The sequence below is a fragment of the Bidens hawaiensis genome, unplaced genomic scaffold (genome assembly GCF_021521415.1).
Source record: "Bidens hawaiensis isolate Kalapana, Puna unplaced genomic scaffold, B.hawaiensis_p1.1 tig00008407_1, whole genome shotgun sequence".
NCBI lineage: Eukaryota > Viridiplantae > Streptophyta > Magnoliopsida > Asterales > Asteraceae > Bidens > Bidens hawaiensis.
In genome coordinates, this window is record NW_027491597.1 from 364,320 (window position 1) to 428,247 (window position 63,928).

General features: G+C 36.1%; 3 protein-coding genes and 1 pseudogene across 4 annotated transcripts; 1 reads left to right on the plus strand and 3 right to left on the minus strand.

Moving 5' to 3' along the window:
- The first annotated feature begins 32,352 nt into the window (after positions 1 to 32,352).
- LOC143528991 (mitogen-activated protein kinase homolog MMK1-like) lies at positions 32,353 to 35,752 on the plus strand. The gene is made up of 6 exons (XM_077024883.1): positions 32,353 to 32,693; positions 32,810 to 32,939; positions 33,903 to 34,040; positions 34,163 to 34,495; positions 34,592 to 34,772; positions 35,422 to 35,752. Exons 1-6 carry the CDS (start codon positions 32,482 to 32,484, stop codon positions 35,595 to 35,597), a joined length of 1,170 nt encoding a protein of 389 aa, XP_076880998.1. The 5' UTR covers positions 32,353 to 32,481; the 3' UTR covers positions 35,598 to 35,752.
- Positions 35,753 to 35,814: 62 nt separating this feature from the next.
- Positions 35,815 to 38,055, minus strand: LOC143528993 (APO protein 4, mitochondrial-like; annotated as a pseudogene). The gene is made up of 2 exons (XR_013134576.1): positions 37,723 to 38,055; positions 35,815 to 36,879 (listed from the first exon to the last, which is right to left on the minus strand). The product of XR_013134576.1 is annotated as an APO protein 4, mitochondrial-like (transcript).
- A 2,837-nt stretch (positions 38,056 to 40,892) lies between these two features.
- Positions 40,893 to 48,152, minus strand: LOC143528994 (uncharacterized). Its single transcript, XM_077024884.1, has 14 exons — positions 47,062 to 48,152; positions 46,658 to 46,970; positions 46,326 to 46,472; positions 46,161 to 46,249; positions 45,984 to 46,076; positions 45,773 to 45,902; positions 44,579 to 44,643; positions 44,320 to 44,494; positions 43,016 to 43,210; positions 42,870 to 42,917; positions 42,326 to 42,460; positions 42,082 to 42,164; positions 41,649 to 41,764; positions 40,893 to 41,227 (listed from the first exon to the last, which is right to left on the minus strand). Exons 1-14 carry the CDS (start codon positions 47,646 to 47,648, stop codon positions 41,166 to 41,168), a joined length of 2,238 nt encoding a protein of 745 aa, XP_076880999.1. The 5' UTR covers positions 47,649 to 48,152; the 3' UTR covers positions 40,893 to 41,165.
- Positions 48,153 to 52,277: 4,125 nt separating this feature from the next.
- LOC143528996 (integrin-linked protein kinase 1-like) lies at positions 52,278 to 57,028 on the minus strand. Its single transcript, XM_077024887.1, has 12 exons — positions 56,548 to 57,028; positions 55,416 to 55,490; positions 55,223 to 55,327; positions 54,826 to 54,911; positions 54,189 to 54,309; positions 53,985 to 54,064; positions 53,829 to 53,891; positions 53,614 to 53,732; positions 53,451 to 53,536; positions 53,034 to 53,158; positions 52,699 to 52,830; positions 52,278 to 52,610 (listed from the first exon to the last, which is right to left on the minus strand). Exons 1-12 carry the CDS (start codon positions 56,962 to 56,964, stop codon positions 52,604 to 52,606), a joined length of 1,416 nt encoding a protein of 471 aa, XP_076881002.1. The 5' UTR covers positions 56,965 to 57,028; the 3' UTR covers positions 52,278 to 52,603.
- Between the last annotated feature and the right edge of the window lie 6,900 nt (positions 57,029 to 63,928).

The window sequence follows — 63,928 nt, forward strand, 5'->3', positions numbered from 1 at the left end:
GACTGACATTATCTTTGGAGATCTGCTTTTTCCATGCTTGACCAGTACCTTTATCTGACCCGCCCATGCCTTTTTACTGTTCCCTGTCAGCTTTATCTTGCCCTCTGCAGCTGCCATATCTTTCCATATCTTTTGCTTTTGGATTCTTATGCTTTTTGATATCTTTTGCTTGATCCTGTTAAAGATCTTTTCCCCTTTTTCTGGATTCATGTCTCCTAGGGTTTCTCTATAAATAATAGTAATATTTTCATAAACACTACACACACAAAACACTTAATCTCTCCTGTTCTCTTGCCCCTTGCTCTCTCTGCCGTCTTCCTCTCTTGCCTCCGTTTTCTCCTCTCCTCTGCCCTGATTTTCGGTAATATATATATTATATATAATAATTTACTTATTAATTATGCTAACTTATAATCAAGACTTAAAACCAATCATTAAAACAATAATCTTATTTATAGGTTAACTTGTGCTTGTTTAAAGTTGGTTCTTGCTTTATCTTACACCGCATCGTTTATCAAGTGAGTAATCTCGTACCTAATCCCTTTTTGCTTTTAATGTTTTGGGATGTTCATGTGTTCATACAAACTTAGAGTCTTAAACTTGTTTATGAACTTTAGTCGCGCAGTATCCCATGTGTTGAGGACGTAGACTTGGCTGTTATTTGTATGTGTGGATCATTAACCGTCTTGTCGGTCTATTCCGCAGTTCTCATGGTACCATTAGATGAACACGGGAGAACTATCGTTTATGATTTTCTCTTTTGTTACACTTGCACAGTTAGTCTTGTTTGTGAGCTCAATTGTGAGCACTGGCAGTCTTGTCTCTTAGAGTTGGTCCCGATCAGATTACACCCTTGTTGAAAACCAGACATACACATGTTGCGCGCAGATTTATTGTTATCTATGTATTGTATTAAACTTGATTTCTCACCAACACGCAAGTGTTTGACGTTTATTTTAACACATGTTCAGGTTTGCAGTAGCCGTTTTGGAGCTTGTGGACACATAGGAAGTTTTCTTTATTTTGGACCTAGATTAAAATGTATCAAGACAAGTTATTGCTGTTCGGATATTATGATTTATAATATATTGATTATGTTGGTTATTTATATCTTATGTATACGTTGCGCATGCGTGAATGAATATATTTATTAAATATTGACACCCAATAGTGTCACGAGTAATGAAACAATATGTGGCGCCCCGATGTATAATCCGCCTTTGGTCGGGGTGTTACACAACGTGTGTTAGCTTTAGTAGTTTTTGTGTTATTTTCGGGTTTACACTGGTTTTGTTAGTGTGCAGGTAGAGGCTCTAACCCTACAGGTGTTTAATTTGTCCGTCAAACCCTAGATTTTCGATTTAGGGGGGGGGGGGGTTGATTTTGAGTTCTAGAGTGAAATTGAACACTATGCATGGTTGTATTCTCCTTGAAAACTAAATGATTTACACTATGGATTTGTTTGATTTGTAGAGAAATAAGAAAGATGGAGATGGAGGTTGGTTATGGAGGTTTAGGGGTTGAGAGGTTGAAGATGAATTCCGTCGCATCCATTAAAAATTACGCCGGATCCGACTGTTCTTTAACGAATTTCATCGGATCTAATAATACATTAACACGTGACGGGATTTTAAATGGTCACAAATTCCGTCGGACAGTGTTGAAATTCCGTTGGATCCGACAAAAAAGTGGCTATTTTTGGTATTTTTTTCAAAACCGTGGCTAAATTTTTTTCGATTTTAGCTTAAAATCATGGCTAAACTTTTTTTGGTATTTTTTCATAACAATGACTAAAATTGAAAAATGCTAGTCAAAATAGACTATTTGAGGAATTTCCTCAATCTTTTAGAAGTTGTCCATATTTAATACTAATATTTTTAATCCAATATAATTAGAAAAATTGAGAAAATTCAGGTGTGAACCATAATTGTACGTGCCTTAAAGCCATGTATCCTCTGAGCAACCCACATTAGCCCACACTCACCTCATAAAGACACCATTTGCCATCTTATGTTGGAGACAACTCCTGCCAAGCAAGGCTTATTTAATATTCACATTTCACACACAAGTTGAAATATTTCCTACAACAGCCATGAAATTTAAAATTATGTTCCGTGATATTGGCCGTTAAGTGTTTTCACAAACAATCCTTTCAACTGAAAATTAAACAATGAAACAAATAAATAAATAAATACAAACACCAAGCCGTAACATACTACGTAAATTACCCCTCAATAACAATTAAATTCTTTGTAAGTTCAAGGATTTTGTGGACTCGCACACATGATTTTGTGGAGATGTGGATTACTAGTTTTGTATAACTTAAGAGATCATACTTGGTGAACTGCAAAGGGCATGTGAATTAATACACAACAATAGTCTATTGTGTCCCAGGGAAAGAATTCACAAACAATCACCCATGGCAGACAAAGAGCAACAAGTTGGCAACAACAGAAACCCAAAGGGAGCAGGAACGAGCAAGGTGAAATTAGCAACCGTTATACTTGCACAAAAGAAACATGTTTCAACCATGATGAGTGAGTTTGTTGCCGCATCTGTCTCAGATGTGGTGAAAAGGGTGAAGAATATGAAAACGATAAATCCTGAGGAAAATGGTTCTTAGTGATTGAACCGATAGTTATTTGCATGTTTACGCTTTTAATATGTGTATTGTGTTGTAGCTTATAAACTATGTATTACAGTGTATAAGTTGTTTTTCATTTATCTTACAAAAGTATATTTAGATATGTATTGGTTAGTTTATGTTCGGTATAAAAATGCATTCTTATTATTTTAGGTTAATTGTTTTCTTTTACCATCTTTTCTTTTTTTACTCGCGAACGTTGAATTATCTTAACAGATTAATAAACGAATGTGAATAATATACGCCCAACAACTAAAGAATATATATAGGCTACTACATGAATCAACATATAGAAAAGAAGCTCTTAAATGTAAATAAACAAACAAAATATTTTAATTTCATTCGTTTAATTAAATATACAATATCTTCTATTCATGCCCATTCATTTATTAAATAAACGTGCATAAATCCACCTTCTATTAAATTGTTTCGTCTACATCTTTCATGTGTTTAGCCCACCAATTTCTTCAAATTGGAGAGCCCAATTGGCATGCTTTAGCTAGACTATGTTATCTTAACCGGCTCACATTGACGTTAGAGTTTTGTCTTGGGCGTTCCCCCGGAAAACCATACCATCAACTGCCATCACAAGAGTGGTTGGAACTCTCTGGCGTAACACATGGTGGAACGAAAACCTGGATAGACTCGAGATTCGAACTGACAACCTTGCATAAGATCTAGCTCAAATATTTAATTGCCTTAATCCACAAAAAATGACACAAGTAAGAATCGAACTCATGTCTCAATTGAAAAACCCAAGCCTCCTTCCATTACGCCACAAGTGGTGGATTAATTCGTAAACACTTAAAAAAGGGAATTTGGAATTTAATAATCCTAACTTAATGCAGTTGGCCGATAATAATATCAACTTTGAAAATAGTTGTCACTGGTCTCAAATTTCACACTATTTGTTTTCATTGACCTCCGTTAAAAAATTTTTAACGCCGTTAAGTTTTTTTTCCAAATTTCAAATTGATTTTTAGGGCTTTTGATCGAAATGAGATTATGAATCGATTGATGTAAAACTTTACTTGAAATGACGCTTCAAACAGCTTGATTTTTGTTAATTAAAAGTTTAAACACCGGAATTGAAACATTCTTTAGTTGTTTGGACCACCGTTTGAAGATAAGTTTTACATCAATCGACTCGTGTCCTCATTCTGATCAAAAACCCTAAAATATCAGTTTGAAATTTGAAAAAAAATTTAACGTCGTTAAGTTTTTTTTAACGGAGATCTAATGAAAAAAATAGTGTGAAAGTTGGGATCAATGACAACTATTTTCAAAGTTGAGATTATTATTGGTTAAATACATAAAGTTTGGGATTATTAAAATTCAATTCGTCCTTAAAAAATTATAAAATATAATATATATTTAAAATACAAAAAGAATAAAACTTAAATTAGTTTAATAATAATAATTATTATATTCCTACTACTGCTTTCTTTTAAAAAGAGTAACTTACTTTAAGAAAAAGAAAGATAAAACCGAAATTAAAGAAAGAAAATAAAAAATATATTACTAGTGAGTGGAATTGTTTGTGGATCATGATATTGATATCGATATATTGATATTGATACAGTCAGGCAGTCAGCCAGTCAGTCGATCCTTTCTTTCTTTCTTCTCCAACACAATAATAATAATAATATTAATCCTCAATTCCACTCCGTCTCATCTTCCATTCCACCTACCGCCGCCGTTCCCGTTGACATTAATAATAATAATACTAACCACCACCGTCAACTCCTATCTAACTTCTCTCTTCTATATTCCAATTAGCCACCAATCACTTTATTCCAACCGCCCGATCGCCTCATTTCGGTACTTCCTTGCCCTAATTCTTTCTTACTGTACTCGATCTGCTTCTGTACTGACTATTGCCGTTATTTTGTTGCCTAATTCTTCGCTTCAGTTTTAATTGAATTATGTGAAGTGTGTTGTACGTTATGTTATCAACTTATATTGCTTTAGCCCTAGGTTTATTGCAAAATTAGATTAGTTATGAAATTAGTGGTGCTTGAAGCAGTAGATAAATGTGTGAATTACACAAAAAAAAACATATATGGAGATTGCAGAAATTATTATTGGATAATAAGATATAAAAACCACCAGCAGGCAGCAGCTAGCTAATACTGGGATAATTTTGTACTCATTTCGGAAGCTTTTTATAGTTTCAAGACGAATAGACGATCTTGCCCCTATTTCTCTTCCTCTTTCGTATGTTGCCGCTTTTAACACTCTCAGTATCCCCCTGTCCTTGCTGCAGTGCATAAATATACAGACACAGAATTAGAAAAATTTATCCATCAACATATATATATGTGTGTGTGTATTAAAAGAAAGGGACATTTACATCGAACCTTGGCATTTCTCAATGGTCCTTTATAATTATCATTTTTATGGAGATGAGGAGACACGAGGCTCTTGACAAATACACTTTCACTAATATAATTCCATCCACTGGGCACCTCACAAGTGCGATCATCAAGACTACATATAATTTTTGAATCCACCTTAAATGGCATGAAGTATGCAACATCATACTTGGTCTCACAATGGTCAATATATAGTTCCCACTTGTTGTTTTTCATTATCCATGTCTTATCGGGAGGAAACGAAGGGAAGCAACCCAAATATATGCATAGACAGCCGTCTAAAACCCCAACTCTGAGATGAATAATATCACGGTCATAATCAGGAATATGAATATCTGGTAAGGGGATTTCTTTAAGTTCCTCTGTAGATAAATCCAAAGAAATAATTACTTCCTTATTTTCATCCCCCATGAACCAGTGAAGCGCCCTGCCACACAAAATACCAGATTTAATAGTAATTTTATGCTGAATGTTCCTATACCTTACTTCTCCAATAAGTTTCCAAGTATTTGATTTCAAAGATAACGCATAAAAAGTTGTCCACCTTCTATCATGTCTTTTTATAAACCCTGCTATAACCTTGTAATCATCCGCACACGAGTCATAACCGAAACCCCAACACACTTCTTCCCTGATCAGTCCAGGTGCATCCATATGAAGCTTATAGGGCGGTGCTCGAAGTTTCTTTTGTTTCCTGGTTAAAGGATTGGTTACTACAATCTCAACATCTCTAGGAGAAATACATACAAGGCCATTGCAAGAACCAATAATATGAAGTCTGTTGTAGCTCTTTTCCAAACTTTCATACTCGGTTCTAAAAATACTAACCCTTCTACGATTACCCGCGATATAACGTGTGATATCACGTGTAAGGATTCTTCTATGACCAAGTTGACGATTGTCACGATCACTCTTGATATTATGATTCAAGTGAGCTTTAACAAAATGAGGACTGGATATAAAAGAAAGCCATGACTTACACTCGCACTTGTATCGGATTAGATCTTTCACATCCAGTCGTACCAGTATATGCTCAACCGCATCAAAGGCAAGCTCTGCCATCAGAATGAATTAACATAAAATCGGAGCAAAATTGAACCAATTTCTTGCTAGGGTTACTGTAAGGTTGTGCGTCGCTTGATGAACGAAGGAGAAGGGGATGTGTAGAATGAACGTGGTGGTAGGGTTGGGGTTTAGTTAAGTTTGGGTTAATTAACATTTACTCCCTTCATTTTCACAAGTTTATATTTGATGGGGGTTATAATAAGAAGATTAGTTTTCCTATGAATGATTGGAAATAATCTTGTCCATTCATTTTAAAATTGAATGGTTAAGATTAGATTAGAGAGATCATCAAGTGTAAAACAAGGGTAAGGGCATAATAGGGATAACATATTTGTTGACTTTCTCTCTCCACATGCAAGGCACATGTCAAATTCCCTCTCATTTTAAAACGTCAATAACTTTTTTATACGACATTTTTATGTCAAAACAATTTCACCATAAAAACGAGTGTTTTTTATCTTTTATATGAGTACCATATTGCTTTATAAAAAAAATTCATGGGTTTTTACAAAGTGTGTTTTACCATAATTGTATTTTACAAAATTGTGTTATACAATTGGTTTTATTTTTTCATAGTATTTTTTGCATTTTGTTTTTTATATTGTGTTATTTAATTATGTTTTCATTGTGTTTTTTTCATTGTGTTTTTATTTTCATAGTGTTTTTTCCATTGTGTTTTTCAAAGTGTTATTTTTCGGCGAAATTTCCAAAGACTTTTCCAGCAAGGTGGTGGCGGTGGGCGGTGGTGGTTGTAGGAGATAAGTGAAAATTTAAGTGAGTTTTATTTAAGTGGGTTTTTGAAATTAAATTAAGTGGGTTTTCAATATTAAGGTATTAGACAAAAATACTCCCTTCCTAGCCTTCTTAGGAAAATCAAACTTCTTATTTGATTTTTTCTCTATATTTGGTTTCCAAACTTGTAAATTAATACATAAAAAGTATAAAATTAACATTATATATATAATTTTTGAAAAATTACATGCATCGTACCACATTATGTGGTACATCGTACCGGAGCGATCCGAAATGAGCCTACCCCCATCGTACCAAATTTTATACACTCATGTTTAACATAACCATCTAATTTGTCAGACACTATTCTAGCCTAGCCGACGTAGTAGGAGCCAACTTGGGTTTGTGGCTCGATATTTGGCTTGTTTAGGCTAGGGATGTGCCTTGTCATACCTGTTGGACACCCTTATAGCCCCTGTCACTCGAGGCAAGTATGTAGCCTGCTTATTCAAATTTAGGCGAGGTAGCCAAGCAGTGACAAATGTCATCATCAGGTTGTACCACTAATATTGCATGGAAGAAAAGTTGGGCTCATTTGGTGCCTAGAGGTGCCTAATGAGCTTTTGTGGACAACTCCTACTGGATATTCATATTTTGGTTGGCCAAACATTCAATGCCTATTTTGTAAAAAAAAGTTCAAAATTGCCTATTTGGGTAATTTTTTCATAAAAATAACATAAATCAATTCATTTTTATTAATGGGTCAAAACTGTCGTCTCTATTTAAATCCGCCACCTTTTGCATTTTTCATATGGATAATTATTTTTTTTATATATAATTTTTATTAGTTTTGTGATTATTACGATCATAATCCAAATTTTGCATGCGAATTAACATCAATTTTTAGGTGAAGTATGTGAAATAGACACTAAGAAAAAACACACACAACGGGAGTGGAATCAATAATGAACTTTTTTCTATATGGTCAAGTCGTCTCATCTTCACTTGTAGACCGGTGCAGGCTCATTGGCCAAATGGTCGCCCTCCAAGCAGCCATGTGAAATGACCATTTTACCCCTCTAGGATAAGGTGATTCTATAATATGTTCTCTTGGCTTGATTTCTTGTTTTCTCCCTTCTTTCCTAGTAACCCTGATCTTAGAGTGCAATCTTTATATGGATGGAAACGATAATTTGGAAGTCGATTTTAATTGGTTGATATGTATTGTATTGTCAAGGATTTTGTAGAGTTTGACTTCTTTTGAACTTTAAAGATTGTTACATTGGGAAAATGGTTAATATATTGGTTTAGTAATTTAGTGCCTTGCATATAACCAAGCGATACAATGCTAACTATTAATAGTGAAGTTTTGTAAACCGGTCGGCCGTGGCAAAATAAGTTCGGGTATCTTAAATAAACTTTCGTGTCATCGGGTCAATGGCCAATTTGGTGACCTTTAGACTTTTTTAGAAACAAATTTGAGTTACTGAAAACACATTTGCCCTCAGGAATCAATTACATCTTTGAAATTATGAATAATATACTAAATAGAATAATTTATGTCAACCAAAAGCTTTTTTATGCTTACGAGACCTCTTGCTCCTATTCCTCTTATTTTTTTATTTTTTTTTTTGTGTTACCGCTTTCAACAACCTCATTATCTACCTGCATATACAAACACAAAATTAAAACAAGATATATTAATTTGTGTGGGTTTATATTAAAAGAAGAGATATTCAAATGGAACCTTGTTACGTTTGGTCCCTCATAAGTATTATCAACATGGGGATGTGGAGATATAAGGCTCTTGACAAATATACTGTCACACCCCGACCAAAGGCGGCGGAACATGTCGAGGTGTAACGATTGCCCATAAGCGCATGACACTATTTAAAGCGACAATATTTAACAAACTCATTTCATTTCACAACATCGAAAATGTCACATAACCAAATATTCATAAGTCAAATACAACAAAATATAGCAAAATATAGACAATCAAATATTGTTCATTTTTGCTAATATCATAACGGTATTTGTGTCATTTTCTTCACCGAACTCCATAATCAACCTAGATGCAAACCTGTAACATTTCATAAAATAAAGTTGTCAACACAAAAGTTGGTGAGCAATTCATAAGTTTGAACAATAGATATATAGTATGAAAAGCCACAAAACTAGTATACAAAACCATAAATAATAGCTATAAACTTGGATAAATAGTTATCGCTAACAAGTTAGCGACACCCAACTATAAGGGGTTGCCAAATAGTTTAGGATTTTATAGTTATCGTTAATTGCATTACGTTAACGACACCTTGCCATGAGGGGTTGCCAAATGGTCTAGGATTTATAGTTCCACCATCCAAAAGCGATAAACACATAGGCAAATAAGCATAGAACACCAAATCGAGCAATTATTCAAGTAAAGTATACAACAACGTTTGTGGTTTAAGACCCAAGTATAAAACATTTAGTTTAGATAAGATGAAATGTCACCCCCAAAATAAAAGATAGAAAACGGGGTATGAAGTTACTCACTTCAAGTATAAAACTTGATCGGTAAAAGATAAATAACCGGATGGATGAAGTTTAACGAGCAAGGCCTAAATGACAATAAAATCTTGGATTTAGAATGGTTGTCTTGAAGATCTTTAAATAAAATAATTGTTGCAAAAAGTAAACAATTAAAGTTCAAGGTTTAAGATGTAACTATTTAAGAATTTATAATAACAATCCTTTAAAAATATAAGTTTGCTCGAAACCGGGTTAAAGTATCTAACCTTAATATTTACTTAACCAATGTTAAGTAATAAGGTGGGAAAAATGCTAAAATGCAAGTTTCTTTGGGACAAAGATACTAAAACGGGTTTTTAACGAGTGTTCGGGTTGTCGATTCGGGTCTTGACAAATGGTCAAACCCAAAGTCAACTTTCCAACATATTAATTGTTATGAGATAACTCATTAAAATATACTAACACTTAACCAAGTATGTAGATCTATTGTTTAGAACTAACAACGCACGTTAAGCGAGTGTTCGGTTTTGTCGGTCCAAACTATGTGATGAGATCAAGTTGGATCCAACAATTCCAAGTACTTAAGAAAATAATTAAAATCAGTTTGTAAACTATTTTTAAAGAAATATACAAGTCTTGATAGCTAAAAACACACTTGTGTGTCTTAAGCGAGTAAAAGTCGGTATAGTTCGGTTTGGTTCGGTCTCCATCTCACAAATAGTTCATAGATGGTTTCTACATGCCCAAATATCATAGAACTTGTATATTGGCTTATAAATGAAGAAAACTTAAATTTTACAACTAAAAAGTTAACTACAAGTCTTTTAAGCAAAAGTTTCGGTTTAGTTCGGTTTCTATCTCCCAACGAGTTCATAGATGGATTCCATATGCTTAATATCAAAGAACTAGTAAAAATGCTTTTTGAAACTCAAATCTAGCAATAAACATGTTTAAACAACTATTTTAACAAAACTAGTAAACAAAAGTTCGGTTTCCGGTTTGGACTAGTTTCGGTTAAACCGAGGTTAGTCTTATACAAACCCACACAATGGAACTTGTAAATAAGATGAACAAACTAAAAGGGTTAGAAGTTAGTCATAAGTGATATGTATAATAACTTATGTGTGTGTATATATATATCAAGAACACGAAGTCCTCCATGAAGACTTGCCTTATGACATTCGAAACTTAACCAACCGGAGTCGGTGAAGTAACAAATAAAGGAAAAAAGGGGTGTGTATTATATATATGTTGTACCACCATATTCAAGTGTTAGTAATATTAGATGAACAAGTTAAAATGAAATACTATAGTTAGTTGACCTTAAGAAATCAAAATAACAAAATGTTGAAGATGAATACTTGGATTTGAGAGAGATTTTGGAGAAGATGAACAACCAAAATGGTGTATGGAGCCTTGCTTTTATAATGGTAAGAGTATGGTTTATACAAATAGGGTAAAGATGCATGTGATGGTTGAAATGGTCAAACAAGTTTTTGGTAAATGACAATAATAGTCCCCAAAGTTTGGTTTAAGTCATTTTAAGGAGTTTTAAGGACCAAAAAGAATGTTTTCAAGACCCAACAAGTGTAAAACAATATTGTAACATAAAATCCATCATTTTGATTATATCATAAGCTTTGGTTTAAAAAATGGGTCGGTTTACATGATAAACGAATACAAACGAGACCCGAAATTGACGAATGTCACAGTATCGCCTACTTTAAGAAATTTCGTCCCGAAATTAAGATGATGATGATGCAAACAAGTGCGGATACTTCTCCTTCATTGTGTCTTCTCGTTCCCAAGTGAACTCCGCGCCACGCCGTGATTCCCAACGAACTTTGACTAACCGAATACGACTACGCTTGGTTTTCTTCTCGCTGCGATCCATGATCTCAACGGGTCGTTCAACCATGATCATTGACTCATCGACATGTACTTCGTCGAGAGGTATATGGAGATTACCCTCGGCTAAGCACTTCTTCAGATTTGATACATGAAAATTCGGATGAACACCGGCAAGTTCTTCCGGTAGTTCGAGTCGATAAGCCACTTTCCCAACACGTTCAAGGATTTTAAAAGGACCAACAAAACGAGGAGCTAGTTTACCCTTCTTTCCAAAACGGACTACCCCCTTCCAAGGAGATACTTTTAGAAGGACAAGATCGTCAACATTAAATTCGATAGGTTTTCGCCGTTTGTCGACGTAACTCTTTTGACGATTTCTAGCGGCAAGGAGATTCTTACGGATTTGATCAATGACATCGGTGGCTTCATGGACCATTTCGGGTCCCGTGATTTGAGCTTCAACGATTTCGTTCCAACAAATCGGGAACGACATTTACGACCGTAAAGAGCTTGAAAAGGAGCCACATCAATGCTAGAGTGGTAGCTATTGTTGTAGGAGAACTCAATGAACGGAAGATGAGAATCCCAATTCCCACCGAAATCAAGAACACATGCTCGTAGCATATCCTCGAGTGTTTGGATTGTACGTTCGGATTGACCGTCCGTTTAAGGATGATAAGCGGTGCTAAGATCGAGACGTGTTCCCAAAGCTTCTTGAAGTTAACGCCAAAAATGAGAGGTAAAACGGGCATCACGGTCGGAGATGATAGACAATGGCAAACCGTGTCGGCATACGATTTCCCGAACATAGATTTGAGCAAGCTGCTCGACAGAATACTTCTCGCGAATCGGAATGAAATGAGCAGATTTAGTTAATCGATCGATGATCACCCAAATGCTATCATTACCTTTTTGGGTTTTGGGTAATTTGGTAATAAAGTCCATAGCAATGTCTTCCCATTTCCAAACCGGAATCGATGGTTGCTCGAGTAGACCAAAAGGTCTTTGATGTTCGGCTTTGACTTTCGAGCAAGTAAGACATTTAGATACAAACAACGCTACGTCCTTTTTCATACCCGGCCACCAAAAGGTAGCATGAAGATCGAAATACATCTTATCCGCACCGGGATGAACGGAATAATGCGAATTATGAGCTTCGTCAAGAATACAAAGGTCATCGCGATCGGGAACCTACAAACGATTGAGAAAATACAAAAGGCCATCGGGTTTGGTTTTGAGTTGAAGTTCGGCTCCACATGACATTTCGTCGTACATATTACCTTCTTCGACGGAGGTGCGTTGAGCTTGAAAGATACGAATTTGAAGATCGGTTTGAACAATGACGCTTAGAAGTAGAACGGATTTAACATTAACCTTTCGACTTAGGGCGTCGGCGACAACATTCGCTTTACCGGGGTGGTAGCGAATCTCGCAATCGTAATCACTAAGTAATTCGGTCCATCATCGTTGTCTCATGTTGAGATCTTTTTGGTCGAAAATGTGTTGAAGGCTTTTATGATCGGTAAAAACCACACATTTTGTACCATAAAGGTAATGTCTCCAGATTTTGAGAGCGAAAACGACGGCACCAAGTTCGAGATCGTGAATCGTATAGTTCTTCTCGTTGACCTTAAGTTGCCTTGATGCATATGCGATGACTTGACCTCGTTGCATGAGAACACAACCAAGGCCTTGATGGGATGCACCACAAAATACAACAAAATCGTCGTTTCCATCGGGAAGGGTTAGAATAGGAGCATTGCAAAGCATGTCCTCGAGAGTACAAAAGGCTTCCTCTTGCTTCAAACCCCAATCTAAGGGTTGTCCCTTATGGGTGAGAGAGGTAAGAGGCAAAGAGATCTTGGAAAAATTCCGAATGAAACGCCGATAATATCCGGCCAAACCGAGGAAGGATCGAATTTTCGTGGGAGTCGTTGGAGTTTTTCAATCCTTAACGGCCTCAATTTTAGCGGGATCAACATGAATACCTTTGTCGTTTACGATATGTCCCAAAAATTGAACTTCCTCGAGCCAAAATTCACATTTGGAGAATTTGGCATAGAGTTGTCCGTTTCTAAGGAGCTCGAGAATGGAACGCAAATGATGTTCATGTTCGGCTTTGGATTTAGAAAAGATAAGGATGTCATCAATAAAGACAATAATGAATTTATCAAGGAATGGTTTTCAAACGCGGTTCATGAGGTCCATAAATACCGCGGGTGCATTTGTTAACCCGAAGGGCATAACCAAAAATTCGAAATGTCCATATCGAGTACGGAAAGCGGTTTTAGGAATGTCTTCTTCGCGAACACGCAATTGATGATAACCCGATCGAAGATCAATTTTGGAGAAACAAGTTGCGCCTTGAAGTTGGTCGAATAAGTCGTCGATACGTGGCAATGGATAACGATTTTTAATAGTAAGCTTGTTGAGTTCACGATAATCAATGCACATACGAAACGAACCATCCTTCTTTTTCATGAAGAGAACGGGAGCGCCCCAAGGAGAAGAGCTTGGACGAATGAAGCCTTTATCGGAAAGTTCTTCGAGTTGGTTTGACAGTTCTTGCATTTCCGACGGGGCTAGACGATAAGGAGCCTTGGCCACGGGCATCGCGTCGGGCACAAGATCGATTTGGAATTCAATCGGACGAACGGGAGGAAGACCGGTAACATCATCGGGAAAGACATCAAGGAAATCACGAACAATAGTAATATCTTGGATCTTCCTTTCCTTTTTGTCTTTGTCACCGAGAGAGCTAGAAACGGAACGTACTTTTGGCTTAAGTACTTTTGCGATTGAGCACACGACATAAGGTTTAGCCTTCGTGACGTTGTGTTTCCAAAGACCTTAAGAATTTTACCGTTGACGAGCGGGATGCGAATGAATTTATCAAAACAAACGACTTCGGCACGGTGCAAAGATAACCAATCCATGCCTACTATGACATCGAAGCTACCCATTTGCATCGGGATGAGATCGATGGAGAATTTATGCTTAGAAAGAATAAGAGAACAATCGCGGACGACGAAGTTGATGGTAATAGAATTGTCATCGGCGACTTCAACAGAGAACGGTCGGGAAAGCTTAGTTCGAGGCATCGCAAGTTTCGACTCAAATTTCAAAGAAATAAAACTTCTATCGGCACCGGTATCAAATAAAATAGAAGCCAAATGATAGTTCACCAAAAACATACCGTTCACAACATCGTTTTCCACTTGAGCTTGATTTGCATTCATCATAAAAGCTCGCCCTTGATTACCATGGTTGGCTTGAGGTGCTTGTTGTGGAGGTGGAGGTGGTGCTTGGATTGCTTGGATGGGTTGGATGAGTGGTGCATTGAGTTGGGGAATTTGGGGTTGATAGGTTTGGACTTGGTAAGCTTGGGTTTGGTAGTAAGGTACGGTCATGGTTTGGTTAGCAAAGGTGAGGTGAGGGAAATTGCTGCGGAAATGGTTTGGATCTCCACAATTGTAACAAGCTCGGGTAGTTGGGGTTGGTTTGGTGGGTAGGGTGCATATCGGTTTTGGGAATTTTGGGGAAAAGTTCTTGGTTGGTTTGGTTGGTTGGGTTGGGTTCGTTGGGCGGATCGGCAAGTGGTGTTGAGATGGCCAAGTCGGTTACAAATTGTACATTGACGACAAGGCGAGTTTGTTGGGTGGTGAAATTGGCAAGCGTTACATAGCGGGTGAGGACCGGTATAGGGTCTTCGGTTTTGGGGAGCTTGGGTTTGTTGTTGAGGTTGGGTAACGGCAAAGTTTCGGTAGTTGTTTTTGGGTTTCTTCTTGTTTTTGTTGTTATTGTTGTGTCGGGAGGACTTTGAGTAGTTTATGGCTTGTGGTGCGGGTTCAACCTTGGCTTGCGGTGCGGGCTCGGGCTTGTCTTTCTCACTTGCTTTCTTGAGGGTTAGGGTACCCGCCTTCACGTGATTTTCCGATAGCCAACCGGCTAACGTGATGGCTTCCTCAAGGTTCGCGGGTTTGCTACTCATGACCGAGTCCTGGATTTTCATCGGTAAACCCCCAATATATTTGTCAATTTCACGTTCGGGTAGGGTAACCAAGTGAGGTACAAGAACGCTTAGCTCGTGGAAACGGAGCGAGTAACCGGCGTTATCACCACTTTCTTGTTTTAGGTTCCAAAATTCTTCCTCAAGCTTTTGGAGCTCGTGTTTGGGACAGAATTTCTTCTTCATAAGCGCCTTGAGCTCGGCCCATGGAAGAGCCATGGCCACATCCGTACCTTGGAGGTGCATAACACTACCCCACCATGTTAGGGCGGTTCCCCTAAACATGCTTGAAGCGAAGTTTGTCTTTTTCGCTTCGGGGCATTCGCTGTGTAAAAACACATTCTCCACAGATTCGAACCATTGCAACAAGGTAGTCGCACAGTTGGTTCCAAAGAATTCGGACGGGTTGGCACTAGTAAATTGTTTAAGCAGGTAGGATGCGGGTTTGGGTTCAATAGGTGCAACAACGCGTGCGGGTTGGTTTGCTTGTATTTGGGTCATAAGTTCAGGAATCACCGCGGCCATTTGCTTGGCGACGAGAGCGGCCATACGTCGGGTGGAGTCATATCGCAGTTGGCGTCTTAGCGGAGGCATGCTAACATTTATAAAGAAAATGGGATAAGTTTTGGATAAAAGGAAATAAATATAAAGGTGTATAAAATAAAATGAGATTTTGATTTTTGATTTGTGAATCCTAGAGTTAGTATGGAGAAGATGTTAGTGTTAGATAAAATATAAAACTTTGTTTATAAATAACAAACTGTAAACAAAACGTAAATGATTTTTTTTTTTGAGATAGTTAAGGCTTGAATATTTGAAATTTTGAGATTTATAGAGCCGGAAGAATCGCGCATGAATCACCATGACTTGATATTCCAACACTAAGTAAAAGGTTTTATAAAACACCACGTTGGAGTCCAAACATGTGCACGTAACCACCGCGACTTTTTCATGTTTTAGACTCAAATAACAATGATAACACAATAAATCGAGATACAACGTCATGCCAAAACACTAGTCCACGAAATCACCGTAGCCCTATTGTTTTAACAGCGAAAAATTAGGATGGCGACCGGAACGCTCGCATTCGACTACTTAAAGAATTAACATTTATAACACGGCTTATGGCCTAGAAAACGAGCATTATAACTCAACCATCCCAGGTAAGTAAATCACCTTCGATCCTTGGAATCTTTTTGTCAAATGGTCATTTTATAATGTCTCGTTTTCTATGATGGCTACAAACCCGATATAAACGCAACCTTTAATGGATTTGAAACAACGGGATCCAAGTTAATCTTATAATCCATAAAACACAATAAAAATCTACTTTTTGCTTTTTAAGGTAAGGATACCTTAGAAATACTATGAAAGTGTGTGTATGTGAACATTTAGGATATTGGTGAATTTTAAACATGTTCATAAATAAGCATGCGATATGAACTATAAAATAGAGTAAACACGTATGAACACACGTATAGGACTCTAAGCATAACAATTCTAGGTCATTACGTCTAACCACCTATCTTAAGTGTTATGGCTCTGATACCAATCTGTCACACCCCGACCAAAGGCGGCGGAACATGCCGAGGTGTAACGATTGCCCATAAGCGCATGACACTATTTAAAACGACAATATTTAACAAACTCATTTCATTTCACAACATCGAAAATGTCACATAACCAAATATTCATAAGTCAAATACAACAAAATATAGACAATCAAATATTGTTCATTTTTGCTAATATCATAACGGTATTTGTGTCATTTTCTTCACCGAACTCCATAATCAACCTAGATGCAAACCTGTAACATTTCATAAAATAAAGTTGTCAACACAAAAGTTGGTGAGCAATTCATAAGTTTGAACAATAGATATATAGTATGAAAAGCCACAAAACTAGTATACAAAACCATAAATAATAGCTATAAACTTGGATAAATAGTTATCGCTAACAAGTTAGCGACACCCAACTATAAGGGGTTGCCAAATAGTTTAGGATTTTATAGTTATCGTTAATTGCATTACGTTAACGACACCTTGCCATGAGGGGTTGCCAAATGGTCTAGGATTTATAGTTCCACCATCCAAAAGCGATAAACACATAGGCAAATAAGCATAGAACACCAAATCGAGCAATTATTCAAGTAAAGTATACAACAACGTTTGTGGTTTAAGACCCAAGTATAAAACATTTAGTTTAGATAAGATGAAATGTCACCCCCAAAATAAAAGATAGAAAACGGGGTATGAAGTTACTCACTTCAAGTATAAAACTTGATCGGTAAAAGATAAATAACCGGATGGATGAAGTTTAACGAGCAAGGCCTAAATGACAATAAAATCTTGGATTTAGAATGGTTGTCTTGAAGATCTTTAAATAAAATAATTGTTGCAAAAAGTAAACAATTAAAGTTCAAGGTTTAAAATGTAACTATTTAAGAATTTATAATAACAATCCTTTAAAAATATAAGTTTGCTCGAAACCGGGTTAAAGTATCTAACCTTAATATTTACTTAACCAATGTTAAGTAATAAGGTGGGAAAAATGCTAAAATGCAAGTTTCTTTGGGACAAAGATACTAAAACGGGTTTTTAACGAGTGTTCGGGTTGTCGATTCGGGTCTTGACAAATGGTCAAACCCAAAGTCAACTTTCCAACATATTAATTGTTATGAGATAACTCATTAAAATATACTAATACTTAACCAAGTATGTAGATCTATTGTTTAGAACTAACAACGCACGTTAAGCGAGTGTTCGGTTTTGTCGGTCCAAACTATGTGATGAGATCAAGTTGGATCCAACAATTCCAAGTACTTAAGAAAATAATTAAAATCAGTTTGTAAACTATTTTTAAAGAAATATACAAGTCTTGATAGCTAAAAACACACTTGTGTGTCTTAAGCGAGTAAAAGTCGGTATAGTTCGGTTTGGTTCGGTCTCCATCCCACAAATAGTTCATAGATGGTTTCTACATGCCCAAATATCATAGAACTTGTATATTGGTTTATAAATGAAGAAAACTTAAATTTTACAACTAAAAAGTTAACTACAAGTCTTTTAAGCAAAAGTTTCGGTTTAGTTTGGTTTCTATCTCCCAACGAGTTCATAGATGGATTCCATATGCTTAATATCAAAGAACTTGTAAAAATGATTTTTGAAACTCAAATCTAGCAATAAACATGTTTAAACAACTATTTTAACAAAACTAGTAAACAAAAGTTCGGTTTCCGGTTTGGGCTAGTTTCGGTTAAACTGAGGTTAGTCTTATATAAACCCACACCATGGAACTTGTAAATAAGATAAACAAACTAAAAGGGTTAGAAGTTAGTCATAAGTGATATGTATAATAAGTTATGTGTGTGTATATATATATCAAGAACACGAAGTCCTCCATGAAGCCTTGCCTTTTGACATTCGAAACTTAACCAACCGGAGTCGGTGAAGTAACAAATAAAGGAAACAAGGGGTGTGTATTATATATATGTTGTACCACCATATTCAAGTATTAGTAATATTAGATGAACAAGTTAAAATGAAAGACTATAGTTAGTTGACCTTAAGAAATCAAAATAACAAAATGTTGAAGATGAATAACTTGGATTTGAGAGAGATTTTGGAGAAGATGAACAACCAAAATGGTGTATGGAGCCTTGCTTTTATAATGGTAAGAGTATGGTTTATACAAATAGGGTAAAGATGCATGTGATGGTTGAAATGGTCAAACAAGTTTTTGGTAAATGACAATAATAATCCCCAAAGTTTGGTTTAAGTCATTTTAAGGAGTTTTAAGGACCAAAAAGAATGTTTTCAAGACCCAACAAGTGTAAAACAATATTGTAACATAAAATCCATCATTTTGATTATATCATAAGCTTTGGTTTACAAAATGGGTCGGTTTACATGATAAACGAATACAAAAACGAATACAAACGAGACCCGAAATTGACGAATGTCACATATACTAGCACCAATACAACGCCAACCGAAGGACACACGAAGACCATTATAATGTCCATAATAATCGTGGAAAGTATAGACATAACCCCTCGTCCTTTGTGAATCTGTCACTTCGGTCAAGATGTATGCAACATCATACGTGCTCTGCCAACGATCAATACATCGTTCCCACTTCTTGTTTTTCATTACCCATTTCTCAGCAGACATTGACACTGGGTCATAATAATAATGTATGCATAGGCGGTCTTCTATAACCCCGAATCTATGCATTAAAAAGTTATAATAAGCATTCTCATTCTTATAATCGGTATCATCTTGTTGTGGGATTTCTATGAATTCCTCGGTAGATAAATCCAAAGAAATAAATACTGCCTTGTTATAACTTTTATTAGACGAATGGACCAGTAAAGTGCCCCATCAAATAAGATACCAATTTGATCATCCATACTCTGGTACTCTAATTCTCCAATAACTTTCCAAGTATTTGATTTCAACGTCAACACATGAAAAAGTGTCCGCGTTGTATTAAGACCTTCCCTGATACCTGCTATAACCTTGTAGTCATCTGAAGATGAATCATAACCAAACCCCAAATTATAAATCGCCTTATCATATCTTTTCTTGACAAATTAGGCGGCGTTTGCAGTTTCTTCTCTTCTCGAGTAGCAGGATTGGTTACTAGAAGCATATCAGTATCTCCATGAGAAAAAACGCATACAAGGCCATTACAAGAACCAACAATACTAGAAAAGAAGTCGCTGCTAGCCCACTGGTCTTCCATTCTTCTCTTATCATTAAAGACTCTTCTATGGAGAAGTTGACGATTGTCACGATCACTCTTGATATTATGGTTCAAGTGAGCTTTAACAAAACGAGGAGTGGATATAAAAGAAAGCCATGACTTACACACGCTCTTGCATCGGATTAGATCTTTCACATCCAATCGTATCAGTATCTCCTCCAAAACGTCAAAAGCAAGCTCTGCCATTCGAATGCTGCAAACCAGATCGATTGAAAAAGAGCTAGGCTAGGTTATGTTATGGTGCAAGGTATATATATAAATATACATGTTGTATGTTTTAAGCGCTAGCCTAAGCCCGCTTCATTCCTTCAATATACCATTACCCAGCCCTATTGAATTAATACGATAGAAATTAAATACATGATTTTCTTACTTGTTTTGATAAATGTTCTTTTTACTATTTTAAAAATACATTAATCCTCAAATTACTTCTTCTTCTCATTATCAACTTCATTTAAACAAGGTTGCTCTCGTTGGTTGAATTCCTTGTTTGATTGTTGGTACCATCATAATATTATAATCTCTTAGGTTGGATGTTGTGGTATCAATTAACGGCACCATCCATGCAGGCCCGTCTCCGAGAATGAAGAAAAAAATTAGACCTCGTACGAGATAAAATGCGGGCCTCCTGTTTAGGTTAATACCCATCCCAATAGGGTATGGACGGGTTTGGGATTACCTTTGATTTTTTCATGAATTTGAGATAGGTATGTGATTTGTAATATATCTGATTACGTAGCCCCAGTTACCCGATAAAATACCCGATTGTAACCTGCCATAATATTTTTTTAATCTGTTTTATATATGTTAATATACATAAATTATAATATACATTATTATATTCAATATATACTATAAAGACTAAAAATGTTAATATTCATACAATTATATCTTGATTTAAAATTTATATTTTTGGTTATATCAGTTGGTTGCATCATCTCATTATTAAATTATAATCCAATTGTGTTTTTATTTTACTAAATATTTTTTTAATTGATTTTTGTTTGTGTTAAAACTGAATTTAATAGAATTTAAAATGTGTTGAAACTGAATTTCATTATCGATCTATTTCTGGATTTGAGATTGGGTATCAACTATCAAATAGTATATAAGTTAAAAAAATATGTTGGGCCTTTTGACCTTTTGGGCCTCGTGCCCTTGCACATGTTGCACTGCCACAAAACCGGGACTGCATCCATGCCATGTAAGTTGGATGGCGCCTTCTACATTGCGTCAAGCACCTCCACAACGGCGTTTTCCAATTGTGGCTTCGTGCAATTGTGATCCTCTCTCACAGGACCGTCTCCGAGAAGTTAAATACCTCGGCCGAGTCAAAATAAAAGGACTCATAGGCCTTAATGAAAAATTTTTATTCGATAATGTACATGGATAAAACTTTTATCGACTGATTTATTATTAGCAGAAACCCTGAACATGTAATTATCTCATAAACCATTGCAAATAACCTTATTTTTAACACAAAAAACATATATGTATAAAAAAGGTTTTGCTCCCGAAACTTATGTGTCCCGACCGATAGTGCAGCTCACACACCCTCCGAGCCTCCCATGCCCTCCCTGTTTCTAGCCGTTATGCAACGACCATTTTCCAAGAAAAATTAATAATTTTTCTAAACCATTATATAAACTAGCACAAACTATACCTCACACCACACTTAACTCCAAATCACACCAAAATTACTTGTCTTCTTCAAAAAAAACTCATAATGCAACCGAACCAACGCCCGATCTTCAACGTGTGGGACCCGATGAACCCGCTATGGAGAAGCATGACACATGGTGATTTTAACAACCCGTATTTCTTGAACCAACGCAAGCAAGAGATGGTGTATCGACCGATATTACCACCCGAGCTAATGCTCCCACCCCAAATATTTCCCGACTCCCCGCCATTTTCCACTCAAGCACCCAAGTCTCAACCATCATCCACTCTAGTACCTGAATCCCAACCTTTACCTACGCAAAACATACCGAAAACTTCACACGAAAACACACAAAAAACCAAGCGATGAACCGAAAGAACCTCGGCCTGAGAAGGAGATGTGGACAGCCGAGGAGGAGTTGGGATTGTCGAAAGCATGGCTTGACTAATCGGAAAATACCATCAAAGGTAATTAAATATATATATTATTCTTTATCCATATATATTTATTTATTCTTTTTCTATATATATATTGTAGGGGTATGGTACTAAAACCCGGTTCTACGACCCTAAATCTATTATGTTTGGCTTATTTTATTATATGGGCTAATACATTTGTTTTTGGGCCGAGGGGGTTTTGTGGAGGTAACCCTAACTGGGCTAGGCCCATTAGGGTACCATGATGGTGGCCATGAGACTCTATATAAGGAGGTCTCCACCTCCTTATCATAGGGTCATGCTCAGTAAGAGCCACCACCACTTTTTGTGTCTGTGAACAAGAGATCTTCAAGATCATCTTAGCAGTCGCCTCCACACCCCCGAAACCATTTGCAGGTCTCAGCATTGCAGGTCGCCGGCGCAGCCGCAGAAGAAGAAGGAGATCAAGACGTGGTTCGTTCATCTCGAAAATCCGTGGAAACATCGTCATGGATCAGGTTAGATTCGTTTCGTGATTCGACATTGGCGCCATCCGTGGGACGGCAACGAACTGCCCTTCGATCTTCATCTCGGCTGTCAGAGCTCTCCCAAGAAAAACGCAGATCTGAAAGTTTACAGAAAAAGGCTTCACAGCTTGTTCTATTTAAAGCTCAAAGAGATCCATAGATCTAAAAAGAGGCTTCCAGATCTGGGCAAGAAGGAAAATCCGTGATTAGAATGATCAGATCTCCGAATCTGTGAATCTGTGATTCAGGATCTCCGAGTCTGTGATGGTTTTAAATCTGCTCCGAATCTTCAGATCTGTCCAGATCTGATTTACAGATCTAGGTCTAGATTACAGACCTGGATTTTAGGTCTAAAGTTGCAGATCTGACTCTTAAATTGCAGATCCAGAAGTTACTAGACTTCCGCCGCCATGTACGCCGCCCGGGGGTTCTCACTCCGCAGCCGTACATGTGCCGCCGCGGAAACCACCATCTGGGTTTTGCGCGAGAGACCTCCGCCATGCACACGCACTTGCGAGTCACCACTCTATCGCCGTGCATGCGCGCATCAGGCTACACGCCAAACATTAAGGTTGGGAATCCTCCTAATATCCCATATGGCTACGCGCCAAACTTCAAGGTTGGGAATCCTCCTAATATCCCATATGGCTACGCGCCAAGGTTGGGAATCCTCCTAATATCCCATATGGCTACGCGCCAAACTTCAAGGTTGGGAATCCTCCAAATATCCCATATGGCTACGCGCCAAACTTCAAGGTTGGGAATCCTCCTAATATCCCATATGGCTACGCGCCAAGGTTGGGAATCCTCCTAATATCCCATATGGCTACGCGCCAAGGTTGGGAATCCTCCTAATATCCCATATGGCTACGCGCCAAGGTTGGGAATCCTCCTAATATCCCATATGGCTACGCGCCAAGGTTGGGAATCCTCCTAATATCCCATATGGCTACGCGCCAAGGTTGGGAATCCTCCTAAGATCCCATGTGGCTACACGCCAAACTTAGGGGTTGGGAATCCTCATACCGTGTGTTCACGCATCACATATGCTCACGCATATTACACATGCCAAACGGCAAGGTTTGGGAATCCTCCTAAGATCCCATATGGCTACACGCCAAACTTAGGGGTTGGGAATCCTCATACCATGTGTTCACGCATCACATATGCTCACGCATATTACACATGCTTACGCATCGCATGCTCGCACATGTCACAATCTACACGCACGCGCACGCAACACCTGCGCGTGGCGCATAACACAAAACCAAAGTCTACGCGCACAAGCATGCAACATCTGCACGTGGCGCGTGACATAAAGTAGCCCGTAAGTCGCCTCACGCGCAGGCTTTATTATTCACAGCTCATAAGGCGCCCAGCGCGCAAGCTGTTATTATTCTTACAGCCCGTAAGTCGCCTCACGCGCAGGCTTTATTATTCACAGCTCATAATGCGCCCAGCGCGCAAGCTGTTATTATTCTTACAGCCAGTAAGTCGCCTCACGCGCAGGCCTTTATTACATTCACAGCTCATAAGACGCCTCGCGCGCAAGCTGTTATTATTCTTACAGCCCGTAAGTCGCCTCACGCGCAGGCCTTTATTACTTTCACAGCTCGTAAGACGCCTCGCGCGCAAGCTGTTATTATTCTTACAGCCCGTAAGTCGCCTCACGCGCAGGCCTTTATTACTTTCACAGCTCGTAAGACGCCTCGCGCGCAAGCTGTTATTACTCTTACAGCCCGTAAGTCGCCTCACGCGCAGGCCTTTATTACTTTCACAGCTCGTAAGACGCCTCGCGCGCAAGCTGTTATTACTCTTACAGCCCGTAAGTCGCCTCACGCGCAGGCCTTTATTACTTTCACAGCTCGTAAGACGCCTCGCGCGCAAGCTGTTATTATTCTTACAGCCCGTAAGTCGCCTCACGCGCAGGCCTTTATTACTTTCACAGCTCGTAAGACGCCTCGCGCGCAAGCTGTTATTATTCTTACAGCCCGTAAGTCGCCTCACGCGCAGGCCTTTATTACATTCACAGCTCATAAGACGCCTCGCGCGCAAGCTGTTATTATTCTTACAGCCCGTAAGTCGCCTCACGCGCAGGCCTTTATTACTTTCACAGCTCGTAAGACGCCTCGCGCGCAAGCTGTTATTATTCTTACAGCCCGTAAGTCGCCTCACGCGCAGGCCTTTATTACTTTCACAGCTCGTAAGACGCCTCGCGCGCAAGCTGTTATTATTCTTACAGCCCGTAAGTCGCCTCACGCGCAGGCCTTTATTACTTTCACAACTCGTAAGACGCCTCGCGCGCAAGCTGTTATTATTCTTACAGCCCGTAAGTCGCCTCACGCGCAGGCCTTTATTACTTTCACAGCTCGTAAGACGCCTCGCGCGCAAGCTGTTATTATTCTTACAGCCCGTAAGTCGCCTCACGCGCAGGCCTTTATTACTTTCACAGCTCGTAAGACGCCTCGCGCGCAAGCTGTTATTATTCTTACAGCCCGTAAGTCGCCTCACGCGCAGGCCTTTATTACATTCACAGCTCATAAGACGCCTCGCGCGCAAGCTGTTATTATTCTTACAGCCCGTAAGTCGCCTCACGCGCAGGCCTTTATTACTTTCACAGCTCGTAAGACGCCTCGTGCGCAAGCTGTTATTACTCTTACAGCCCGTAAGTCGCCTCACGCGCAGGCCTTTATTACTTTCACAGCTCGTAAGACGTCTCGCGCGCAAGCTGTTATTATTCTTACAGCCCGTAAGTCGCCTCACGCGCAGGCCTTTATTACTTTCACAGCTCGTAAGACGCCTCGCGTGCAAGCTGTTATTATTCTTACAGCCCGTAAGTCGCCTCACGCGCAGGCCTTTATTACTTTCACAGCTCGTAAGACGCCTCGCGCGCAGGCTTTTATTATTCTCAGCTCGTAAGACGCCTCTCGCGCGCAGGCTTTTATTCTTAGCTCGTAAGTCGCCACTCGCGCAGGCTCTATTATTCTCAGCTCGTAAGACGCCTCACGCGCCAGCTTCATTATTCTACAAGCTCGTAAGTCGCCTCGCGCGCCAGCTTCTTTATTATTTTACAGCTTGTAAGCCGCCTCACGCGCCAGCTTCATTATTCTACAAGCTTGTAAGCCGCCTCACGCGCCAGCTTCATTATTCTACAAGCTCGTAAGTCGCCTCGCGCGCTAGCTTCTTTATTATTTTACAGCTTGTAAGCCGCCTCACGCGCCAGCTTCATTATTCTACAAGCTCGTAAGTCGCCTCGCGCGCCAGCTTCTTTATTATTCTAAGCTCGTAAGACGCCTCTCGCGCGCAGGCATTATTATTATTTTAGCTCGTAAGTCGCTTCTCGCGCCAGCTCCATTATCATTATAACTCGCTTTTATTACAACATGTCACCATCATGAAGAAAACCTCTCAAAACTCAGACAATAAGACAAGGCCAAAGAAAAGGGAAAAAACCGCCTCACACCTTGTAAAGTCCAGCGCTCCACCTAGACGCTTGCGCGCCCAGGAGCAACACTGGACTTGGGGGGGCTTGTAGGGGTATGGTACTAAAACCCGGTTCTACGACCCTAAATCTAATATGTTTGGCTTATTTTATTATATGGGCTAATACATTTGTTTTTGGGCCGAGGAGGTTTTGTGGAGGTAACCCTAACTGGGCTAGGCCCATTAGGGTACCATGATGGTGGCCATGAGACTCTATATAAGGAGGTCTCCACCTCCTTATCATAGGGTCATGCTCAGTAAGAGCCAACACCACTTTTTGTGTCTGTGAACAAGAGATCTTCAAGATCATCTTAGCAGTCGCCTCCACACCCCCGAAACCATTTGCAGGTCTCAGCATTGCAGGTCGCCGGCGCAGCCGCAGAAGAAGAAGGAGATCAAGACGTGGTTCGTTCATCTCGAAAATCCGTGGAAACATCGTCATGGATCAGGTTAGATTCGTTTCGTGATTCGACATATATATATATATATATATATATATATATATATATATAAAGGGATGGTTAAAGCCTGTAAATTATTTTGGCGGGAGGCAAGGGCTAAGTTTTTCCAAGCAATGGGTCGGGATGAATACCGCATGCCCGACTCCGTGTCCGGCAAATGGTTGCAAATGCAAACTGAACTCACCAACTTCAACAACTTTCATAGCCGGCTTAAAAATAGTCGAAATAGACCAAGCGGTGCAAGTGACCTTGATGTTCGTAAACAATTTAAAGCCATTTACAAAGTGGCATTTACGTTGGTAGAACCTTGGAATCTTCTTCGGCCTTCACCAAAGCGGCGTCTTGTACCGCCACTTCATATGAGAAGGCATGCTAAACGGTCCAAATCAACATATAGTGCGAGCGAACCAAGTTCCTCTCAAGCAACGTCGGATGCTCGTTCAAATACTATAGACTTAAATGATTTTGCCTTGGCCTTAAATTTGAATAAGCTGAACCGGAGGAACCAATTCGCCCAACCGGTAGAGATTAAAGCAAGGGGGAGGCGAGAACACGAGGAGCTCCCTCTAGTAAAAGTTCAAGCACAACGGATCCGGAAGCTAAGGCCAATTTGATCGTTTGAACCTTAAACTTGAAGAGATTGTCTCGGTTAAAAAAATACATCGGCAACGGAAAGAAAAAAATGCACGAAGGGAGACAAAACTACTAGAGGATCGAAAAAATCCCGTCCTGAAATGACGCTTTGGCTTTTATCAAGAGAGACTTCTCATATCTACTGCCGGAGGGCTGGGCTTTAATTGAACAAGAGAGAGAAGTTTACCGTGGGATGTTTCGCCGTGTTGAATTTGATTTGTAAATTATTTTTTTATTTGAACTTTGGTTTGTATGTTTATTATTTACAATTCGTTTAACTTTAATTTGTACCATTTTTTTTTAATTTGAACATTGACCTTTAACTTTTAGTTTAAGTAAATTTATATTTCTTAAACAAATTAAATAAATATATAACAATTATTATGTGACATTTGACACGTGACATGATAACTATCAAAACTGGGTTATTACATAACACATAAAACATGGGATTGTCTCTCTGTCTATATGACAGTGACATGACAGGATGACTAGCCAGACCAGGTTATTCCACAACGCATAACCTTATCCTCTCACTTCAAAAAGCCATACATTGTGGCTTCTCTATCTTTACAAGACGAAGACAACCATCGTTTAATGTTATTAATCAAATCTTGTGGTGTGGCGTCATTTTGTTGTTGGTTGTTGACGATGTCATTTCTGAATGTCTCTAGCGGCGATGATAGGTAATATTTTATGTTCAAGGTTCGTCACTTAAATATAGACGACGCTCCGCTATTTCGCGTGGCAACCTATGTTGCAGGCTTGCAACCATGATGGAGATTTAAGCCTCAAGTAATTCGATTCATATTTCAAATTTTTTAAGCATTGTTGTGACTTTTCAGTTATTTTTCTTTCTATTTGTGTATTGAATAATGTTAAGGTTTTAAATGTTTATGGGTTTGTTTTTCTATGTCACAAACTTGACACAACACACGAGTTATAAAAACTTAAGGATATCTAACTATCTATATAATTGCCTACCATAAAATCCTACGTGTCACCCTCAGGTCGCTCCCCATCCTTTCTAGAGCCACCAGATTGCTTTATTTGTAAATGGTGAGCTCTCATTGAATTAACCCGTTTTTATAAAATTCGCGGGTACGGGTTTTCTGATGGGTTTGGATCTGAATAAACGGATTATATCCCACAAACCCTACCTATCTCTTCTCACCGCTCCACCTCGCCTCATTCTGACCCTAAAAATTCTTCAGCACAGCCATGGTTCCTCTCATCTGATTCTTCATCAACGTTCATTCTAATTACAAATTATCATCTAATTTTAAGGTTTGTTTGACTTTAAACACCATGATTTATTTAATATTTTATTTAATCATACATAAACCCTAATTAGGATATGTATTCATCTTCACAATTGGATTCACGGTTTCTCGAGGGTGATCGATGGTGTCGTGGCTGCACGAAGAAGGCGATATATGGTGGCTCAGCAGCGTCGGTTCGTATTCAGCATACTCACTTCTCATAGCTAAAATTTCATCTTCTTGAATCCTTACGGTAACTTTTCAATCCGTTTTGTTGGTTCTAAATTCGCTGAATTTTATGAAGCATAATTATTTATACATGTTGTTTGATTTTTGTTTGAACTTATTGTTTATAATGTCCTTGATTTTGATGCACCTCATCAAGTTAGAGAATTGAAAAGTAACTTAAGTAGGAATTGCAATCAAAAGATAGCCGAATTGCAATTTAATAATTAATAACAAAAATCATCAACATTATTGAATATAACCTAATCGATAGGTGTCGTAACGAATACTCGAATATCGTAACAGATCTTTGATCGATTTGTGTTGATTAATTTGGTTATGTTATATTATTATGCGGCTTCAAATATTTGCACGTGTTTCTGAGATCTCTCAATTAAGTCATCGAAATAGAAGGTACAAACAAGCAAACTCACTTTGATTTCTAATAGGGGTGCCTCGAAATTCTTAAACTGATCTAAATCGACCGGTTTAGGGCGGTTTAGGATTGAACTGCTTTGGTTTACAATTTGCGTGATGACCCAAAGTCATTTCTAACTATATTATATGTTCATTTTGGTTTCTAAATTGCATTTGTCTAGATAATTTTGTATGGCAGGCTGCTTTGGAGAAACTACCCATTGGAAACCGAATTCTAACAACCATCCTCAACAAGTTAAACATTTAAGACAACATAATATAGGCTCTTGAAGAGTGTCTCTAATTATTTTATTTAATTAGAATAGCTAGATTTTATTTAACATTTGTATGGAATTTGCAATAGGATTTGTGTAGTTCCGTCATCGTTATGGAGTGTCTTGCACGGCATGTAAGTTAAGTTATTTTTATTTGATGTTATTATAGGCCCTATTAAAATTGATGCACTTTGCTTCATTTACTACATAGAACTCTAAATTGATAAGGCAGTGCACCAAAAGTTGCAACTACCAAAGCTCATGGTGCCTAGTGAATATTATCTCAAAATTTAAAATTACACCAAAAATCACTATATTTTCTCTTATTTTCAATTAAGTAATATTTTTATATCTTTACAATTACTATTTCTTTCTCTTTCACTCACAACCACTTTTAAAATATATTAAAAAATTATAAGAGATCAACAATAACTTTTCAAATATATAAAATGCATTTCTCTCTCCCCCACTCATAACACTATAAACCACTCTTTATATTATAAAAACTCTACTCACATATTTTGATGGATTGAATGCGAATGTTCTAAGACAGAACTTCTGCATATCAACCTCTTTTAGAAAAAAACCACAATAGAATCGGTAGTGCAAAAGTAAGAAGTATTTAGTTTAACTTGCATATTGAATCAAAAATAGAAATTTATAATTTAATATGGATAACATACTATATACATTCATTTACTAAGCTGAAGAATCACCATATCTTAAACAAGAAAATATTAGCCACAACTAATAGTTAAAACAAATTTTATACGTTCATGTAACTTCCTAATCACATCATATATGAAAGGCATATATTCACAATAATTTAGGGAAAAAACTAAAAATAATACGCGTAATACGCGGGCTAAAAGCTAGTTTAATATAAAGTGTTGCACCGTGATATCTAATTGCCCTTATATAAATGATTGAATGCGGCCACAGTCCACATGTATTCATCATCGTTGGAGGACACTAATCGAAACTACTTTCCCTTATTTTATTTTTCTTACTTTCTTTATAAATTTTATTCTAGAATTTTTAAAATATTATGTTACTTTTTTAATAAAGGCAAATTAGACTATATTAATCTCACATTTTAATCATTGGTCGATAATAAACACAACTTATATATTTCTATTAGTGACTTCATCTTAAACGATTTTTCTCTCCTCATTAGACCTTCTTTGAATTTCAGGCTATGTTTTAAGACTTCACGTAAACTTAAATATATCTTTTTCACCCACCAACTACTTTACTTTACTTGATTTAATTGATTGCATTCGGTTATTATTATATTATATTATATTAGGGTTTATAATTGTAATTGCAGTTGATCTTCCTAATGGATCATCCATCTTCAAATCACCCACAGGACACCGAAATGGCTGACGCCTCAGCTCCGCCGGTCGTCGGAACCGACAGCATCCCAGCGAGTATAAGCCAGGACGGGAGATTCATTCAATTGAACATATTCGTCAACATGTTCACCCACCAACTACTTTACTTAATTTGGTTGACAGCCACAATTGCATAAATTGTTGAATGAATATGTAAGAATAAAATTGTTATTCATTCGTAATTTCTTCATGTCTTTATTATCTTAGGTCTATATATATCGTTGATTGAATAAAAATGTATATTAATTGATTTAATAAAAAAAGATAGATATAAATATTTTGATTACATTGATATAAATATTCACATATTTTTAAAAAAAGCAAATTACCAAAATAGCCCATTTCATGAGAGAGAAAACATCAAATAGCACGTGAGATTTCAAATTCCAAAAATAGCCCACCAAATCCAACGTCCTCGTGAGTTTTTGAGATTCCCCGTGAGTTTTCGTGGACCAATCAAAATCTGCCATGTGTCATGCATTCCCACCTACCACGCAAATTTTCATCCAAAATCCTTCTTAAACGTTACTTTTCACATCAAATCTAACCTGATGAAAACCAACTTTAACGTGATGTTTCAAGTTGTTTCCGTCTCCAACGTGAGTTTTCAAAAAAGATGGTTTTTGTGTTTTTTTAAAATTCATCTCCAAAGATGAATTTAATTTGAATTTCGTCTTTAAAAAAATCATATTCATAATCTTGTACATCTTCTTCTTCATATTCACCTTCATCTTCATCACCTTAATCATCTTTCACACCCATTAATCTTCAACCCAATTACCAAGACTTGGTCTACTGGACCCCCACTTCAAAAACCACGACGGCGCCGCCAGAGTCTCACGCGCCGCCGTGGTCGTCGCGAGTGAGATAGGTGTGGGATGAAAAGAGAAGCTTTATATAATTAATGGTGGTAAAGAAGGTGTTGTTTATGATGTGAATTCCGATGAGTGGTTGCCAATGCCGGAGGGGATGGTGGGTGATTGGAGAGGTCCGGCGGCGGCGATGGATGAGGAGGTGATATATATGGTGGATGAGTTAAAAGGTGTGTTGAGGAAGCATGATGATGTGGTTGATGTATGGGTGGATGTTATGGAGGATGAGATGTTTAAAGATGATGAAGGTGATAAATATGATGAAGAAGATGAAGATGTTTTAGGGTTTTTGAAATTTACAAAATTCATTTGAAATTCATCTTTGGAGATGAATTTCAAAATAACTTTAAAAACCATAATTTTGAAAACTCACGTTGCCGATGAAAACAGCTTGAAACATCACGTTAAAGTTGGTTTTTTTCAGGTTATATTTGGTGTTACGTTTTCGACAGATTTGGGATGAAAAATATCGTGGTAGGTGGGAGTGGAACACGCTTGGCAGAATCTGATTGGACCACGAAAAGTCACGAGGAATCTCACAAACTCACGTGTACGTGAGATTTGAAGGGCTATTTTAGGAATTTCAAATCTCACGTGTTATTTGATGTTTTCACTCTCATAAAATGGGCTAGTTTGGTGATTTGCTCTTTTAAAAATCTGTAATTTATATAATAAGTTATTTAATTAAAAAATTGATTGATATGTTTAGAAAAAAAGTTTAGAATAAAGAAGTTAAAAGAAGTTAACGCTTTACATATATCTTTTCACCCACCAACTACTTAACTTTACTTTACTTGATTCAATTGCATTCGGTTATTATTATTTATAATTATTAGGGTTTGCAATTGTAATTGTAATTGTAATTGTATCTTCATCATTTTCTACTCCTAATGGATCATCCGTCAAATCACCCACCGGACACCGAAATGGCTGACGCCGCCGCTGCTCCTCCGCCGGTCACCGGAGCCGAGAACATTCCGGCGAGTCTGAGCCACGGCGGGAGGTTCATCCAGTATAACATATTCGGCAACATCTTCGAAGTAACCGCCAAGTATAAGCCACCTATTATGCCCATCGGCAAAGGCGCATACGGCATCGTTTGGTAACTTTTATTAATTTCATTTCATTTAATTACTCTATTATATATGTTTTGTTTTGTTTATTGATTGATAAGGTTTTTAAAATTAATTTGTTATTATTATTATTATTATGAATCAGTTCGGCTTTGAATTCGGAGACGAATGAACACGTGGCGATTAAGAAGATTGCTAATGCGTTTGATAATAAAATTGATGCTAAGCGGACTTTACGAGAGATCAAGCTTCTTCGTCATATGGATCATGAAAATGTATGTATGTTAGTGTGTTTGATACTCAATTACTCATTATGTTTGTTTCGATTGTGATTGTAGGTTTGTAACTGTTTTGGTGATCAGTTTGGAATGTTAGTACTGATTCTGTTAGATTACTTGATCATTGATCCCGATACCTAAACCGAACTACGATTTTCGGCCATCGGTTAATTGGTTCGTTCGGTTACAGTTTGTTTAAAATGGGTTTGGTTTTTGGTGATCAGTTTGGAATGCCTGCAGTTTCCACTGATTATTGAAAAAACATAATCAGCAGCAGTTTGATTAGTTGATCATTCTCCAAACCGAAACCGAACTACAATTTTCGGTTAATCGGTTATGGCTTAATCGGACCATCGGTTAATTGTTTGGTTCGGTTAGATCGGTTCAGTTTTTGGTGATCAATTTGGAATGTGTGCACTGATTATCAGAATAGAATCAGCAGCAGTTAGTCTAGTTGAATATTGATCTCCAAACCGAAACCGAACGACAATTTTCGGTTAACTGGATATGGCGTAATAGAACCATTGGTTTATTGTTTGGTTCGATTAATTCGGTTACGGTTTGATTAAATCGTTTCGGTTTGTGGTGATCAATTTGGAACGTATGCACTGATTATCGAATCATAATCAGCAACAGTTAGATTAGTTGATCATTGAACCATCGATTAGTTGTTTGGTTCGGTTAATTCGCTTACGGTTCGGTTAAATCGGATATTTGCTCACTGCTGAGTGCTCAGGGTTGACTTATTGGGGATGTAGATTATTAATTAGGGTACAATTGAATGATAAGTTGAAAATCTGTCCTGGTATCTTGGTGTGTGATGTGAAAGTAGATTGATTGAGTGATTATTACTTGAAACACCACATTTTCGATAGATAATTACATATACTATTTTCTACCAATAATTGGAATTTTTTTGTTTTTTTTCTGTAAGTGATGATTGGTTCCTGTTTCATGTAGGTTGTTGCAATTAGGGATATAATTCCACCTCCACAACGGACGGCATTTAATGATGTATACATTGCTTATGAGCTCATGGATACTGATCTTCATCAAATTATTCGTTCAAATCAATCATTATCCGAAGAACATTGTCAGGTCTGTAAATATGTTCATCTTCTAAATCCATATGTTTTACTGTTTGCTTCATTGCTTATAGTCTAAATTCTTACTTATTATGCTAATAAGTCATAAATTTATGTTTTTTTATTGTTTTGTAGTATTTTTTGTATCAGATCTTGCGTGGGTTAAAATACATACATTCTGCAAACGTGCTACACAGGGATTTGAAACCAAGCAATCTTCTGTTAAATGCGAATTGTGATTTGAAAATTTGTGATTTTGGATTGGCTCGTGTGACATCTGAAACTGATTTCATGACAGAATATGTTGTTACAAGATGGTACCGTGCGCCCGAGCTTTTATTAAACTCTTCTGATTATACTGCTGCCATTGATGTATGGTCTGTCGGGTGCATTTTTATGGAATTAATGGACCGCAAGCCCTTATTTCCTGGTAGAGACCATGTGCACCAGCTAAGATTGCTTATGGAGGTATTTCTTTATTTAAGATTTTTCAAATTTAAATGAGAAAAATGAGTGTATCAGGTTGGGATTATTAGAAGTTTTGAAATGATTTTGACTATGCAGCTTATTGGAACTCCATCAGAAGGTGACTTGGGGTTTCTAAACGAAAATGCAAAAAGATATATTCGACAGCTACAACATTATCCGCGAGAATCGTTTAATGAGAGGTTTCCTCAAGTTCATCCTGCTGCAATTGATCTTATTGAAAAGATGCTGACTTTTGATCCTCGACAGAGAATTACAGGTTGACCCGATATACTTTTTGCCTAAGAACTGTTTTATAAATAGTGCTCAGAAAATATTTTTGCAAACATTATATTATTGGGTTAATATCATATAAAGGCACTACACTTATTTTCACGAAAAGTTCCCCAACCTAATTTTGGTATATTAAAGTTTTTCAACTTACAAAAAATATACGTAAAAGTCAATAAACTAATTTTTGTACATCAACTGATCAAAGTGTCTAAACTTGTCTAAAATGCCCGTACGTGTTATTTTGTTTTGTAATAATGGTTTGTTATATCTTAAATTAAAGAGTTAATGAGTCATCATTTTAAAAAATTGAAAGAATATGCATTTTAGACGAGCTTAAAGGCTTTGATATTTAAATTTTAGTTCGGTGGTTTTTCATGTTTGAACTTTAATATACCAAAATTAGGTATGTTGGCTTTTCTTTGTGGAAAATAAAAAAGTTGGTTTTGGGTTATTAACCCTATATTATTCTAGTAATAATCTATTTGATATGTTCTGTTTTAAGATTTTTTTTTTGACTCGTGATCGACCCGTTTACATGTAAATGGGTCGGCGTTACTATCTTTGTAGCAAGAATCATTTTATCTGGCCTACGATTATTGTGTGACAAACTTAACTTATATGACTGTTGGTTTCAGTTGAAGGTGCCCTCGCCCATCCATATTTGACATCACTGCACGACATTAGTGATGAGCCCGTGTGCATGAACCCTTTTAACTTTGACTTTGAGCATCATGCCCCGACTGAAGAACAGATGAAGGAGATGATATATCGGGAAGCCCTTGCTTTTAATCCTGAGTACCATCATGTGTGAGGCGCGCTGCTTGTTTGTTGTATGGTTTTATAATAGTGTGGTAATCTGTAACTTGATGTTTGTTGTATATAAAAACTCTCATCTAGAACCTGAAGTTGAATTATTTGGTTAGGGCCATAACTCAGGTAACAAATATCAATTATGCTCGATTATTGAACATTCAAACGCAAATTAGATTTTTATAATCCATACATACCGGCATAAACATATGCTTGTGCACATTGATGGTCCTGCGTGTGGAACCTGGTCAATATTGGGTTACTAAATACACAAGGTGGCATAATATCAACAAAACTGAGATTCTTTACTTGTTATAAATGTGGATCGAAAACTCTAAACTACTTTTACATCGAGGGCGGTTTTACCCTTAAAATATAAGTAAAAATAAATCAATACTAAAAGTGTTTAACTAGACGACCGCCACATCAGCAAAGGCATGAATCCAGTTGAAGCCGCCACACTTGGCATGTTACAGTCAACATGTCTCTAGCATGGCTACATGGTTTCTAGAGCCCGCCAGAGCCGTAGCCTCAACAAAAAGGTTTGACTCAACCCCGATAGTCAACCTTGAGGCTTGAACGGAACATCTGCTGGCAGACCCTGTAGTTTCATCATACAATAATACTTGGCTGGTGCAATAGCACCCGCCTTTGTGCACAAATCAACCACCGCAGGTGCATGTCCATAGTAAGACCGCCACTTGTCATCGAGAACAGCAGGATCTTGAGGCCTACGAAACCACACAATCTTCGGAGGAACCAAATCATCAACTTGAGCTTTCTTCCAAAAATGGGTCCCACGCCAGCCCTCGAACTTAAACACCCCACACATACGGGCCTTATGCCCAGACGGTCCCACATGAACCTCCGAACAGTATTTACAAACCTTGGCTGAATAAACCATCAACAACTTCTGAACACCAGATCTAACCACCTCCCATGCTTTTAAGGTTCCTTCAGCTATTAACCTTAAATCATCATTTGACAAAGAATCGGCACCCAAACATTCCAACTAGTTTGGAGATAGTTCTTCCATGTTATGATCTGCACCTGCTTGTAAAGACAGTTCAACAACCGCAGGTACGCGATTGTAATCAAACCGTTCGTCGTGTTTTATTACCTTTTGAAATGTGGTCTTTAGATGCAAAGTGTCCACCGGGACTATAATATCGTTTATGTTCCCTCTAATCCACTTGTGAAGCTTGTTCTTCGCATGTCGTTTGTAACCACGACATGTCTTGATCGCGTGACCCTTCTCGCCAACATAAACTTCTGGACAGTATCTGCAAATCGTTAAAGTTAGACTTTTGTTTCGGTTGATCTGTCTATAACCTGTTTAATAAATGGATCATCTTCAGGGCGCACTAACTAGGTTACAGGCTGACCCGTCAATACAATTAAAATTGGCTTATGACCCGTTAAGCACATTTACAACTATGTCACCACCCGTGTCAATCCATTTACAGCCCGGCACTAGTTTTTTACTTGCCAGCTTATTTGACAGGCTTTAAGTGTTTCCGGTCTTTGACACGAATAAATGCGCTTACGCTTATAAGCGTTTTCTCAGGTTCATCTAAGGGTGTAAACAAGCCAACCTGCTCGTGAGCGACTCATTAAAAGCTCAAATCAAAGCCAAGCTTAAATGAGCTTGGGCCTAAAAGTAAGCTTGCTTAATACATGATCCCGAACCAAAGCCTCACTTATTAAGGTTGAGCCGGTTTAAAAGGCTAAATGAGCCTATCATTTATAATTTTGACTTAATTTATTGAATATAGTATATATAATATATAATTAAATATAACTAATGTTTTTGTATAAAGAAAATGACAGAAATAACTAAATAATATATGTATATTATGCCATATATAAAAATTAAATAATAAAACATAAATGAGCTGAGCCCAAGCAAGAGTAGGCTTGAAAAACGATTCACGAGGGGATCGGCTCGTGTTTACACCCCTACCGATCACCCACCTACCCGACCCGATTGACACCCCTAAATCTAGAATCAATTTAACAAATGAAAGAAAATTAAATAACAGAAATAATAATAATAATAATAATAATAATAATAATAATAATAATAATAATAATAATAAAAAGAGTGATTAAGAGAGAAAGAATACTTGCAAGACCAGATGGGTATAACTTGGAGAAGGGTTGAAACGCCTTGTATTAACAGGGCTCTGGACCTAACAACATCGTGGGCCACTGGAATCATGGCTTTGACCGGATAGTCTTTGGCTCGGTTCTCAATCCTCTTGAGAATCATGGGTCTCAGCTTCCTCAAATCCGCTTTTGGATTTGGATTTGATCTGTAGTGTCGGGAAAACATAATAAACCCTTGCATCATTATTGAATTATTATACAATAATAATAATAATAATTTATTAGGGTTCTTCATTGCTGCCGTACGTGAACAAATCAAAATCAGAAATCAATTTCAAGTAAAATGAAATTATAACCCTAGAATAAGAGTAATTGTGCTCAGATTGGAGTGAATGAAGAAGACCAATGCGAGTCCTGTCCTGGGTATTTACAAAATGAATCGGTTCATCTTTTAATGGGCTAATCATTATGGACCCACCGGTTCGAGGTTGTTTAGAGCCGTCCGAACCACTCACCGCTTGTTCGGAAAATGCTTGTTTGTTTTTTTCGTTTGATTATAAACAAACTGCTCTGTTCGGTTCTGTTTGTAAACGAACCAAGCAACGAGCAAAGGTTTGCTCAGTTCGGTTCGGCTCAAATATTTTTAGTTTAATTTTTATATAACTAGTGGTATTACCAAGCGCGTTGTGTCGGACATGTTGGTTGGTAAACCCAGGTGCGCGGTAACAAACTTAAGTGTTGTTGGTCCCAAGTGTTGAGGTGGTAAGTTGAAGGTAAGTTTATTGGTTTTCATCACGTTCATTACGATACCGGAACCAAAACAAATTGACATTCAGACGGTTTTCGTTATGTTCTTTACAATACTGTAATTAAAACAAAACACAGTGAGTCCACACGAATTTGGTGGGATTCAATCACGTTTGTTAGGGTATCGGAACTAAACAAAAACAAAAGGTAAAATTGACATTCGGTTGGTTTTCCTTACGTTTGTTAAGATACCATAATTAAAACAAAAAAAATGCTGCAGACCAATAAGGTGCCGCAAAGCTGCCCAATGGGATTATGGGACTTTGCGGCACCAAAGTTGTATATTATACTTATTAGTAATAGTAATTATATAGAAACAAATATATAAATATATAGACAAAACTCTCAAATATAGGTATATAATTTTTTTAACCCTTTTAAATTTTTACTATTTCATCAATTTTATAGTTTCATTTGTTCGCTTTAAGTTTTCAGAGTACTAGAAATTTGTTTACATGTTCACTATATCTCACTTCAAACTTCTTTCTCATAAAAAAATTACAACTTATTACACGTTTGTCTAAAAACTGCTAATTTGTTTACAAAATATATTATTTACAATCTCCAAACTTTTTTCTTATTGAAAATTTTAAAGTGAAAAGGAAATGAAAATAATGCTCGAAAATCGTTCGATGTTCGATCAAAAATGCTCGATTCGATTTTCGCTCGGTTTAAATTTCAGTTGTTCGGTTTGGTTCAGTTATCAATGAGCAAGTTTTTGCTTGGTTCAGCTCGGCTCGTGAACTATCCTAATCTTGTGATCTAGGCCAAGTCCATACTTCCTTTGGAGGTTCTTTTTATGTTTTGGTTTGTTAGAGCTCTTCTGTGGCAAGCCAAAAGGATATATGAATGTATTATAATATTTCAAAAAATAATGAATAAATATTAAATAAAGCATGAATATATTGTCATTATCACATCTGGTATAGGATTGTATGCTATAATAAAGGAAACCCATTTGGTGAAAGGATAAGTTGCATCTGTGTGCTACTGCTAGACAAAAGGATAGCATTTGGTTAATGGACAAGTTGGAACCCAATGTAAAAAGCCTGTGTATTCAAGGACAGTATATAGAGCTTTAATCTGTTGTACAAGTTAATATGTTACATAGAGCTTTAGTACGTGGTATAAAATTTAGTATATCCGTCTTCATTATCGATCGTCTATTTAGGGCAGATATGTGATTGCCACGCCGGCAACAACTCGTGGTAAGTCCAAAACCCTTCACCGCCGACGTCCAACTATCACCCTCTATCTGTTGTGCAAGGAAGAGGAAAGAGAATGGATGGATGGAGAGAAACAAAAAAGATGAATGAGAGGAGAGTGGACATTTTATATAAGTGCGCGACTGAGAAATGAGAAATTGATGAATAGTAAAAATTAGAGAGTGATGCATATATAACAAAAAAATATTTTAATTCTTAGAATATTTATTATATAAATAACATGTGTTTTAAGTATAGTACTAACCTTTTTTTTTTTATCTTTTTGTGTAAATACAGATTTTTATAATTTAAGAAGGGAACACGACATGCTAAAAATCAAGGGGGTGGTGAGATAAATAAAAACATTTTTTCATTCAATATTAGCATTCATATGCTTATACATTTCTTCTGGTTCTCAATATATACATATAAATAGGGATGGGCAAATTGGGTATCGGTACCGAGTTGGTACCGTCAGTTCCGAATCGATACCAAAGTTTTGAGTTTCGGTATCAATATGGTACCAGTATTTCCCGAATTTTACCTTAAATACTGGTACCGATACCAATCGAAAATTTCGGTACCGGTAGCAAGAATTTGCGATTTTTGGGATCGGGATTTTCGGTACCGATCTCATCCCTACATATAAAAAAATATGACGGTTCGATAACAATAAATTACACGAGAAGTCGAGAAAATATTATTTGGTATTTGTCAAAAATTAGGGCATAACTTCTAAAATTGATCATGAGTGATTGAGCGCTTGTATATACTTGTATCGAAATATATGTAAATGTGACATTTTAGCATCAAAACTGTATTATAAATTATAAAACCAAGTGACTTAACATATGGAATAGTTAGTCCAGCCAAATTGTTTTCATATATTGATATTGTTAAAACATTTGTACATGGTATATCATCACTTCTGCAACTAGTTATAATTCCTCCCTCTATAGTAACAAAATGACCTAAAAAATAATTCAGGCTCAACACTAATACATGTTATATCATGCCTTTTGGCTTAAAAGAGAAAACAAGAGTAGAAATCATAATTTTATTTTTATGCTTCTCTTAAGCTAAGAACTAGAAAACACATGGTCTACTAGTAGCGAATCGATAAAAGCTCGCTTGTAATGTGGTTTTAGCTAAATAGCTCATACAAAGATACAAGCCGGGTAGCCCGCTTGAATGAATTTACATTCTTGATTTTCTTTATATATTGATAGTTCGGTACTCCGTTATTAACTGTTATCCGAGTTATATGAAAGGCAGGGTACATATATGTTTAGAATTCACTAATCTTTACAAAATTTGGTCACTAGCTTTAACATATGGCAACAATATAAAGGCCTAGAATATAATAGTCGAACCTGGACCCTCTACAACATCCAAAAATTCAAAAATAATGCATGCTGTAATACCATTGTCTAGGGTTTGTTCGAAGATCAATCAGCATCCTCCGCCCGACTCCCCAACTTCACTATGTCTTCCACAAGAATCTTACCCTCTGTAAAAAAGCAACCGACATTTTAGTCGTCAGGGGAAGGTTAACGTACAAATGAAATTAACGTGCTAAACGTGAGAATCAAATAGAGTAATTATAGATACAAGTAGAGTAATTATGTAATTACATCATAGAGTAATTATCAGAGTAATTACATAATTACTCTACTTGTATATATAATTACTCTACTTGATTCTCACGTTTAGCACGTTAATTTCATTTGTATTTGATCCAAACCTTTAGTCGTCATATGTGTCATGTCACTAGCTTTTATAGCTTAAAACAAAGTTGCAGTTGTAAAATGTGTGGATTGAAACCGGCAATTCACGTTTATTATTAATTTTTTTTTCTCATTTTTTGGATTGCATAATAATCATGAACCATCTTTAAAGATGAATAGAAAACATGCACAGATGTTACTAACCCTTATCTTTGGAAAGGTTGCTGATAAGCTCTAAAACCCCTTCTTTGCCCAAAGTATCCTTCAAGTAAATGGCTGCAGATGCAACTTCTTCAGGAGTAACTTTTCCATCATAATCTCTGCAGTTATAAAATCAAATTAAAGCGATCCAAATAGTTGAATACCAACAGTTAATCATATCCATGAAAAGAAACTATAATACTATATGACCCACTTTCCTAAAGACATGACAGATTAAGGTTATATTCAATCTAAATCTCCAACGGGTCAAATTGGTAAAATTTAAAAACCTAGCTAAAAGCAAAATGAATCAAATGGGCAGTCATCCAAAGTGTACTTGAGTTGTTAAAACATCTTGCATCTACATCATCAATTTCTAATACAAGTTACATAAAACGATGGATTCATGACAAAACCAAAAAACAAAGGTACTAACCTGTCAAGCACTCGCCAACGATCACCAATCTTTGCATCCACATCATCAATTTCTTTCTCGAGTTTTTGGAGCATAGCATCAACCTAAGTAGATATCATATACGCATGCAGTTAGAGAGAGACCTTCAGAGTCAATAAACCCTTCGTTGACAGTAAATTACACATAATTAACACCTGTAATCATGCATACACATACATACACAAACACATCCAAGAGAGAGAGTGCAGCTTATTGAGCATCTTACCCTATTTATAAGTGCCGAGGAGACCCCATCAGCTACATGCTCATCCGTGGAATTATCAGTTTCCTCATGGGCAGCTTTATATGCCTTCACGGTATCGGTTCCTTTTTTGTCCAACAAGCTATTATACAAATTTATCTTCAAAAAGAAAAAAAAAATGAATCATTATTGTGTCTTGCAGTTGGTTACCCCAATGGCAGCACCGTAATAACTACTGATTCCTATAAACTTTTCACATGCAATAACCAACTTTTAATATATATTTGTTAGCCAAAAGCTCTATTAGTTTCAAATCAACTTTTAACTTATATTTGTCTATAAAAGAGCTATAAATGAACCAAAATGTTGATTTGGATAATTGAGTTCCGTTTTATCTTAAACGAGTCAAAAGTGGTCCTGAGTAAACTTTTTAAGCATGACTTCCTAAACCACTAAATTCAATAACTAAAATCATTATAGTATAGTTTTTAAATTATGAATTTTTGTAATCGCAGCCAACAAAAATATTACCCATTACCCAACCCGCCCATTTTGTGTACAGGTATACCTCCTTGTTGACAAGCCTCAAAAACTCTTCACGCTCTCTACTCACAGACTGCACAAAAAGATGAAAAACAGATTACTAACAATGCGCTATGATATAAATGTTTGCAGCAACTCATAAGCAAGAGCTTTTATGATCTTAATACTTACAGATGCAGAAGCTAAAACAGCCAAAGCTTCACTGACTTTACAAAGCTGTTCTTCTTTATCTAGTGCTCGTGCTCTAGCTTGTTCTTGTATATCTGAAGCTGTTGCATTAATCATTTCTTCTAATGCAACATCCTTGTTGCTACTGATAGATTGTTTCATCTTGGCTTGCTCTTCTTCCTCCTTTTCTTCCTCCTCCTGTGAAAATTAAGAAAATAGCAGTAAAGCAAATTATGTAATTATTTTACAATTCCACAGAACCCTTGCGTAGCTCAAGATACTAGTATTTTTACAACTTCATAAATTAGAGGTGGTACTATTGACCCGTTTACTTGTGAATGAGTCAATTTAAGTTTTCACTCAACTTGGTCAAAATAAAGTATTACTTAAAGAAGAACGGGTGAAATGGGTAAAGTCACCAAGAGTAGGGGTGTCAATCGTGTCAGGTTGGTGGGTTGGTTTCTTCAACCCTAACCCGACCCACATATTTATCTGTGTTGTGTAGTGTCAAACACACTTATAATCGTGTCATGTTGGGGTCGGCTTTCGGTCGACCCGCTTAACATTTATTGGTGATTATAAGTAATCAATTACTCCAGCTAAAATGAAACATTTATTGTAATTGTTGTCCTTTTAATCGATTTTTGCTTCGTTATCTCACATATTCAATTAACAAACTATATTTTATATATTTAGCTTGGGATTAAAGACTCGATAGAAATGGTTGGAGAACAGGAAGTTGAAACTAAGAAAATAAACTTTTTGAAAACTAGATTTCAAAACAAAAAAACAATTTCACTTTTAAAAATTAATAGTTATAGGAAAACTAAAATTAAAAAATAAAACACAAGATTTTAACATTTTCAAACATTCCCTTTAAAATCTAACTATGAACTTTCTTAAAAACCACTTGAATGAGTTAATAAGATAACCCATTTATTAAATGACCCGTGTTCGGTTTAAGTTTTAACCCTTTAAAAAACATGCCGCATTTAGATCGACCTGATTGACCGACCCACTGTTTTACCCCGTGTCGTGTTTGGGTCGTGTCAAGAATTGCCACCCCTAACCCAGAGTTTGCTTTCAATTTGCATATAACCTCCTTATTTGTTTTAAAACAAAGATTAGATATTTATCACAATCGTAGTGTTATTGGACTATTTTTACGTTAAAAAATGGGAACAAAGTGTTGTCGATCCGACTCGGCCTAACCCGTCTATCTTGCCAACTCTTCTCTAGGCTATACTCATGGGATAGTATAAACAAAGAAGAAAAACCAATATATATTTGTTAGAAGGGATTAAAACCTTGATGAGCTCCTCCTGCATTTCAAGGAACTCCAACTTTCTCTTCCTCTCTGAAACAGAATCCTCAGATGGCAAGGCAGTAACACTAACAGTGTCCACAACTTCATCTGGCAATGAAGATAAAGCGGCACTTACAACTTCCTCAGGCTTTAACTTTCCAGACACAGTAAAGGCCCTGTGCCAATCATGAAAGTTATTTTTAATTTATCTAATTCCTTCAAGACTATTAGTCTATTATTACTATTATAGTTACAATTACCTGGAAAGAATCAAGAGAGAAGATGGAACAGAGTGATTAAGAGATAGATCCAGCCAATCACGAAGCTGCAGAAAAGGCAGACTTAAATGAAATTCACAACTTTGACTATAATATAGTTTTAATACAAATACTGAATCTGCTTATGTATCATCAGGTGAATATAAAACACCAACATTAACTAATATTACCAACTAACCACTAGGACCATTGGTATTCAATTAAAACATAACTAACAGCATAAATCAAGAACACATAAACATAAATCACCAATTAAAATCAACAACAAATTTAGCATAGAGCGCATTGCCTATAACATGGCAAAGCCAAAAGCTATTATAAAGACACTAGACTGACGTAATATGTGACAAGTTGAATTTTGTCAACATATATGCTTCAACATTCTTATATTGTGTCTTGTGTTTGTGTTCATCACTTTATCTACTATTATCATGTAATATATACACGGTGTGCCTATCAATAATATCCTCTAACGGTCCCAAAGAAAATGCAACACATTAGATCTGGATTTCCAAAAAAAATGTCAGTTCCTTGGTAAGTTTCACTCGGTTACTTTTCTACCCATAAGCAAGCATTAGCTGCATTACTTGGTACAAATAATTCTAATTATGGCCCTCAGAATTTTCTTTATTTTGTTCTTATTAAGAAGCATTTTGCACGTTTAATCAACAGTCAAAACACTTTAACTAAACTAAGTGTCAAATCAAACATTACAGCTTTATGGGACGGTGAGAGTTCTTTCAACAATATACATAATACACACTGTCACACTCCAATAAAACCACCATCAATTCACTAACCGATTCTATTACACCAACCCCTGATATAACTAATGATTTGTTGACATGTTGTCTGCTTCTAAAACATTTCCTAATTGCATCTGCCACACTATATAGCCTAAAGCATAGCCCAATAACATTCATAGTATATTTCAATCAAGTCAACCTGGAAAACTCTAAAATGGTAAAGGGTGTGAACATAAGCAAGTGCTAACTTAGATTCACAACAAAGCAGCCCAACACTAAGTAATGTCAATGTTCTATGTATTTGCTTTACCAGATTTAGACCAACTCAGACAATGTGTACACAACTTTATAACTTATTTACAGTTTGTTCTAATAACTATTGCCAAATGATTAAATAAAGTTGCATTTGTTAAATTAAAAAAAAACAAACCTGCTGACGCATTTCCTCCACTGAACGTAATCCAAGCATGCCTCGCTCTCTACAGTCTTCACGAAGTTCATCTTCAGAAAGAGCATCCACACCACCCTCTTTTTGTATCATCATATCATCATTCTTTATCCTGCACACAAGGATGACATAATTGTAAATGTAAGGACAGCCAAAATTCCAACAGTATTAAATATGGTAAAATATAACATACCATTGTAATCTTTTTCGCAGCATGTATCGCAAGTAAGCGTCTGTTCCATAAGGTTGGATTCCCATATACTTGCACATGTTCACTAAGCGAGGCCTAATAGCAGTAACATTTATAAGAAAACAGCACAGTTGATATCATACTCAAGTGATACTTCTGAACAAATGACTGAAATCTGACCTGCTGATATTATCAAGGGTAAGTTCATCATTAAACAGCTTCGCGAATCCCAAAATTTCCTCATTATCAACAGAAGCACCTGTTCTGACCTGTATATCAGTTTGTAAAATGAAGCACGCTTTTGATAGAAACTAAATACAGCTATTAAACTGTCATAAAGCTTGCCTTGCTTAAAAACTCATCAAGATCTTCAGCTGTTTTCTTGATTTCTCCACTCCTAGTATTTTGGACCTCTTTGGCCATCTCTTTAACTGTATCCTGAAGAAACTTTGCATATTCTATTCTTGCATTTAACTTCCTTTTCAGTGCTTCCTGCAGGCAACCATAATCAAGCCAATTAAAACTTATTAAACATTATGATTACTCATTGAATTTGAAGTGAAACAACATGTTCGTTTAAGGTAAGCTAATATCTCAAAATCTAAATGTTAACAATTAAGAAATGTAATTAACATAATGTGACAAACTAATGTTTAGAATACTGTCTGAACTAGCACCTGTTCTTTCATCTTGTCCTGAAAGGTAGAAGGTAACATATTGGGGAAGAGTTTCAAGAACACGGGCAGCAAAAACTCCATGAAAGGGACAATAATGAAAACAGCAACAGGAACTAGCCGAAAGATATCTGCAGTGGTTCGTGTCAGTTGTTGTCTCTCTCTCCTAGAAAGACTCTTCCCACCAGCAAGCTTGAGAAGCAATCTAGAACTGATCTTCACATCAACTCCAAGTAGCTTGATACCCAACCAGTAATGCTTCATGGTATCAACAAACTCATTTTTCCAGTGAACAAGTTTCTTGGCCCAGTCTTCCCTGAATTAAACATGACACAAATGTTGTTTTGGATCAGATTATATATAACATTATAACTTGAAACAATATATCAAATTATCAATCATCAAACCTGCTCATAGAAGCCACAGCTCTTAGAGCCGGACCTATCCCCAACAGCGTAGCCCAGGTTTTTTTCAAAATGGAACTAGCAGGTTTCTGAGGTTCAGTACTCTGTTTGGCTTTAATTTTAGCCTTTGCACTGGTCAAACCTTCAACAGCTTGATCACACTCCTCCGGAGACGCTTCCTTCCGCTTTTTAGCAACTTGTTCTTTATCCTCCTCATCATTACCCAAACTAGGTTTAGGTGCAGTAGCCATCGAAGCAAAACTCAAAGAACGTAACACCAATTCACCCCTACCATGTAACATACTTCCCAATGTTCCATATCCTGTAACTGTATGAAACTTCTGAGCCCTAAACAATCCTATTCCAGATAAGTTCCTAAAATCCGCATCCCTTCTAAAGTAAGCATCATTATAACTTCTGTTCCCTAAATCACTTAAAGCATTACTAGGAGCAGAGCACTTAGAGCTCGAATCACGCGAGTCTGAGCATCCGGTAATGATCCCATGGCTCAGACCTTGAACCGAACGACTAGAAATATAAAGGTAATCAGACAGAATCCGCCTGCGTCTCAAAAGTGCCCTAGAAGCCATTAAACTACCAAAACAAAACCTGCAACAATATGCTCTAACTCTCAGCTCTCATATCATTAATCAAAACAATCACACAATTGCATTATCAAGTATCAACAAGTGAACAAACCTAATTAGAAGCTAACTGAAAACAAAACCTAATAATAATAACAATAAGAAGTAAACTAACCGCAATATTCGCGTAACAATAGCAGTAACTCGTCCAACTGATCACCTGCAACCTGCAAATCACAATAATAATCAGCATCGAGAACGAACACAGCATTAATGAAATACGATACCGGTTCAAACTGAAATTAGGCGACGGAATTGAACGAAATGATAATTAGAGCTACGAAAACATGTGAATTGTATATTATTGAAAACCTAATTGGAAGAAGACGTTAATTTGAATCAATTAGCGAAGTTGAATGACTTACAGTGTTGTTTGTTTGTGGCAGCAGAGAACGTGAGAGAGAAGAAATGAAGGTTTTATCGGGCTGCCTGCTGACCAAGATATGTGACTAAACAATAAGATATTTATTTATTTATTAAATCAAATAAGGTAAAAGGTTTTACTTGCATGAAAATAATAAGTTTTTTAAAAAATATAGAACGAAATCCTACCTAATGTTATGACTTACTGTGCAAGTTTGTGTACACGAAAATGTTATGACACTAAAACAATTAATGTGTCCAAAGTTCGACGCGAATTTTTTTAACTAACATCACATGGTTACATAATTGCAATACATGTCATTTACTTAGTTGTGTGATATTCTGATACAAAAATTATTTTTTTTTTTAAATTTGCATGACAAGGGTATGTCATAGCAATCTACATAGTTGTGTGAAGTGGCTTAAAGTTCACCCAAGTATTGAGTTTTTCAAATAAATTTAAAGACTAATATTCACAAGATTAATGCTATAATAGTATAAGCTGGTGATATAAGGTGTAAAATAATACAATAAATGGCATTAGGTATCTTATGTGTATATATTCATAATTTATCATTTTATTTTAGTATGGTGCATACGAAAACATAAACATGACGGACATAGCATGTGACTTATGGGGGAATTTTCTTGAGACGTCAACTCATTTTTGGGTGAATTGATGCTACATGGAATTACCAAGGTCCGTTATTTTTTCGTGAGTGAACATACTCAGTATAGGCGGGTTTAATGAATCGATAATGGTGGTTTTCATTTGGCTAATTTGGAAAACAAGGAACGAGAATATATTTTTTTAAGTTGTTCGATTACGAAGATCGTGAGTGATGTGAAGGGCGACTCATTCATTTGAATGAAAAGTATAAGCAAAAGGGCGAGCTAAGATTGGGAATCATGGTAAAAATAATTTCGTCAAATATTATTTATAAGTTATGTTCATTGTTAGTTGTATCTTGTTTTGGACCTTCTGTCGCCCTTTTTCGGGCTTCTTACTTGTGGTTCTCTGTATTTTATCAACTATTTTGATTCAAGCTATACGTTCTGGTATAAGATTAATTATTGTGTGTATAACAGTGAGATGTTTCGTTATCACAATAAAGTTCTTCCATTTTTGCATTGTAAACAAAACTTCCAAACTAGAAAACAAATTGGTGGGGATGAACTTTTACATAAAACATATGCATATGTACTCATATCGGCATAAACCATAAGCATATGCCTTAGAGCATTCACAACAACAAACTGATGCAAATCGTCACATAATCGTCGCATTATATTTCAAACTTTTCTCACAAAACCCCCACTCTCTTTCACAACAACAAACCTTTTACAAACCCTATTAAAACAATATTAAATATATATGCATATGTGTATATTATATAATATGGGTGTGTATGAGAGAGAGGTGGTTCTTCATGCAACTGCCGTCCGGAATGAGAATTAGTACTTTGTTCTATCTTTTTAGAATTGGTGACTATTAGTGTAAAGTACAGGATAATGAGATTACAAACTTGTACCTCTTTTTGCCTTGTATTTATAGAGATGGGAGGCATGGTTAATCTCATCGACGACGTCAATAGACCCCTTAATTAATTAGTAACGACCGTTAACGCGCCATGATAGCGACATCTTATATTCTTATTTGTTGATCAAAAATATCCATTTTGTTGATAATAATGTTGATATTAATAATAATGTTGATAATAATAGCAGTTTATGAGAAAAGTTAACGTACAAATTAAATTAACGTTCTAACTGTGAGAGTCAAGTAATTATGTAATTACAACGTAGTGTAATTACAATATGTTTTAATTACACTATACTGTAATTACTCTATGTTGTATGTATAATTACACTACACTACTTAATTCTCACAGTTAGTGTAACATCCTGAATGTTATAATGATAAATAAAGAAAGTTACGTTTAGTGATTTTACGTTATTAATTAAATTAATATCGAGTAAAGAACGGATCATGGACTTAGATTAATTAAGATGAGTTAAATGAGAATGGGCCTTAGGTCCATGGCTTTAAGGGATATAAATATCCCTAAACCACCATAAAACCCTAAACCTCATTTCATTCCATTTTAATCTCTACACACTCAAAACACACACATCCTCCACCTCACACGGCCGTGAGAGAGAGCGGGATCCGAGACCAAAATCAAGCCAATCATTATTAGATCTTCGATATACGAGCTAGATACGAGATAACCACGCAAACCGAACACATAAAGGTAAGATTTCGATCTTAAAGTTCATGTTTTTATAGACGGTTTGCCATGAAACTTGAAACGATAATAGATCGGATTTAAATGAAGCGTAAAGTAGCGAACTTGATGCTAGGACAAACCTAATAAACCCATAAACATGTACGGTTCGTTTAAGATAAACCGTAGATCTTGTATTGAACGTCCTTAACTTAAAGGTCCAAGCTTTATAGTATATACGGGATATATATATACGAACGAAAACGGTTAGGGAACGTTAGTGGGTGATGTCGAACCATAACAAGGGTATTAAAATCGCCAAAATGCTTGATAAAAACCAAACCCGTAGCTGAACTGAATAACTTCGCCTGCAAAGCTTAACTTCGCCTGCAAGCTTAACTTCGCTTGCAAGCAAGTTCGCCTAAAGCCAAGTTCGCCTAACTGTAACTTCGCCTAATGATAAGTTCGCCCATGATAACTTCGCCTAAAGCTAAGTTCGCCGAGCCTTAACTTCGCCTGGTGATAAGTTCGCTCAATGCTTAACTTTGCTTAATGTTAAGTTCGCTTAACACTAAGTTCGCTTACAGTAAGTTCGCTTAATGTTAAGTTCGCTTAACACTAAGTTCGCCTACAGTAAGTTCGCTTAATGTTAAGTTCTCTTAATGATAAGTTCGTTGGAGTTAACAAATTAGAAAATAAATTAAAAACCTAATGAAAAATGTGTTAAGACAGTTAATGGAAATAAAATTTTTCCAAGCTGACCTGGCAGCTCGACCCCAGCCAGGGGCTCTGCCCCCGGACCCCCGTTCGTTGTGGGTTATACAAAGATAGAAATACAACATGAGTAGTAGTAGTTAATTGATACATGTAAATATTATACAGTTAGCCGTGCACAGCTCAAGAAGGGAATAACGATTAACGGAGAGCGTAACAGGATTCAGGTGAGTATCTAGCCCCATTTATGTGTTATGTTTTCGGGGCTGTGTGCATACTCAATATGTTTGTTAATACGCTTATCCTAAGAGATAAGTGTATGCCTTATGTGAATAATGTGAAATGTATGAATGATTGCCTGATGGTACGTGAACGATCTTCGGATATTGCACGTACTGTCAGGTTGTAACGCTATGTATAAGGTAAGTATGATATGTATGCTTATGTGTATGAATGTGATAAAGTTAATAAAAGAAGGAAAGGATGGTTGTATGGTTACGAAGAGGGTACCGGGCCCTAATAATACTCGAGGTATGATGTATGGTTGTATGGTAACGAAGAGGGAATCGAACCCTACTAATATTCGAGAACTAAGGAACCGAACCCTACTAATACTCGAGGAAAGAGGGTACCGAGCCCTAATAATACTCGAGGAAGGAGGGTACCGAGCCCTAATAATACTCGAGGAATGTAGGGCGTAATGCTCTTTATAACGTAAGATATGAAAGCAAGTTAATACAAAAGAAAGTATGAAAGTATGAAAGTATGAATGAAAGAATATAAGTTTGTGTGTATTGTATAATGTATGATTAACTAGAACTCACTCAGCGTAGCTGACTTTTAGTATGCACGCAGGTGAGTAGGATGAGACAGCTCGCTTGAGGAGACACGTGGCACTGAATAAAAGGCTGGCATCAGAAGACTCAAGACGTTTAAGTTTAATGTTTTGTTTATTTTGAAAGACAAGATGACGTTTTAAGACAAGATGTGTTTTGTTATGAAATGTTTTATGAAAGCTTTTATATTCCGCGAATGTTTTAATTAACTCTGATATTTAGAACTGTGTTTATGAGTAAATCCAACACGAAAGTAGGGCTACTGGCAACGGGGCCTTACAGTTAGCACGTTAATTTAATTTATATTTAATCCAAACCCCAATTTTATTATAAATAGAAATATAAAAACTTACAATAAAATGAGGAAAACAAATTATAAAATCAAATGCTGGTTTATACTTTGGTGGACATCATAATCAGAAGCAGAAACAAGACCATTATCTTATATCTCTATTGCAATCAATATTTTGTAAATGAATTTATATTTTACACAGTGATTACTTTTTAGTGTATCACCACTTGCTGATGTTGTTGAGTAAACAAAACTATAAACTGTCTCGTATTATACACAAAACAACAATTTTCAAAGAACGAAAACACAAGGCGCAACTGGATTATTCCAATTTATTAACTCTGGAGATTATGCACACGACCGAATGTACACCCATACGCGACTACAGATACCTTGCACAAAACTCCCGGACGCCTGGTTCTCTTCACTAGCCAATGTTCAACAAACACTCACAGTCCATAACCATAACTACTTCCTGCAACAACATTTTGTAACCTTAATTTACACGCAATGACTGCATGTACACTTAACAAATAATAATGTTTCATTAACGGATCATATACCATAAGAACTTAAATGTGTTCTTCCACGATCCATCTTTAGAGTATTTCTTGACAATTTTGTCAAGTCGTATGATGATCTCGAAAAAGTTTGGTCTGATCGCTATATCTGGATACCAACACTCCTCAATTAATCTGAAAAAATAAAAATAAAAATAAAAATAATAATAATAAATGCCAATATTTTACCACAACCCGTTACCGAACCCTCAACCCCCCCCCCCCCAAAAAAATAAATAAATAAATAAAATTGCCACTTCTATTTCATATGAAAGTACCTCGATAAGAAACGAAACCAAAATTTGCAAGCAACGACTGTAGAAAACAAAATGACTTACTCTTTTAGGTCTGGAGGATAATATTTACATTTTATCTTGAATTGCGGTCTCTTCACGGCTACACACATCAGCTTAACAGCCTCTTCAGGAGCCTTGGTATGGAACGGTGGGACACCTTCTACCATCTAATTAATCCCCACGGTAAACAACATCAAGATCCAAAGCCGAGATAAAAATTAAAACTTTAACTTTCAAGAAACTAACAGAACTAATATTAAATGGCATGATGGACATATTTACAAATATGTGATATGATATATCGCTTTATATCTTTGCAAAAAATAAAACAACCATTTTTTATTACTAGTGTGATAATTATGACTCGAACTTCTTCAAATAAAAAACGATTGAGGCTCACGCATTCTCAATACAATATGGGCCCGTTTGACTCATTTGCATCTAAGCTTAATAAATTACCTCATAAAGAATAAGGCCAAAAGAATACGCGTCCACACGTCTGTCGAATATTTCACCATTATAAATCTCCGGTGCAATATATAGATCTATGATCAACATAAAAACATTCATTTACTGATTTGCATAATATTCAAAAACAAAAGTTAACTATTCTAGAGCTTACTTGTTTGATCAATGGTAACAGGCCATGCTAATCTTGCTTTATTTGGCGAAACTATAGACAATCTGAATAACCCAAAACCCGCAACCTTCAACTGGTCCCCACTGTCCAAAAAAATGTTTCTGGCACCTTCCAAAATTTCAGTTATCAAAATTATCTCTAAATACAAACTTTACACGCCATGTTACAGAATAGTTAACGTTTGTTAGTTGCCTTACTTTGGCCTCAAATCACAGTGAATAATTGGGTCCGGTTTACATTCGTGAAGATAATTCATTCCCCTGCCAAATCACATCCAATCAAGAAGTAACAAGTGTCAGTTTTGAAGTATATGCAATACACAAAATGAATAGAGGGAATAATATTCTACTTGCCTGGCAATATCAAGAGCAAATTTAAGAGCTCTGGATAGCGACAAACGTCCTTTGGTTTGAAGATAGGTTTTAAGGTCACCCTGATAATTCAACATAAAAATCAAGCTTTGTTTTTTATATTAGTATGTAAGCAAGACCTGTTTATTTTTAACATTTAAGTTATAACCCTTTTGACTTTTGTTGGTTTTGTTTGATTTGACTTACTGTGGGGTGATGCTCGGAAACAATCATCATGGGTACTCTTTGTGTGACTGCTCCAACAAACTGAACCACATTAGGATGTCGGGCCTTTTCCAATATAGTCAACTCATGTTTGAAAGCGTTTCTGCATTAATTATTAATAAATTAATAAATAAGAGTCCTCTCTAGTTGACCTTTAATTACGGGTCAAAACAGTTTAAATTCACACATCCACACTTTTTTTATTATTTCTTTACGTAACTAACGTGTTATTAATGTCTACAAAAACTAAACTACTACAATATTAATCTGATTTTTATAATACAAGTTGGATGCCTTTTGACCTTTATCTAAATTGCCACTTCTAATTTCAATATTCAGAAGTCAAATACAATGGTAAAAATACAAAAACACTCGATATATCGTTTTATTAGAAAATTTAGATTATTATTTAAAGAACATAACTTTCGTAATCATATATCACACACTGATTGCTCACAAAAAAAAATCAACTTTTGAGGAAAAAAGTGATCCTATCTAGATACGAGTGTCTTATGATTCTATCTCTTTTTAACTATAACTTTTACGCTCATGTACAACATTTCATCTGCTATATAAAAAAGATGTTAAAAGATACAAAATAATATTTGTAGCCACATACACTCTTTCAGGGTCAGAAGAGCAGTCTTTGTCTAGTATCTTCACTGAAACCTTCGTACCATTCCATTTACCAACTTGATAGGCTCCCTGTAATTAAAAACAGTCATTTACATAAATGGTCCTCTTCGTTCAAAAAGGGTATTTTGGTCATTTTACTCAAATTTTACAATAAGAAGTCTTAGACCCCAAACTTGTTACGATACGGAAAACTATTTTATTTGAGTAAATTACACAATGGCCTTTGTAACTAAAATAGATATAATTAACAGTCCTTTTGGTTCTAAAAATATATTTTGGTCATTTTACCCAACCGTTCCAAGACAAACTCACTTTGACCCGTTACTAAGCCCGCCCATCTTACCACTAACAAATTTATTTTGAAAGAAAAAGAGTCTTACCTTTGAGATGCCAGCGCCTTTGCGAATCTGAAGCTCGTGAGGATTGAGCTCATACTCTGGAACTTCTCTTGGGTTAGCAACAGTCATAGGTGTCTTTCTTGTTTTCTAACAAAATTAAAATATAATTCAGTACAATATAATTCCAAATTAGAGAGTATCAACATATTAAAAACACAGATTAACTGCAAAGTACCGAAACTTTAGCTCCACGAGCCTTCAGTATTTCATATGTTTCTATGTGTCCATAGTGTTTGGCATCGGCAGCTGGCTGTCATGATCAAAACTGATTACGGGTGTGAAACCAAAATAACCGAACCGTAACTGGAATAACCGACGTAACTGAACCAAGAAGAACTGAAACCAATAAAAAAAACTGACGGTTTGGTTTTACGTTTTTTAAGAAACCGATTTTTTTTTGTTGCTATCAATCAAAACCAAAAAAAAAGAACCAAAAAAACCAATCTTAAGTCATTTATATAAAATTATTAAATGTTGTACCCAAATTAGCGCTGTTCACGAGTCGAGCCTGAGTTGATCCAGGGTGGTTTCGAGCTCAAGCTGGAAATTAAATGAGGCAGCTCTGCTAGGCTCGAGCTCGATTTGAAGTTAAACGAACCTAAGATCGAGCCAACGAGCCAAGCTTGGGTCGATTTTGGCTCAGTTACAAAAAATGAGCCAACTTGGCTCCGGTTGTTTCAAATCAATTTTTTTAGCTAGTTTTATTCTAAATTTTATCGAGCGAGCTACGAGGCCAAGCTTCAAGCCGCGAGCTTTGTGAACAGCCCTAGCCCAAATATGGTTTCAAAAGTGTAACAACCAATTAGTTATTGGTTAACAACAAACTATAGCCAAATGTTTCAGCCTCAGTTTCAGTACTTTGGGACTTCTTTTTCCAGTCCAAAAGTTTTGAAGCCCATACTTTGAAACTAAAACCGACCCGAATCCATTGTAAAAAAACCAAAACCAAACAGTTTTCAAAAACCCAAAAACCGAAACCGGTCCAAACCTGTTATGAAACCGATAAAACCAAAACCGAACGATTTTAAAACCCCAAAACCCACCCAAACCCTTTGAGAAACCGATTAAACTAAACTGAACTGAACGATTTTCAAAATCCCAAAAACCGAACTTTCAGTTTGAACCGACCCATGTACACCTTTAAAAAGGCTAAAAGTACACACTTTAGACAAAATTTAAGCTAATAAGCATCAAATTTCACAACTTTATCATAAAAACACAAAACCCAAACATCTAATCCAATCAATTTAACCAAACTACAACTTCTAAACCCAACAACAAATCCTATTAAACCATTATCCACATACCGTGCTGCCCCACCGATCCCGGGCATCAATATTCGCCTTGCGGCTCAACAACAGATGCACAACACCAACATGCCCTTCACAGGCGGCAATATGCAAAGCCGTACGCCCATCAAGATCAATACTATTAACATCAACCCCATCATCCAGCAAATCCTTAACCCCTTGTACATCTCCTTTACACGCAACAAACAGTAACTGCATAGTCGAGTCAAGGTTTCCGGGTATGCTTAAATCTTCCTTTGTGGGCATCCGTTGGATCGGGTCAAGCGATGATTGCCGCCCGAACCCGAATCGTGCGTTGTTGACACGTGGGTCCATTGAATTCTGACGCTTTAGATTCAAGATTGTTCCCAGTTTCATCGAGTTTGTTGATAGTTGGCGGGAAATCCCGCGTTTTAGTTGTGATGTTCGGTCCATGATTGATTGAATTGGAATTGGAATTGGAATTGGAATTGGGGTTTGATTTATAATGATTGATGAAATATCTGAGTGAACGGGGATTATTATTATTATTATTATTATTATTATTATTATTATTATTGTTATCTTGAGAAACACACGATGAAACTTAAAAGTTGACTATGTTTGACTTATCTATATGCTACTTGGATTATCCGATAAATCCGCTGCTGACTGGAGTTATTTTCGTGTTACACATTTACACCCCTCTAGTTTGAAAGTATTGTTGTTATGTGTACAACCGGAAACCTGGGAAGTTTGGGATGGTTAACGGGATGAGTGTTCTGTTCGGGTATGTCATATTCATAAACATTTTATTTTTATTTTCTTTTGTTCTTAGGAAATAAAATATTTAAAAAAATATAAGTAGTAGCTTTGATGAAACAGATATCTAGAATAATCAAGTTTTCACTTTCGAAAATCAAAACTAGACATTGTTGAAATAGGTCAATCACGTATGGAAAAATAAGAGCATCTACTTTCTCCAACGTTCGATTCCAGGTGGCGGACGGCGGGTGTGGAGGCAGTGGCGGACCCAAGATTTTTTGTCAACGGGGGTCCCAACTTTTTCGGTTTACAAAATTTTCAGGTCGGTCGTTATTCGGGTCGGGTCGAGACGAGTAACAAAATAAAACACGGAAATATGGTGTCATTGGAAACGAATAAGTAGAAAGAATCTAGATTAGAAACTAGATAGAACATACATTTTTAATTCATTTTTATTCATACTCGATATATATATATACATATATATATATATATACATATATATATATATATGTATATATATATATGTATATATATATATATATATGTATATGTATATATATGTATATGTATATGTATATATATGTATATGTATATGTATATATATGTATATGTATATGTATATACATATATATATACATATATATATATATATACATATACATATATATATATATACATATACATATATATACATATACATATACATATATATATATACATATATATATATATATATGGTCTTACATAATAAGATAATTAATAAAAGAATATGTAAAACCCATGTTGTTATTATATATGTTGGATGGTGATAATGACTATATGAGAGAAACTAAAAAAAAACACAAACACCCTAACTAAATAACTAATATTGACTAGGATATAAAAAATCAACAAAAACTGAGTATGGAGAGGCTTGAACCTGCAACCTCTCAAAGAAAAAACAAGGGAATTTCCACTATACTAGTTTAGCCTTAATAGTATGGGTTTCAATTATTAATTTTTATGGGGTCCTTACAAAATTTAGTATACCGTCTCTAAGTATTTTTTAAAAAACATTGGTGTCCCGGGACCCCGATGGGACTTATGTAGGTCCGCCCCTGTGTGGAGGGACCCAGACTCCACCGTTGTGGAGCGGTGAAGATTGTTGCAAGTCCGTTACTGCAACCCTGCAGCGGACCTGGAGGTGGGCCATAGTCATTTTCATTCCATCCAAATTCATAACGTGAAATCGAAATACCATCAGAGGCATCTTTGTTCCCCCAATTTCCATCCCTTTGAATTCGAAACCATGATAATCGATTCAGCAAGATCTGTGTTTTAACCCCAAATCAAATTTATAATCAACCCATATTCGTTATCAATATGAAGAAAAAAGTTGAAGCACTCACTTGATAATCAAAGCACCAAAGTCTTCAAACAGATTCAAAAAATATGGTAACACCACCGCCGCTTCATAAAACCAAGGCAGATAAAAAGGTTGGTTTCATTTATGAAAATTTATTAATTTTCAGTCTTGGAAATAAAGATTAATACACAAAAATGTATTAATATATAAAAAGTTACTAATTAAATATAAGTTAATTATAGAGGTACGTGATGATGTGGTGGTTTTTAGAGGTTTGTTGTTGGAAAGTAAATTAATGATTTTTTAGAAAAGTTTGAAATCTGATATAAAACTGATGTGACGATTTGTGAAAGTTTATTGTTGTAAATGCTCTAAGCATATTATGCTTTATTAAATGCCATTTGGGCCGACACGAAAAAGCATGAAAAACTTGAGTGGCAAAACACATGTGTCTTGAACATGTTACATAGGAGCCTAAAAAAGATCGATTAGGCTAAGAATGTATGAATTTGTGATTTGACTAAAGTGAAGTTGTTCACCGTATAGAATTCATTAGTGTCACATTTCTTCCAATAATATATATGAAGAATCATGTTTTGGTTAAAGTGAAATACTTTTTTTAACGTTTAGGCTACATTAGTGTCCAACTATATTTTAAAAATAACTAGTTTTGAAAGAGAAAATTCTACTTTTTGAAGATTTCTTAGGTTAAAATGACTATTTTATAAATTTTCTTGTATAAAAGATGTTAATTCATTAGTTTTTAGTTTATATTTACAATTTCTTTGGATACTGAAATCATATAAGAGCTTAAATAGTAAGAAATTATTTGAGAATATCTTATCTCAACTAATATTTTTGACAAATTAACGGATATATATCTATTGTTATCGATATATATTTTTTTCTTTTATCTCAAACGTGTGAAAAAAATACATATCATTCAAATCTGGTTTACCAATCAAAACATGATGTTTAATTTGTTCAACAAAATGAACTAATAGAGAAAGATATAAATTAGGATGAATAATTTGGGGTGTAGTTTTTAAGAACTCTTACAAACTATACTAGCGTTCAAAAAACATTACTTGGAGGATTAGATATTGTGAAGAAGAGTCGTGTGTGAAGTTTATTGATGTATAGTTTAATAACAAAACACTTTTAAGGCCATTGACTAACAACTGGACATGTGGTCCAATTCCATGACACACGAAACACATGACACGTACAACACTCTTGTTTAATACCATAAAATAATATAGGAATTTCGGTAAGATTTTCATTCAACTTTTCCAAGTGTTATGCACTTGTACCATGAAAACTAGACATGTGGCGGGTCGTGTGACATTTAAAATAGTTATATAACTCGCTTGTATTTGAGCAAAGTAAATCCCATCCACTTAAATACCTAATTACTCCACTATCTTACTAATTTACATTCAAAGTAGAATTTTAATACATATTGAAGAGATCTTTGTCATTAACTTAAGTTGGTGTAGTGGCCACATGTCTTATTGTAATCGTTGTGAAACCAGCTATGATTTTTCGGTAATGATTATTGGTGGATCTAACTTTACCTGTAACTTTAAAAATACATGTTTGTACAGTAATGATATCTACATCTATACCTACTCTAGTAACATACTAAAAACCCATAATGTTATGTTACTTGTTATTCTTACATTTTAAAACCAACAAAATCCCTAAAATCATTCTTTAATTATTCGTGATTACATATTTGAAGTAGTGCTTATTTTTTTTACTCTTGTAATTGTAATGTAAATGTACAACTTATTAATAAATATATGTATTGTCTATTGTATTATTTTTATATATATCATTATCTGTTAATTTTAGTTATTTATATGTTATCTTTTCCTAAACCCTCTGTACTATACTAACCAAAACAACAATAAATATAGTAACTTATTAATTTATTTTCAACAACAATTTTTTTGTTCCACATGTTTCACCTAGTGTCTTAAGTGACATCAAAACTTACTACCAATTGATTGTAAAATATTCATCTTTGTCACTAGACCAAGCAATTGATTGATATAGTAACTTATTAGTATTTTTAAATGTTTTAAACACTACTGTACAACGACGGTCTCTTAACTCTTAACAATGTAACATAAGTTTATTGTTTTTTGGATTTTGCTTAATTAATATTATTTTTTCATTAATTACTTATGTAGTACACGGGTCTCAAACTAATATATTATATACAAAGTGAAAATATCACTAACAAGTAACTAGCAACCTAAAATAACCCACTTCGATGTGTAACAAAATTAATGTTGCACTAACATTGTTGTTTAATGGCAACATTTTTTTTATCTGTTTTCACCTTGTGAACAAAAACTCCTGTATTATAAAATGAGAATATATGTTGTTCTAAACTCTCCAAATGCACCAACACGTGATTCTTAAAATTGCTTGTACCATTTTTTATTTCCTCTCTTTACATAGCTTCGAAAACTAAGGATTTGATAGCTCAAAATATTTCTAATTGAGAAGACAAAATATAGGTGGCAATTTGCACCATAGGTTATTGATGGACCAAAATGTACAAAATTTTAAGTTTAACTGGATGTTCTCCTATATAGAACTTCTCATGTTGGAATTCTTGATTATAGTAGATGTTTTCCATTTATTTTGTGTTGATCTGGGATTGAGGTGAATGATGAAGCTCTTTCAAAACCACGACTGCTTTGTTAAACAGCTACGGCGCAACGCGCCAAGCATCTAACTAGCTAAAAATAAAAATATTAACTTTTTTTTTTGAATCAGTTGTTCCAAGCACAATAAAATATCTCACCCTATCACGGTTGGGTTCTAATTTTCCTCTAATAAACTTAATTGAGAACCCAAATCCAACTCTCATTTCCATTTATCCAACCCATGCTTAATAAGTTAGCCCATTAATAAGGTTTTCAATCACTTGACACTGGACATTGCATAATGAAAAATTTTATAAGGGCTAGCTGCCCAAAACTGATTTTAGCAAAGTGAGTCTTCCACCAATTGACATATTGTTTGCTTTCCACAATGATGCTACCTCCAAACGCAACCAAGATAAATCATCATCATTATCGTACTCAGTATATACCATCAATAGCAAAGCTATGGTAGCGTCTGAGAGGGTAAGATGTAGACAGTCTTACCTCTACCCCATAAGGATAGAGAGACTGCTTCCGGTGAGACCCCCGGCTCGATAGTAGTTTTGCATCAAGCCTTGGACATAAGACACCTAACACTCAACCATCGGGACACCGACCTATTGGTGCATGTACCCTTGTATTTCGGCTACCAACGCCACCACATGATGCCTGATTAACCTTCCGCCACTTTTAACGTTATTTTCACGAGATTAGTAAAATAACGTTAAAATCGGTGCAATTTCACTTTTGCCCACCCGAGGGTTCACACATATATACATTATATGCGTGCACCGCAAGCAGGGCGTTATGTATGGTCTGAGAAGGGTAAGATGTAGACAGCCTTACCTCTACCCCATAGGGATAGAGAGGCTGCTGCAACCCAGATAAATAAAATGTACATTTATTGGAGATGGCAAACAATTATCAACAGCTTTCACTATTTGCTTTCTAATTGGAAAGCTAATATGCTTTCTATTGGAGGCGGTTCGATGTTTCTCACTGCAATGTTCCGGTTAAGTTGTATATCGTTACATTTCTCTATTCCCTATGTTAGTTCAGCTCAGGAAACATCTTGAGACGCTGTGGGCGTAATTTTTTTCTTTTGAAGTGGTGAGAAATCGAAAAAAATTGCATTGGGTTGGGTTAACTGGAATCACAAATGGGCTGCTAAATACAATAGAGTATTAGGAGTTAGGTCGGGGGGGGGGGGGGGGGGGGTCAACTTTGTTACAAAAGTGGCGCTAGCGGTTTAGTTACGAATAGTGAGAGTTTATGGGTTAAAGTCCTTTTGGTTATTTATGGTTCTCTTTGTAGGGTGAATGAAGCTGATAGATGAATATACTAACAACTCACATGTTAATATCATAAATAAAAGGTTTATTGGATTTTAATAATCCAATCTTTGGCCTATTGGCCGATATTAATCTCAACTTAAGAAATTCCCTAGAATAATCCCAACTTTCACTCTATTGGCCTCCACTGAGCCTTTTGTTAACATGAACTAACTCAGTTAGTTTTAGGACAAAATATGTCATTTCTACAAATTGAGTTGCCGCCATCAATACCGCAGTTTCCGCCACCAACATCGCGATCCTCGACACCGCCACCATCATGACCGCCGCCGTCGACACCGCCACTACCACCGCAACCTCCGCCACTGCCTACACCCCCACCACCGGTGGCGGAGGCTGCAATGGTGGTGGTGACGGTGTTGACGGCGGTGGTTGTGGTGGTGGTGGTGGTGGCGGTGTCGAGGGTCGCGGTGTCGGTGGCAGCAACCGCGGTGGTGGTGGCGCCCGTGTCATTGAGTTTGTCATTTAATTCATATTTTTCTTTTGTCCCCCTCAATTTGTAGAAATGACATATTTTGTCTTGAAACTAACTGAGTTAGTTCCTGTTAACAAAAGGCTCAGTGGAGGCCAATAGAGTGAAAGTTAGGATTATTCTAGAGAATTTTTTAAGTTAAGATTAATATCGGCCAATAACCAAAGTTTGGATTATTAAATTCCAATAAACCTAAATAAAAAGTTTCATAGAGAGATCACTGGCTTTGTCGGCTGGTGATACTCTTTTTCATTAAAAGAAGAAATAATAATTCTTTTTGGTTTTCTATAAACATGTTCAAAAAATAGAAAGAATGCCATAAATAAATAAATAAAAACATCTTATTACAATCAAATCTGTTTATTTATTTTTATTTGTTATTACTTACAAGTTATGTTTGCAATTAATACATGTGAGACAGAATATGATTACTTTTATTTTCCGGCTATTCAAATTAACATACTTTTATTTTTCCTGAAGTTTACATAAATTAGTTATAAATAATCGAGAGATTTAATATATGCCACAATTAAAACACTACGCATTACTACACAAATATATCACAATAAATAAAAAAATGTATTCATTTTGAGGTTAGAAAAATATTTATTGATGCAAATCTTTTCATTTTAAAGATCTTTAAGGCAAGAAAAATACTAATTGGTGCAATTCTTTTCATGAAGAAACCATCAATAATTAAATTTTACGAAAAATAAAATCCGTAATATATGCACTAAATCACATGACCACTAAACTAACTATTATGCCGGCCGTACAAAGTCTCAAACACACACACGCAATCGAAAAAGGTGCCACAACA

What these genes read in the sequence shown, in the direction of transcription:
- LOC143528991 (XM_077024883.1), top strand. Translation starts at nt 32,482, where the DNA reads ATGGATCATCCGTCAAATCACCCACCGGACACCGAAATGGCTGACGCC. An exon ending in GGCGCATACGGCATCGTTTG is followed by an intron (nt 32,694 to 32,809) that starts GTAACTTTTATT and finishes ATTATGAATCAG; the next exon opens with TTCGGCTTTGAATTCGGAGA. An exon ending in AGCTAAGATTGCTTATGGAG is followed by an intron (nt 34,496 to 34,591) that starts GTATTTCTTTAT and finishes TTGACTATGCAG; the next exon opens with CTTATTGGAACTCCATCAGA.
- LOC143528994 (XM_077024884.1), bottom strand. Translation starts at nt 47,648, where the DNA reads ATGGCTTCTAGGGCACTTTTGAGACGCAGGCGGATTCTGTCTGATTAC. An exon ending in TGCAGGAGGAGCTCATCAAG is followed by an intron (nt 43,211 to 44,319) that starts GTTTTAATCCCT and finishes TAATTTTCACAG; the next exon opens with GAGGAGGAAGAAAAGGAGGA. An exon ending in CCTCGGCACTTATAAATAGG is followed by an intron (nt 42,165 to 42,325) that starts GTAAGATGCTCA and finishes ATATCTACTTAG; the next exon opens with GTTGATGCTATGCTCCAAAA.
- LOC143528996 (XM_077024887.1), bottom strand. Translation starts at nt 56,964, where the DNA reads ATGGACCGAACATCACAACTAAAACGCGGGATTTCCCGCCAACTATCA. An exon ending in TTTCCGAGCATCACCCCACA is followed by an intron (nt 54,065 to 54,188) that starts GTAAGTCAAATC and finishes TTGAATTATCAG; the next exon opens with GGTGACCTTAAAACCTATCT. An exon ending in TGTTACCATTGATCAAACAA is followed by an intron (nt 53,537 to 53,613) that starts GTAAGCTCTAGA and finishes TGTTGATCATAG; the next exon opens with ATCTATATATTGCACCGGAG.